The sequence below is a fragment of the Papilio xuthus genome, unplaced genomic scaffold (genome assembly GCF_000836235.2).
Source record: "Papilio xuthus unplaced genomic scaffold, Pxut_1.1 DF827777.1, whole genome shotgun sequence".
Lineage (NCBI taxonomy): Eukaryota > Metazoa > Arthropoda > Insecta > Lepidoptera > Papilionidae > Papilio > Papilio xuthus.
The window spans coordinates 5,125,075-5,197,163 of record NW_013530872.1 but is presented as its reverse complement, the minus strand read 5'-3'; the positions used below and the strand labels follow the sequence as shown (position 1 = coordinate 5,197,163).

Here is a 72,089-nt window from a genome sequence, read left to right as displayed (position 1 = left end):
GATAAATCATTGCTTTGTTTATTTTACCGACCTCTTTTTCGGATGAATGGAGATCGTATGCTGAGAAGTTTTTATTAGCAAATGTTAATTATCACGTACGCAACAATAACCTTAGGCATGTATTAGGAAATAGTACGAAAATAGCGTGAGAAAGGTCAACTTTATTTTAATTCAAATAACCAACCAAAATAAAATTATAACGGTGATATTTGGTTTAAGTAAGCATTATTTACAATAAAATTCATTAAGATTGTCAGAAACAAAATCTATCCTAAGGCTTTGCTCAACTAATTATTAAAGGATTCTGTGTTTCAGTGGAAATTTAACTAGAAATAAACATTCGAATTTCTTAATTCTGACTACCTGCGAAAATTTGATGGAATATTATGAGATTTTAGTGTTTTTTTAGAACAGGATACACGTAGATAGACTTAGGATAAAACGCCTTGCTAACTATGTCAGCGTGTCTGATATGACCTTATTGTGTAAAGTTCACACCGTACCATTTCCAACCAGAACTTCATATGTTTTGTGTTTTATGTTTTGAAATATAGTTTTTTTCTAAACTTTTATTGCATACTACGATGTAAGCAAAATTTGCGCATATTAAAAGTATTATTCATATTTTAATGAAATATTTCCGTACTAGCTGTCGCCCGTTACTCCGTCCGCGCAGAATTGAAAAAAAATTAATAGCGTATGTGTTCTTCCAGACTTCGGAATTTGTTCAGCCGTTCTGGAGATACCTTCAAACAAACAAACATCTATCAATCTAAACATTCGCATTTATAATAATAGTAATTTTTGTAGAGAATAATAATTTATAATAATCTGTCTCACAATACATATGCAAATAGTGCGGAAGTTGCGTTCACTTTGCCCACTTCAAATATTCGAGGTCAAAGAAAATTAATCACGACAAAACTATTCTGATATTGCTAGATATAGATTTAGATGAAACAATAAAGGCACTAAATGTACACGTAAAGTTTTATTATTAAGTTTGTGTTATATTATTATAAAAAAATGTTAAACTTATTTGTTACATTTAGGAAGTAAAAACATGTACTGTAAAATAAAATATTTAAATCATAACACAGGCATTAATTAGTAAGACGCCAATAAAACAGGCCAAATTAAATATATAAAATACAAAGCCACAAAGAAAAGCTCATTATTTATTATAATTAGGTTTTTGATTGTTTTATTTTTTCCGGACACAATTAAAACAAAAGCAGTTTTAGCAGTACCAAGACTAGACTTTGTGATAACAATCAAGTGTAATAAACAACAAGATAACTGTCAAACCTTGACCAATCCTCGTCTGAGGTCAATAAATATAAATCGACTAAACATTTTATTAATACAACTCTTGTGTCCGATCGGGATCAATCGAGGTTGAGGTTCTGAAGCTTATTCGTATTATTACACAGGACTAAATTGAATGCCTACTGCGTTGCGATAGGAAAGCCTAAATAATTATTGTGACAACAATATAATACATCAAAAAAATGTGGAATATTTTTTTATATCATAAGGTGGCAAACGAGCGAGCGGCCACCTGAAATCACCGAAATAGCGATGTGATCGTTGCCCATAGACATACGCAATTGCATATGCGTTGCCTACCTTTAATCGACGGAGGGGAAGATGCACAGAATGAAAATATCTTCCCTTTTCATGCATCCTTTCCGAAAAGTCCTCTTCCACTTCCCATCCTTTCCTTATAAGAAAAAGGGTGGGAAGGGAAAGAGGACTAAATAAGGCCTCCGGGACGCACACTCATCAGACGAAATGCGGAATGGCTTCCACTTCACGCCTGTCTTCTGTGTGGTCGTGGTATTTCACCGGTCGAGCCGGGCCAATTCGTCCAATGTTAAAGCGGGCTCTACCACTGTTAAAGCAATATTGTCATTAGCGATAGAAATTTGTTTATTTTTTTTAGATTTTATAGTACATGAAACCTTTTTTCCGTAATCAGAACAACTTTAATAAAGTTTTATACAACAATCAGTCCAGTGGTTTAGGAAAACGGTGACGAATATACAACGCTTTCCCTGGGAATGACAGAAGTAAAAGAGGCCTAGCAGGAAAATTTGCGACAAATAGTCTTCGACAAATTTTGTCGGTATTAGATTTGTGCAGCGCATATGGGACGAGAAGTAGACTAACAAATCTCTTAATCGATTCTCTACTGGCTTACTCATGAGATATTGATATTTATTACTATAAATTGGATCAATAAAATATTTAACCTGAAAAGGAAATAGATAGGAAATAATCAATAAAATTACAAACTAGATTAATGTCATTGTTCGAGGTAATAATACACGAGGAAGTATGGAATTTATTTTACAGAAATAGTATTTATACGTATAAATACGATTATTGTAGTATTGTTTTTGTCCAGGTATCATTGGGATGCGCAGGAGAAGGAGGGGTTTCTTAGATATGCCTCCTATCCGCTTCCCAGTATTAATTAGGAAGAGGCATAGGCCAATATGGAGTATACCCATGTAACGATAGAGTATTCCCCTCGTACAAAAAGTATGTGTTGGATAAGGTCATTCCTACCATGAGTTTTCTAATTCTTGATGTTCGCTAGTAGGCATCTCCAAAAGATAAATTTGGCGCAGACAGAATTTTGTTTGTAATAGCGCATAGGTTACTTAATAAGTTTTTTTTATTTGCGCGTAAACGAAGTCGCGGGCAAAAGCTAGTTGAAGAATAAAAACTTAACGACACCTAAAAGCTATATAATAAAACTGAAGATGAATCATAGGTAGTACAAGTAAGCAATCGTCTGCATCAATTTGCATACCAATATTTGAACTTTACTCAAATTTATAAATATAAATAATTGGAGTGTCTGTATGTAACATCAATATAACATTTAGATATTTTATGCACACAATGTATTTGTGTTACTTATAACAAAAAATAATTTTTAAATTTGTTTGTCTATCTGTCTGTATGGAATTCCGTATTTGTTTGAGGTAATCTCCCAAACGGTTGATACCAATTTTGACTGGATTTTTAAATAAAGGTATGTAGATCCTATAACTATAGTTATAGGATCCGCATATAGGGGGATATGCGGGAGTAACGTAGGTGGTTAATTTTTTTAAAGATTTTGCGAACCGAAATATATGAAGACAAAATCGCGACAAACAACTAGTCAAATATATAAATATAGAGGGAATTCCCAGGTTGTTCTTATTATCATGTTTTCCGTGTCTCGTGGATATGGTGTTTACAATTTGACGATGAGTGGAATGTAATAACATCTCATAATAAATACCTTGGAAATTTTATTTTAAATACCAAAAGGTGTTAAAACACGTGACTTTTATAATTTTTATTAATCACCGTTAATAATTTAAAATTACATGAGGTCCTAGTTGCTCATATTTACAAAAGTAGTAGAGTTTTTTGCACTAAGTAAAATCGCAAGACATGACAATCTTACATGCGACATTGGGCCTAAAAAAACAACAAGACAAGTTAAGGTGTAAAACCCCAATTGTGTTTTCCGTCTTTGTATAAATAAAACGTAAAATTAAAGATTTCATTAAAACAAACTTGTTTATACGTAATGTAACCCTACACTAATATTGGTTAAACCCACACTATTATAGTAAAATAATTGAATTGTAACAGTGGTAGAGCCCGCTTTAACATCTTCGCACGAATCAGCCCGGCTCGCCCGGTGAAATACCACGACCACACAGAAGACAGGCGTGAAGTGGAAGCAATTCCGCGTTTCGGCTGATGACTGTGCGTCCCAGAGGCCTAATTTAGTCCTCTTTCTCTTTCCACCCTTTTTCTTATAAGGAAAGGACGGGAAGTGGAAGTGGACTTTCCGGATGAGAGGATGCATGGGAACGGAAAATATTTTCTTTCTGTGCATCCTCTCCTCCGTCGATTAAAGGTACGCATATGTAATTGCGTATGTCTATGGGCAACGGTCACAACGCTATTTCTGCGATTTCGTGTGGCCGATCTCGTTTGCCACCTTATGATAAAAAAAGTCAAAGTTTCGGTTTAGTTTTAGAACTAACTATGGGTTTCTGTGACAGAAAATCCCTGTTTAAAACATATTGTTGTCTCTGTTTTGTCAAAGATAATGACAGAGATGACGATATGATACAGAGATTTCGGTTTTAAAAACCAACGGTTTGAGACTTAATATGCTTAAATACTATATTTATTGATAAAGATATCGCATTGATTATGTATTCCATATGCGTGTTCGAGCTCGCAGCACGATACAGATGAATAATAAAGTACGGGCAATTACATTTATAACAGTTTTTATAAGATACATTATGGATTTAATAAAGCAAACTATATTTAGTCTACAGCGCTTTATATCTTTTTAAATGTATCATGATTATAGAAAAATGTTATTAGTCATTCTTTGTCGCCTTGGGGGAAAACGGGGTTTTCTGAGACTTGATTCACTAAAACCCATTCGGTGATCTGGGTTCCATTTTAAATTCTATATTTCTTAAGTCTTTAATTTATGAAGCGGTTTTAATTAGGATTGAACTTCTTAGTGTTGTTAATAGAATTGATTTGGCAATTTTTGTCACCAACGACCCGAGTGACATGAGGTTCATGTTTTAGCGAGTAACTACTTATGCGTGCTATCAATCAGTTATGTTTATTAATTTGTAAAGTAATTTTTGTCTTTCTTCCCCAGTTCGTCCACAATGCCGATCAGCAGTCCTGCGGTGTTCGGCAGCAATGAGAAATGGCGCATTAACCGCAACATCTTAGTACTGGGGTTTGCGTTCATGGTGCAATTTACAGCGTTCCACGGCGCTGCCAATCTGCAGAGCTCCGTCAACAGCGACGCTGGCGCGGGCACATTCACTCTCGCAGCCATATACTTCTCACTGATACTATCTAACATCTTCCTCCCTGCTATTGTTATCAAGTGAGTTTGCCTATTTCATTGACTTTAAGGCTAGAAGTTGGTACGATTAAACAGCTTGGTAGGACTAAAAGAGCTAATTTACCAAAACTCATCTGCAACAGCCTTAAGAGTTGTAGTCCTACCTAGGTCAGGAGATTTCCGTGTGTGATTCGTACATCACGTCAAACCCACATCCCTTTTCTCTTCTTTCTTATTAAAAACGGGTCTAGATTAGTGCCTCAAGCGTCTTAGTTAAGCGAAAGCTTTTGTTTTTAGGTGTTATTAACCTAATTTACAGATGCAGATTCAAATATAATTAAATTGCGTATATTAAAACATCATTTATTAGCGATCGGTTTAAAACCCGTTATTGGATAGTGTGAATTTACAATCAAGTCGTGTAGAATTTTGTAAAATTATTTAAAATTCAATTACTTATTCCTAATTGTTATACGTTAACATTGCAAATTGTTAATTAAACTCGGAGAGCGGAACCGGTTCGCCTTGGGGTTACAGCGGCTCACTTCCACCCTCTCTCTTACAATTTGTTCATTTGTTTGTTTTATGGATTTAGGTTTTACGATAAATGATAAAGGTCAGTCGCGAACTTTGACTTTTAAGTGACAGGACCTGTCAAGCAGGAGCACTCCAATCTGTCAAATAAACATGAATAATAACTTCAATCTTGCTTCCTTGTGTACTCGTTTTGTGTGTGTGAGAATCCTATTGCGTTCATAAAGATCTAAGTGTCAGCATCAAGTGTGATTATCATCTTTATCTCTTTTTTTGAGGATGAGGATTTTTTTGAGTGAAGTGTTAGGTTTGGTTTAGCTGTTATTTTCGCCCGGTTTTATTATTATATAATAACAAGTACTTAGTGTACATCTTTTTGCAGATGGCTGGGGTGCAAGTGGACGGTGGCGCTATCATTTATAGCGTACATGCCGTTCATAGCGGCACAGTTTTATCCCAAACTGTATACGTTGGTGCCCGCAGGTCTCATGGTCGGCTTTGGCGGGGGGCCGCTCTGGTGCGCCAAGTGTACATACCTCGCTGTGGTGAGTTAAGAGATCAGTAGATATAAAGACCACCAAAATGAATACTGTTTTAGACAAATCAAAGTACCATTTAGATGTGTTTTAGCGTTATTTCTACTTATGAGATATAGGAAATAACAATGCCAGGCCCGTCATCCACCCCTCTATGGGTTTACAGATGTCAGCTGTCGCCCACGACTCCGTCCGCACAGAATAAAAAAAACGAATCAGTATTCGTGACTTTCAGGTTATGTTCTACATCTAAGTTAAATTTCAGCGAGATCCATGCAGCCTTTTTTCACATCATCTATCCACACATTCGTATTTATAACACAGTAACAAGGACTTATTTCCATTTGGTGTCATTTAGATTTTTGACAAAATGTTGATGAGACTTATAGCAGTATATATAAGATATGTTTTATAAATATTTATAATATAATTAAAAGTTTTTCAACGTTCGCACCCGGACATTACGTAGGATTTATTTTAAACGGACATGCAGCCGGATACAGTACACTTAAATAATTATGTAAACCAAGATTTTAACTTACTTTATTGATAAATTAGAGAATTTTTCTATTAAAATATCCATCTTTTTTATATTAAAATATTAGCAGATTTGTATAAATTTACTATTATTTCTTGTACCATTCCAACTAAGCTCTAAGCTTGTGCTAGGACATGGTTTACGACAATAATCGAATGGCGGAATTCGAACCCCCGATCTCGTTATCGAAAATCCGTACCCTTAACCATTAGGCTATTGGCGCTTAATATATCTATATTTATACACATACAAACCTTATTTAATTTACGAAGTTGCTTTTTGTAAACCCTGTTAACACCTAAACCATAGAACGATTAATAATAATAAAACTTTTCACATCAAAACAATAGTCGAGGGTCATTGAACTTTTGTTCCTTTGTTTTGTAAAGGGACCTTAGTCTTCAAGGACAAATCAAATAGTCACCGCCTTATTCGTAAATACTAATGGCTCAATCGATGGTATATTCAAATTTCAACATACATAATAAGACATATGGTTTTCCCGAATACCTCTTAAAGGATATTCATTCCATGTTGCCCATTGTACTTTGTAAGGTTATGATAAATTAAGCTTCGTACATGTCATAGTAATTGTGTTGTGATTGATTCGGCTTAATGGATTCCACAATAATCGTAGTTATATGCAAATCAAATCAGTTTATTGTTGATGTGTAACGAATTTGCGTGATAATAATTTAAGTTTACTTACGTTAGATATAAGGATTGAATTGTTAAAGTCGAATTACGTATTTCTTTGTTTTCATTAAAATGTATGTTGAGGTAATGATTAAAATATACAACACTAGCTGTCGATCGCGACTCCGTCCGCGTGAATATATAACAAAACTTAATTTGTGTAGCCTATGTGTTCTTTAAGACTATGTTCTATACGTATGCCATATTTAATCGAGATTTTTGTTCAGCCGTTCTAGAGATGTCTTCAAACACCCATCCATCCATTCACATCACATCTATCCAAACATTCGCATTTATAATATTAGTAACTTTAATAAAAAACAGCTCTTCAAGGCATAAACTCTAAAAAAATATGAATAAATAGTATGCTATGTCCGTCTCCTGGCTCTAAGCTACCTCCTCCTCACCAATTTTCAACCATATCGGTAAAGTCGTTCTTGAGTTATAAATATTTTGGATTCTATTACGTTTTGTTGTATTACATTTTTTGTCCTGAATAGCTTTTTTTATACAGCAATGTTTTTTACGTAATAATCTTTTATCTTTCTCTTTAATCACGAACAACTATTATGCACCAGATTTAATTACTATCTTTTTACGAAGGTTTGTTAGTGACATTTAAACGGTTAAAAAATATCTTATGAGGTAAACGACTTTTGAAATATTTGATAAATATATAGTTTCGTTTGTTTCAGGTTGCGGAACCATATGCAAAGCTTTCAGGAGTTTCAGCGGATGTGCTCGTGGTTAGATTTTTCGGCCTCTTTTTCATGTTCTACCAAATGGCACAGATCTGGGGAAACCTTGTTTCCTCGGCAAGTAAGTTATTTTTGACTTCTATAAAAATACATTTTATTTTTAGAATGCAATGTCAACGTATAGGAATAGACATTTGTTTTTTTTTTAATTTCATTTAACTTTTTAAGGTTAAGAAAGGTAACAAGGACAGATACGCATTTAACATGACTTGTTGGAAACAAATTGTGCCATTTAAGAATAATAATTATAGGTAAATTTTAGATTTATAGCTAGTTTATATTAATTACGTAATTTCTTTATAAACTATTGATCATATAATCCCAGTTTTCCATCCCACGCGTATGTAACAAGCTTGTTGTGCAAATTTTAAAATTGTTCAATTGACTTTAAAACAAGGATACGGAGACAGGTATTTGGCGTGTTGCGGTCATAGACATAGTTTTGTTTTTGATACGGTGACGGAAGTACGGAGCGACCTTGACTTGACATACACCAGTTCCTATTCATGACCTTGCACTTGGCCTTCGCTTCTAGCAATATTTATTTAATTTAATAGATATTGAATATTATTTAACATTTAATGACATTTAAATGAGAGTTACGTTTTTATGGAATAAGTTAATGCATGCATTTTTACTGTTGTTCCTGTATTGGTGTGATCATCGAATTTAATCTTTTAATACATCCAAGAAAACGTAATTAAATATTATTTAAAATATTGGATTGCTTTCCAAAATTATTAACAACTTTAGAATAATGAACAATATAATACTTTTACAATTGTTGTTTTGATACATTGTTAATGTACCGTCTTTATATTTTGGTTATCATCTTTTTTGTATTCCTGTGAATAGTTTTGTCGTCATCTCTGGGCGAGACGGTGACTTACCCGAATGATACGCTCGTGACAAGTACATCTGATCTTGTCACCAATGTGTCAATACCGACAGTGGATTTCGGAGCCACGTGTGGTGTTAACTTTTGCAGCGGCTCTACTGGACATGTGAGTGATACGAAGATTTTTCAAAAATAATTTCGTGAATTATGCCGTCTTTGGATTCCTTCAAGTTCTTTTTTTTCCTATAATAGCTGTTCATTATAGTTCGCACTAAACGTATAGCAATAAACCCCTGTAATAGTTAAAAATAAGGATATAATTTGTAATATTTTGTAGGAGAACACCAATCTTGAACCGCCATCACCTCTGAAAATCCAAGTGATTGCGGCAGTGTACTTAGCCTGCATGGCCTCTGCTGTTATCCTGGTATTCGTCGGCGTTGACTCATTGAAAAGGTAAACCAAAATTATAACATTTTAAAAATGTTCTTCTAAGTTTTAAATATATATCCTGAGTATATATTAACAGAAGTTATCTATAGAACATCCCGTATTAAATTTAATCTCTTCCTATTGTTATTTAATTCTCAGGTACAGCGGCGATCGGGTGGGAGCGAGCAAGGGTAAATCGGGGCTGGTGCTGCTGGCAGTAACCCTGCGTCAGCTGCGCCATCGCTATCAGCTGCTGCTGCTACCAGTCATCGGGTACATAGGCGCGGAGCAGGCTTTCATGGCGGCGGACTTTACACAGGTAGAATAGATTTCATTTTAGAAAACTACATTGAGGGAAACCCTAAGTGTGTTGGTGGTTTTTTTGACCAACGATGATGACGATTTTATTAGGAGATGATTAACTTAACTTAGTTTTATTAAATAATTAGAAATGACAAAGAAAAAGGGAAATTCTGCTGCTTTTTTTATGCATTTGATTTTATTTTTAAAGGCGTTTGTTGGGTGTGCATACGGGATAAGTAACATTGGATTCGTGATGATTTGCTTCGGCGTGTTCAACGCGGTGGCCGCACCGCTTGCTGGAGCTGTCGTCAAGATCACCGGCAGATACCCTGTTATGCTCACCGCTTTGGTAAGCTATTAAACAACCAAATTCAATAGGCGATAGACAGTTTATATTTATTATAGTTTGGTTATCTCTATTCAACGAGAATATATAATATGCAACAGTGGATTGTTGATTGGATTATTGAAAATCCTTGGTTAAAAAAATCTCAAATTCTGAAGCGAATACGATTGCTTTACTGCTTTGATTATACCTATCGCAAGAATATGTTCATCTTTATTTAATTTCAGGTTTTAAACTTATGCCTGATAAGCGCGCTGCTTCTGTGGCGGCCCAGTCCCGACCAGTGGCTAGTATTCTTCGTACTCGCTGCTATCTGGGGGGCGGCAGATGCGGTGTGGCTCGTGCAAGTAAATGGTAATCTTTGATGTATTTTTATACTTATTGTTTATATAATCGATCTGGTTGAGTTGATAGAGAAAATTAATATAAGGAAACAGTCAAAAATGGTTGAGCTTAGTCCCTGATTTATATGCTTGTACCTATATGCCAATATATATGGTAAAATACGTCATAGCTTATGCGTACTTTTTCTTTTATTTTAGCATTATCCGGGATTCTGTTTCCTGGTGATGAAGAAGCTGCCTTCTCTAACTTCAGGCTGTGGGAATCTACTGGGAGCGTGCTGTCTTATGCATCCGCGCCTTACCTCTGCGTAAGGACGAGGTGAGAAATCTTTTTAACTATCTGTGCCCGCGACTTCGTCCGCGTGGAATGCTGTCTTTGAGCTGCGCGCGGTACTGGACAGTATTCGGCCATTGCAACATAACTTTTTTTTAAACGTAGCCTTAGTTACTCCTTATTACATTAGCTACCTTCCAATAAAACAACAGCAACAGCCTGATTATAATTTTTTGCTATTATAAGTTTGCTGAAATCTATTTTATGTGAAAGGCGTTTAAATCGTTTTAATGGCAAGTACATATTTATTGACGATAAGGCTTTTTAAAAGGCCACGTTTAATCTATTAATTATCTTACACAGTCCACTCAAGTGGTCTAGATCTCTCCAATAATGATACCTTTTTATGTCCTAGGCTGTACGTCCTGCTAGGCCTACTTATACTGGGTTTCTCTGGCTACACGGTCATAGAGGTTATGGAATACAAAGTGAAGAAGACTCATCACCACGAAAGGAACTTTGAACTCGTTGCTGAGAAAAACGACCGAGAGTAAGGATTACTTTTATTATTTAAGAAATATGAGCAAATGTTTGTTATTTTAACGAAATTTACGTAAAGCTGCAGGTGTTTTTCGATATTATAAAAGGTAATCGCAGTACATTAGACAGAGTTTTCTAAGAACTACACTTTCTTGAGATATTATTTTACTGCTTTTGACGTAGATACGATATTGTTATTTAAAATGATTGAAGCAAAATCTACAAAAATAAAAGTAACTATATTTTTTTCATCAGGCGCTAAAAAGTATGAGTATTGTTAATGAAAAAATCATTTATATTACTGACCAAAGATATATCTGCGTAAATTAATTTGCAATTGTTTACTCCGTTGTATGACAAACGTCATCATAGAGTCACAGAATATTGACGGATTACTTGAGATTTTTAACGCCTGATCTCATAAATTAAACATATAGCATAAACATAAATCTTTTGCGTGTATCGTAAATTAGTATTAAATGTTTCCACTATTATTGCAACGCATGACTTCGTTTAAAAGAGAATTATAATGGCTAAGAGTGAATATTTTAAAATTTTCATGGCTATGTCTACCTGAAACTAGTTCAAAGAAAAGTTACACAATGTATATTATATATGTAATAGTATGTATGATGTAACTGCAGGAATAATAAGCATAAGTGCTTAAAAACTTGTATAAAACTTTGTGTCTCCTGGCGGCAAGATTTAAAAATAAATTGACCTTATGTTTAAGAATAATGCGTGTGTCCGTAACTTATAAAATATTTTTAAGGGTTTATAAAAATCAAACAGATTAAAAAATTGAAATAAACGGTTGTTTTTATTCTCTTCACATAAATACTTAAAATTTGGACTGAACTTAATCCATTAATAGCTAACAAGCTAACAAATCTAATTACTAAACAATGCAATGAAGAAAGGTAAACAGAATTGACTAAAACTTCAAAGAAAGCCGCTCAAGTTATTCATTGAAATAACAGACAACGACACGCAGGGGACAAGCTTGTAATTTAAAATAATACAGTTAGTTTCTATCTACCAAACACTACTATAAAAATATGTCATCCCTTTCATTTTCTTTGAACAAACAAAGACAACATTATGTTTTGACGATGCTTCGCAGTCTAATTGTACACTTATTTTTTTAAAATTAAAAATTCAAAAATATATTTAAATTAAAAGTGAATTTGATATATCGAGAAAATACACTTGACAGGCAGTATGATTGATAATCTATGTAGTTAGCCATAGAGTAAATCCATTCGTAAAGTAAGACATGCAAATAAACAAGTACTGCAATATATTGTATTCGAAAATTATTGTTCTATTGTTTACTGCATGCCTCACTATACTGAAGTTATCTTGCCGTTCAGTGTATTTTTATTTATAATTAAAATGCAGGATTTTAAAAAAAAAACCTAAGTAAACTACAAGCTTGTCCCAAACATTACCTTTTTAAATTGAAATAAATTTAAATCAAACATTTAAACATATAGATAAGAATTATAATTATATTAATTTAATGTATGATTCGTCCTATTTAAGAGATTTTAAAGTTTAATTTTTATTAGAAAAGTTTATATTAGAATATTTTTTTTCCTAAAAAAATAATTCCGTTCTTTATGGTTTGACATTGTTTACGTGTGACCTTGAAGTAATTGTGTTAAAATAATAAATTTCGATAGTATCATTAAAAAAGCTAATCTATATATTTAAATGTTCGACAACGCATTACACAATACAAATAATATATTAATAGGTACAAATTTACAATCATAAGTCACTGGTCCATAATAAAACTAAAATTAACGAAAGCTGTGATACAAACTTACTATATATAAAATCACCTATCAACAATCGTTCAATGATACATCTAAACTATTGTATCATAAATACAAATTTAAAGCACATATTCGTAATACTTTTTGAAAATATCGAACAATTATTTATTTATGAAGGAAGACATTTTAAGGCACTTTAACATTTTTTTTAAAACATTTACCTAAATAGCACCATGCATAATTTTTTATATATTTCTTATATATCTATTGTAAATGATGTCAAATTATTTAATTTTAAAAACGAATGATGTAAAATTAGAAGCTTATTGTTATAATATTTTCTGAATTTATAAATGTCTAGTTTATACACTAGTTTGGCAATTAAGGAGATTACCACAGGTAAAAACTTCCTTCTTAAAACATACATAAAGAATATTGCAATTTACAATCTTTTTTACAATATTCATATAGAAAGTATGAAATTTATCAAAGTTATTATGCATTGAATATTGAAGTCAGTTTTTACAAACATAAAAACTAATCGTAACTTATACATCGCTAGTAAATTATTGTATTCGGTACATTATATACTGAGCTTTCTTCAGGTGTGGTAGATAAATAAATGCTATTTATGTATTATATAATATGACAAAATTATACAAACAATATAACTACATTATTTATATTATATACAGCTTGTATCTTTGTGACCCTGTATATAAATGTAGACGATAGTAGCCTCAAAAATATTTAGTTTTATACAGTAAGGCTTTTATGTACAATATTTATTCTACATAGTTTTTATAGTTAATTACACCTAGCAGGGTCATTTAGCACCGAAGATATAATGTTCATACAAAATGAAAATAAAAATTCACATGTCTATAAGCTCTTTGTGCATTAGTTAAGTCAAAACTATTTTTTTATTCTTTTATACTTTAATGTTTATCATATATGGTTGAGATGAAAACTTACATAAACTTCCAAAATGCTAAAATGTATTTGGACGGCAACACATGTAGGTTAATAATATATCAAGTTAAAACTAAGATGTTCTTAAGTTGTAACTAAATGCAAAATCTACTTACAAAACTGGAAGACTAAAAAATGTGGACACGATGACTAAAAGTATTGTTTCAATAAGTAGGCGTTACAAAAACATTCCGACACTTCTTAGTTTATTAATACGTCACTGGATTAAAACAAAAAAATAGTAACTTGTTACCAAAAAAGGTAGATTTTGATATTTTATTCTGCCGTAAATTAATATTACAGAAAGTATGAGTTGGTAAGAAATTGAATTTAAAACAGTATCTGCATAATTTCTGTATTAAAAAATTACCGCGTACAACCAGATGTTAATAACTAACCTAACACAGTCTGTAAAAAAATATATAGTTTTAAAACTAAATTAATGTGATGTGTCATTGATTTTAAAAATAAGTGGCCGTGTGAAACAGTCATGTTGCAATGAAATACAGTAACAACTTCGTAAATGCATCGCCTACATTCCTCATTTTGCTTAGAGCGGGCAAGTACGCAAGTAATTTTAAAACGGGCTGTTACGAAATTTGTTATCTAGCTTCTAGTTTCTAGCTAGGACTCGTTGAATTACTCCTCGGTTCCGGCTTTAGTGCGGTGCCATTGAGCCTCGGTGTGGTGTTCGGTGTCGTAGCAGGGGTGACGGTGGCAGTCGTGCTAGTGGCAGTGGCAGGTTGGCAGATGGCGCAAGGTTCCAATCTCCTAGCCACCACCGCTCGTAATTTTAGCGCCGGACCCAACTTCATCTGGAGCATGCCCGTTAAATGCTCTTCGGTTAAGAGGGGCAGGCCTGCACCGTCGATTCTTTGCTCACGGAAATTCTGCAAAAGAAAATATTTACTGTTAATTTTTACACTACTTGTATCATTACAAAATTATATCGATTCTATTTCAGCGTCCGTACAAATTATATCGAAAGTAGTTAAAATTGAGATTAAATTCAGAGAACAATTTCAGTTAATTGTATCCAGTTTTCATATATTTTACATCTTATTTAATAAATACAGTTCGATGCAATCACCATAACCCAAGATGACCATCAAATAAGGCCACCATTTAATTTTGCGTCCACGTATATTAGCTAACCATTTTTATAGCTCTATTACGTCCGTAAGATTTACAATTGTCCAGTGAAGTCCCTGTTGTTAATTACTGTAGCGATTGCTAATTAAATAGTATAACATCTTAGTCGTGGACTTGAATTTATTACGAGTGGGCCTGTTGCTTTGATTGGATTTGTATGAGCCTCGCGTGAAAAGCTGTAAGAAGATTATTAACGGCCGAGTTCGCGTCCGATGGTCCTTCGCACTGCACCTGCCGTGGTCATTGTGACCACACTATATATGATTGATCTTGATACTAGTTTTGTAAAAAAAATATACTAATGAACTACATGTATGTATTTATCACATACGTAACATGAAACGTGGAAACTCAATATTATTACTCTTAACCTTTTAAAGCTGTAATACTGAAATCATGTATTCAAAAACAGTGTGCAAAAAATACGCCAAAATCTAACATCGAAAACTTCCCGGGACATTGAAGAAAAAATTCAATTTAGATGAAACGAAATTAGAAATAAAACTGACAAGAAAAGTGCAAGCATCAAGATTGGCGTGTCGCGATGACGCAGGTCGCGGGCGCAGCGTCCAGCGACCTGTCATCTCCGCGGGAACGCTGACAAAAAGCGAGCGCCTACGTGACGTCCTGCCGCCCGCCCCGCGCCAGACCTCCCCCGCGTTCTCTTCACGCTCGACCACTTTTTACCGCGCGACATTTGCCCGGAGTTCGATCCGTGTCATCCGACGTATTCCTTTTTTAAATTGCGCCGGCCGGCCGCTCGATTATTTTATTCTTTTTAATTTTATAATAGCATCGAAGAAATAACCGGGCGGCCGTCGAGCGGTAAAAAGCGGTAGCGGATAAAAAAGTCTATGAATAATTAAAGTGAGATAGCCAGTGGCTAGCGCATGGGAACGGAATTATTTAGCGGCGACAGGTCGCCGCGCCCGCGTCGCTCTCCGAAGGACGGGTCAATTTGCGAGAGTCGTTTTGTTTCATCTCGATACTAGTTACCGCTCGGATGCTCAACAAAACGGCCGAATATATTTTTATGCAAAATCGATTAGAGACCTGGCACACGAGAGTGCACCTCACGTCGCTTCGAGGTAAATCAGATTTAAATAAAGTGGAACGGAGCCTGACCTTCGTAACCTTCCGAAGCGGTGTGGTTCGAGGGCATATTTATGTTTAATGGGGGTTACTGAGATGTGGAATCGTTTCGGGACCCTTTAATGCCCGTGCCCTGGAGTCAGAACTGACCTGAGCTTCGTCCAAATCAAACGGAATGATATCGGAGAAAATTGTTTAATTGGAGGAGTAAATTATATGTGTCCTAGCCTCAAGGAATTCGTCCATTTTTTGTTCCTACTCTTAAAAAGAAAACCGCAAGCTTAATCGTTAGAAATTATTTTTCGGTCTATTAAACTAGGCTAATATAAAAAGATCAGACACTTTAAAACAGGCAATGTATTTAATAATATTGCAAAAACTTTTTATGCTTTTCGGATGTTACATTTATTGCATTTTACGTAAAAACCATACCCTTTTATGTGTTAAGAACTGTGGCGTTCAGAGATTTCTCTCATCTTGTACCGAGCGTTGCGTATTACTCATTCATAATCACGTTACATTTTTTAAAAATGTAGTGTTCTAAACCAAGGGCAAAATTGGAACTCTTTATATTTAGACATATCCAAGTTTCTGTTAACAACATATGCAGGGAATACTGTCAAGGTAACGTTCGTGTATTGTAATACAAAGTAAATTCCTTGCATACGCAGCGGCGGGCAAGCAGTTAACCCGGCGCTGGCGCTGGGACCCGGAGCGATAGCTTTAAATACGTCGAGCACATTGCGTTTTACTTAGGCCGTGTGGTTAACAGGTTACAGATACGGCGTATCGCCCGCGGCCATGAACCGATGTTTAAATTGCGTCAGTGTTGCCACAGCAGCATCCCGGGAACAGGTTGTAGGGGGAACAGGGGAGGGAAGTAAAAAAGGTTAAAGTATGTTCCTCTGGGTTGAAGGGGGGATGGGGATGCGGGGCGGCGCGGGCTAATGACAGGGGCGGCGGCGCCCGCGGCGGCTACCGCGCAAATTGATGCCTGCGCCCTCTGCGGAACCTTTGCTCCCGGCTAGTGATGCGCCCTATCGATATATTACGACAGGGAGCGTTCGAGTTATGGTGCCCGGTTTATCGATGTGATGCGATTAATGCACGAACACTATCGATAATATTGTATGAGTGCTTTTTAAAACACTATAAGTAACCACAAGAATTTGTTCCCGGTTAGAATATTTAAGTTCATTCGAAAGTAAAACATTACCTCATTATTAATTTAATGTAATAATTCTTCGAACTACATTAGAAACAAATTAAATTTTTAAAAACAAAAAAGTATTATAAAATGATAGTTCTTAATGTCGATGAAGAAAGTATCGTAACTATTGGCGGCCAGCATTACATTATAAAGATTGGTATTAAGTTTAAAGCTGGGCCGCGGCTTATATTTAGAGCTGACGGTTCGCGGCTGCGCTCATCCCGTAATTATATCCCAGCCGCTCGCCATTCCACCGCTGCATTGCTCCATCCTATATTATGTATGAACTAAGTTGAATTATATGTTTATAATATTTTACAATTATAACTGCAATAAATAAGTACATATAATGTTTATATATTTTATAAAAATAATGATTTTCGAATGCAATAGCAATTATAGAATACTTTACTTAATTTTTTTTACAATGAAATTTTAATAGACAACAACTATCGCACACAGAGTCGACACGATGACTGTTAACGTCTCTGCGTGCGGAAGTACTTATGAGAAATCTATACCAAAGGACTCCTACGGAAATGATTACTTCGTTAAAGAACAAGTAATGCTTTGTTTCATAAATCATACATATTTAAATTTGAAGTGAAACCGTACACTTATAGTGTAAAGCTTTTATTACTTTAGCAAAGAGGTCAGAATGTATGGAATCGACTTCTTTTTCCATCAATTATCTTTTTAGGTACTTTCTATTTTACAGATCAATAGGTTTTAATTTAAGTTACTTCGCTCAATCACTCAGTATTCACCTACTTAAATTAATTACTTGCTCCAAATTGTTACTATTGCATTTTTACGTGTAGAAAATTACCTTTGTAATTGTAACATAATATCAGACTTCAAAATAAAATGTAGTTAAGTATACTATGCTTTGGGATATATGAGCTTAATTCATTGTTTTTCACGCAAAAATTCGTTTTCAACAAAATCTGTAACAAGTATAATTTTTAGTATATTCAAATCATTTATAGGGCGTGGTTATATTTGTTTGAAGAACACCAACAAAGATTAAATCATTAATTTTGTTATTAAAACAGAAAGCTTATCATAGTGATCGTGGCGCGCAAAAAGCTTAGACGCAGTAATTGGACCCAGCCTAAGCCGACCTATGGGAGTGGCGTGCGCTCGCCACGACCGACCGAGATAGACTAACCACTTTCCAATGGAAAAGAGTAAGACAGAGAGGTGCGCACGCGCAAGTAGGCGGGACGACTACGGCCGAACGCATCCGAATTAATACGAATCGAAAACGCCCAGTTACCGATCCTCGGGCATTGTAATCGACTAGTCGAGATGATCTCCAAGACTTCAACGACGAAAATTATTATTTTGAATTCTTCGAGGTCTTTATACACTGGTCGATCGTTAACAATGCGAGCTATGTGTGAGAGTCGCGGCTCCATTACATAGGTATGAAGGTAACTTGTGGTTATTGGCAAAATATACGGTGCATTGAGAAGGTCGCTATTACGATAACTTTTATAGTGGTAATTAGTTAACTATAAGTTGAGTTAACCGAGTGATTTGTGTTACGGCGATTTCTAACTACTTAGATAGCGTTTAAGTGTGCGAATAAAGTTAGCGATGGAACTCATGTTGAAAGTTTTAATTGCTCTTAGAGATATGTTTGTGTATTAACGATGTTTGATATCTATATGGCACAATGGTCGTACACAGCTGCTTTATGTTACAACTTAGAATCGGTTTTCAGATCAGATAGCATTGTGATTGTCATTTGAGATATTATTATGTGATAACATTTATGGTCAAAGGCGGTGAAGCAGTAAATATAAATCTTATAGTCATTTCCATTAACATTCATATCAAAAAGTGATTCAGATGCATAACCAGCGTTCATAGAAATATAGAAATATTGTAGAGTATATAAATCTATCTTACATAATTAAAAAAGTAGTGTTTTCAATTTTCTTATCAAAAAGTAGCCTTCTCCGTTTAAAGGGTCAAGTTAGACTGGTTTACTTTCCCGAGCTTCTAATTGATTTAGCTGTGGTTGTTAGAATTAAACAAGTCCGGGTCGGTGAGGTCATTTAATACCTTGGGGTAATTGCTACCTGCTGGTTCCGAGGTCTGAACGGGTCACTGCCAGGGGATTGGAAGAAATAATTAAAATTGAATTGGAACTTTAAGGAAGTTGCTTTAAATAGATAAATTACTTTGTTTCCCCGTCTGGAATTATTTTTAATTGTCAACAAATTGTACATTTCTCATTAAAATAAATAATTTACCCATATTTGTTTCTTTACTTACAGTAGATAGGTCTAGAAGTAGAACTAAGAACTAACTTAAATCAATTTTTTTCTTAGCTCTTAGTAATTTCTACATTAGGATGAATTATGTAACTATAGTTTTACAAAACAGAACAAGATTCAATTCTTATTAGAAAATGCTTCTTGTATTCTATAGTTAAAATTATTATAATTCAATAAAATATATTCCATCGAATCCTCAATCTGTTCTATAAATGCACTATTTATCTCATCGTAAAAGCAATCAGGGCCCCGTTAAGTAAACACGAAGCGAGGCTGCGCCGACTTACTGCGGTTAGCGGTTACAATGCGGAGCTTTCGTGGTTACAGGGTGACCACACTTTTTCATTATGTCATAGTATTACATCTATTGTAACCAAGTTAAATTATATTTTAAGGATAATACTATGAAGTAATTCGTTATTCTTTTGATATTTAACACAGTGATAGGCATACGAATTTAGATTCGGATATTGATGATTAACATTATTTTACGGCATTGATTTCCGCAATAAAAGTGTTGACATAGTATTAAAAAACTACACTAAGGGAAACTCTTAGTGATCAGCTGTCGTAATAGTAAAAATATTTAAACATTGTATGGTTATTTAAAAGTTGTCTAAAAATAATAACATAGTTATAAATCTCATTTATAATTGTGCAATAAACGTAGAAAACGTGACACAAGTCGGATAGTTTTCGGCTCGATACTTACGTTGATATCGATATTAGGCATCGAGTAATAGTCGGTATTCCGGTGAAACAATCTCGTTGTATCATCGGCTGACTAGATAGTATCGCGGCTCGTGCCACTTGTAACTGAACTTGTAGAGATGCCAATAAATCGATACTTTCTTATCGATAAACGGTTTTCTATCGATACATTTTAGCTACGGCCTATGTCTTTATTTTCGAAGCCTATGAGGTTACTGCTTGGCAAGAATAAATTTAAGTTTAAAGAAATTATAATACAAGTAAGTAAGGTCTGATTATTGAGTAATTTTGTTAACAAAAACTTTTTAGTACTGACGACATAATGGCGATTGGGTAATGATAAGAAAATTACATGTTTTCGCATTTGATATGGGTTTTTAGGTTAATTACATGAAATTTAGTTTAATGTCTTTAGCTCTAAAATAAATCTACATGACGACGTAGTACTATTTACTTGTGTTTTGTTTTGTAATTACATTTCGAGTCTTTTATTTATATATTTTTACATTTAGAAGTTAAATAATTACACTTGTTTTAAATTTATTAAAAATTCGTTTCAGAAATTCTTATATTACCCGAGTTTTCTATCGCTATATGCTAACAGACGTGGTTTCAAACATAGTGAACTAACATTTTTTTTATAACAGTAAAATATCGATATAACAAAAAGTAATCGGACATCACTAGCAGCAAACGAGTAGCGGTCGCGTGCCGGCGGCGGCGCGCCCTCTGCGGAGCGCCGGAGGAAAGTGCGCCCACATCGCCTCTACCTACTTGTACCCACTGTAACAACTGGAGCTAATCTACTCGTACTTATATGTCATTTAATGCAACTAATATATTTATTTAGTGCAATATTTGTTTGCGTAATAAGAAAAAATAGTTTGTTTAAGCGTATTGTAATTTAGAAGTATAGTAGTTTATTTAGAATGTTTCTCTAAAACTCCGGCACTTTATTCGAGTGTGTGTGTGTGTGTAAAATCACTCTTAAACCTTAAATTTGGTTAATTTCCAGAGATTAAAAACTTTATTATAATTTAGGAGGACATAAAGGCATAAAGATAAATGGATTGCTTGATTCAATGAATAATAAATATTATACACCTAAAACAATTTCCAACACATTTAGTAAGTTTTGTTACTTCCTAATCTATACTCTTTGACCCATCGCAGTGATGTAAAGCGGGACTAAAGCGTACATGCAATGCATTCAATAACACGGGCTCCGTAAATCCCGCGTGTTTATCTCGCGGTCGCTAATGCGATTGTTGGATAGCGAGTAACTAACACTGTTCCTACAAGCACCACAAGACCGTTGGCGCTTGCTAAATTTACATGAGACCCTTACAAGCCAAGCTAAAGCGATGTCTAGCTTATTTGGTAAGCCGAGTTCACTGCACACTATTGTTTCATCAGTTACGTACACGTTGATTATATAAATCTATTAATAGTGTTTTCGATATAAATAAAATCCTAGTTTCGGTATTGGTCTAACCTGTGTTGTAACTTGATCTGAATTTTTACAATAAATATTAAACTTAATTTACCGAGCGTCTTTGCAACCTCACTGCTTAAAAGTTTTATATAATTTAGTTCCAACACTCTTTTGTTTATCTTAACCACAGTGAATTAAAGAGAAGATAATTTAGTAGAGAAAGCTTAAAAAGATAAAATGTTAATCTGTACTTAAAAAGCTTTTCTATTAACTCGCGAGCTTTTGTAACGGACGAAGTCATGAATGAACAGTTGTGAATAATTAGTAAACATGACATCTAACGGCGTCGAATCTTCGGCAATAACTCTCCTTGCGAACGAATTCAATAAATATTCATCAAGCTCGTTAAAACCGTGAATATTTTACGTCGAATGAATCGGTAATGTTCTTGCACGTTAACCATTTAGCTTCGTATTTAAATATAATGTATAGGATCGATTTGATGTTTGTTTTTATAATTTTTTATTATGAGTTTTAAATTTTATCGTTTTTCATTTATTTGCAGTTAGTATTTATGACGTTTTTATGCTATATAATTACCATTTAACAATCTGAGAACGTCTATTGCTGCAGTTAAACCACGAAGAAAAGGAAATAATTTAATCTTTAAAAGTAGCTATTATAGATCGATTCATTGCTCTTACCATATATCATCGTAGCGAGAGAGGATATCTTAGCTCCATTAAAAACAAAAGCCCTTTAAGAACCCTTAATAATTCCTATTTACAATGGGCCTTGAATAGAACAAAGTAAGAAATTATCTCGATCAGAAGCACAAATGCTATATTGTTCCGGGCTCTCGCAGATTAGGTGTTTATCGTCGGGGCCCTATAAAGGGCTAAGTGACGTCACAAATTAATGCAGCAAAGATTGCGACCGAGAGTAGTATAGTCGTTATTAGCGTGGCAAGGCCGCTTTCATCCCACAACTAGTTCGGTGGCAGAACTACGAACCCTTATATGGTATGTACGCGGATACGACGCCGGCGGTGACCATAATTTTCGTCTTCTCCTGGATATAATTAAACCTATTATAAGATATCGGCTCATCTAGTCGCCGGCGAGACGACAAATTTATAAGAAAATTATTCAGTCGACGAATTAATTTCTTGTTTATATTGCGGATCGTAAACATCGAATGAATAAATTCATGAAGTGTTGTGCAGGCAGATATAAATTGTAACTAATCATCGGAATAGAACTCGTTCGTTCATTCCTTATGAAATGCATATCGTTGATTTTATTTGAGTAATAAATATTTTCGTATCAATGGACTAAAAAAACATTTAACGCATTAGATTCGCACAGGCACCTAGTGTGTGCACGGAATATTTTTATGAAGATATTACGTCAGTTCTTATTTACTATTATTTTTATTTAAATAAGGGTATAAATATTTCAAAGAATTTAGTACCAATTTAACATAATGAGACAGATTGTATTATGTTGTTTTAAATTATGTAAAAGTTATTCCGAAATAGTTTAAGACATTTTGCTTAAGACAATATACAATTTTAAGTTTAAAAAATAATGTTTTATGGTAGACATAACTCGGGTTATTTATTACATTTATTGACCTCTAAAGGTCGATGAATAAAATATCTCCAAGCCTGAACGAAGAGAGATCTTTAGGTTCTATAGATACAAGGAATATATTAGTGGTTACCCTAGCGGTAGTGCATTATATCTCATCTTAGGACTTCGATAACATATCTCAAGCGTTGGTTCGTATGTTTGTAGTTCTGTTTGCACGCCGTTAGCCGCTGGTCGCTGCATATGCATGAGATGCTTTATTCAGATCGCTACTCTTGTTCTACCAGCCCCTCATTGTCACATCGTCACTGTTAAGTACTAAGTAACATTGGACTTAACTACAAAGTAATTGTTAATTTAAAAAAGAGAACCGTGGCTATGACACTGGTTGGTAGAATAAATATATTTAAGTAATTTAAGTATGAATTTGATGTTAAAACAGATATTTTATTAGGAATATGTTATTATGAAACATCGGAAAATTTCCATGTAATTAACCTACACATGGACAGTTCTTCTATTCTAATTTTTGTCATAAACTTTTATATGTTAAAGTTTATTGTCTACATCGAGTGTTCTAAGACGTAAATAAAACTAGACAACATACATTTCTCTATATTAGAACAACTAAAGAAAGTATATAACTTATGTAAAATTATATGAAAACGGAAAACAAATGTTCACACTAATTAACGAAGGGCGATAATAAATTTTAAAATTATGACATATCTGTAACAAGGTAAGTAATAAATAAGAAACGTTAAGAATTATTACCGATCACCTTGTCGGGGTTAAACCGTCGGTAAATCTAGCGGGTACACCCACAGCGCAGATAGTATCGCCACTGGATGCATTGTGGTGTCCCGACAGTAAATGAGGTGTAGCCGCTGTTCACCTTGATTCTAGACTACTGATAATAATTACAACATTTCCAATTTCGAATCAACCTCGAATAAGAGAAACGTAGTAGTAGAAATGCGGTTATAACAATAGGATTGTCTGTACAGGCTTTTTTTTAATTTAAACTAACAGTTTGTTAAAATAATTCAAAGAATACCAACTGGTTGATTAGTTTGGTAAATTATTTTATGTATTGCCGTAGAATGCTTACACCAAGAAGCTGCTTTTGTTAATACTTGATAACTCTGAGTAGGGCAGTTACTGCTTTAGCTTTTGTGTACACAACAGATATTTCATTTTATAAAGCTAAATTAAACTTAAGTTATCTGATCCCTTGTACAGATTTTTATATGAAAAATTGTATGAAACTTACTCTATTGCCTTTCGAAGCGAAATTCCTGCACAAAACCGTTACGTTATTGGCTTTAAGTTTACTCTAACCACAACGAGAGACGTCCAATATAAAACACACACAACTGCCTGTAGTAAATAATGACAGCTATTACTAGGTGGGAGCACAACAATCATGAGCGTTTCCTTTTAGAGCGAGCGGTCGACATCCGGCCGGTAAACGGATCTCCGAGTAGGGCGGCATCGAGACATCTCGGAGCGAGATCTCTCTTTAATTATATTGTTATATCGATCGGCAAGCGGGAGGTCGTGAGGTTACACCAAATAGATTATCTACAGAGCGCGCCGAGCTGCCGCTCTCTGAATGGCCCCTTCATATCTACTACAGCATATCCAGATATCAAAAACTTTTTTATTTCCTAACCGCCCGCGGCTCGTCGTTACGTCTCCGATCGCACAAGTCACTTTGATTGCTTTTTGTAATTTGTTGCGTTCGATTTATTTGAATTAGCTCGTCGTTTTTTTTACTTCGAAGTAGATTCGTATTGTTACACTTTTTGGAGCGATCGTAGATTATTTCATGGGTTATTTAATTTTTAATACAATTTTAATACGAGTTTGTATGTTTGTTTTGTTCGTAGAGTTGAGAGAATTGATACGATTTCTTTTTCAATATTATTAATATCAGCTCAAGAATCTTAGCAGAGTTTGGATGTAAACTAATGTTTTTGTTTTGGCTATCTTTTGAATTTAAGTTGGAAAACTTGCGAATTTTAATTTATTTCTAAGTGGAATTTTGATATCTGCGTTTAACGTTTCTCTGTTGTTTATTAGGTTTTTAATAAAATGTAAAGGAAACAATAAATTTCCTTATTTAAATATTAGATACCAGCGTTTTGACTGCATAATATAACAACATTACTGTACCTGTACATTTCATATGTGGCTACAACAGTTCATGACAACAAACAATGTCCATATTATTTCAATTTGGTACAATATATAATTTTATTGGTAACTAGCTATCGCCCACGACTCCGTCCGCGTGAAATGAAAAAAAAAACTTAATTAGTTCCCGGCAATTATTCAAATTTTTCTCGCCGCAAAAACCATCTTTGATCTTCAACGAATATTTAAAAAAAGAATTGGCCAAATTAGTTGAGTTATGCGTTTACCAACACATTTTGCGATTCATTTTTATAGTATAGATATATAAATTACAGATCAAGAAAGTAAAAATTATATAATCGATATTAAAATACGCTTACACATTTTGTGCATTAGGAATAACAGATTAAATTTAGAAGCAGTAAGACACAAAGATGGCGAATCCTAAATTATACATAATTTTTTTTTATTGTAGACTTTGGGAAAGCCCACCATGTCGTTGGATGTAAACTAGGCAGGGAGAGAGAGAGTAAACTTTTAACGTATAGTATAATATATCCACACCGATCCTAACATTAGTCGTAGTATTGTAGGAATCAATTAGTTAACTTAAACAAAGTTTTCCTCTAGTACAGTGACATCAAACTACATAATAACTTATGATATAACGAAAGAGATGTGGCGATATTTCGGCATTGTAAGAATTAATAACAGCTCAATTATAATAACACAAAATAGCTATATCACGACAATGTGGGTGACGATTTCATAAGAGATTTGTTTCGCTCGGGGACGCTACAATTATGGTTGTTTTTTTTGCAGCTCTCGTGACTTTGTGATGTGGAAATAATCTACATCTAATGTGATATCACTGTTCTGTTGTGACATGTTTGCTTAAAGAAAAGTCATCGTATTTCTTTTACGAAAGAGTTCGCATATCAAAAAAAATATAAACCTTTAACTAACCTACAATAATATTCGACTGTTTAATATTATCTCGTTGATAAAAAATATTTGTAGGAATTTCAATACGTATTAGCCCCGGGACGTAAGGCTACAAGACCTTGGGCATACCTCTCCGTTTGACATTTCCTTGACCTTTCGGACTTCGGAAAACTCCTACGACATGCCTTTGTTTGGTAATGGTATTTAATACGATGCGATGATCATACTGATATGAATTAACATTAATTTTGTTTATAACATTCTGGATTCTGAAGTGATATCGGCGGGAGAAGTTATGGCCGATGTCACTTTATTGTAATCCTAAGTAAAAGACTTCAACGCTAGTAGACAAAATGTCACTATTTAGTTTAACAATTCTACACCATCATTTTGGAAAGCTGCGTTAAAATAAATACTACCTATTAACATATTTAAATACTTAAATATATCAGGAAACGGTTCATTAAACAGATAAATTTATACGTACATTTGAAATAAAAAATTAAATTAATTTCAGCTGTACAAACTTTAAAACAGTCACCTCTATATTATACTAATGTTTATTTAAAAAAATATATGGTGTACAGTAACTATTAAAGAACTTGTGGAAGTAAAGACTGTTAAATTTAAGTTTTCTTTCCTCGTCTTGTAAAATCGATTAGGATATCGCGTAGAAAGCGTATGTTTAAGGATTACACATACCTACTATTTAACAGAGCAATTTAAAAAGGTAATTCGTTATATTAACAGTCACTACCGTTATTATTCAATGCATTATCTATAGTTCGGGCGACGTGGGTCGCCGCGCCCACGCGCCCACGCGGTTCGCCACACAAACTAGATCTCGTCTTATTTATTCCCAGCTTTATTGTTACTCGGGTTTTTTGTGCTCTGTATAGTGTCGTTAGTGTAATCAGTGTATTTATTAGTCGAGATTTCATCCTACTTATCGGGGTCAAGAGATGAACTTTTATGTTTGAATTCTGGAGAATTAATGGACAATATATTTTGATATACGAATGGTTACGAGTCTTTGTAGTTAGCAGACGAGTAAAGTTTCATTTTTGAGACTGTTTTTTTTTACAAGATTTTAAAACAAATCGCAAAAAATTACGAAATTGGATTTGTGTATCGTGTAATAAATATCCAATTGTTCAAACATTATCTAGAATAAACAATAATCATAATTTAAGAACATCAAATTACCATAATCCCTACCACAAAGTAAACACGACTCCTTTAGATTTGGTGTGGGCAGAATTTATTGCTCGAAATTTCGTAAGAGTTTAAATAAAAATATTGGATTAAATACTTATTATTGGAGTATATTTCTGTATTACAAAAAGGGAGCTTTTTTAATGTGATAAAAACAACCATTGCAATTAATTTTCGTATCGTTCGTTTCGCTTGGCAATTAATTTTTTAAATTAATTTTAAATCCAAGGATGGCTTGTGGTGTTTTTTCATGGTCTTCAATATTTCATTTTAAAAATAGACAGTGTAATTTTGTGTATTGAGAGTACCTGATGGTAATGACATGACATCGTATCAATGAAATGCATTATTCACGAACAACGCTTATAAGAGTGCGAGCGTATTGATAAGAGGTAGCCGGTTAAGAAAAAATGGTGAAAACATATCTTACACTTTTCTGCGTTTTTGATTAAAAAATTTGGAGAAATATTTAAAGGTATGTCAGAAGTTTTCTTTGATTATTATAAATCTCGTTATAAAAAAAAATCAATAACTTTCATAAATGGACCTATTGAACTTCATGTCATTAACAGTATATCTAACTTATATTATAAACGAATGGATGGATGGATGGATGTTTGTTAAAAGATTTCGCCAGAACTTTTGAAAATGTGGCATAGAAAAAAGCTTGGAAGAACACATAGGCTACAACTTAAGTTTTTTTCGATTCCACGCGGACGGACTTGGTGACAGCTAATCACTTAATATTAATATAGAAAACATTTTTAATGTTGCCAAAGTCACGGATAACTTTCTGTACTATAGCGAACGCTGTTTCACCGCCAACGTGTACGTAGGTTGTCGCAATAAAAGTGACATAGCACTGGGATATTAATCTTGTTCGGAAGCGCCGCCGTCAATTACAGTGCTCGGGGTGGAAGGAAAGCTAATCTATTAGCAACCGGTATGCAAAATTGCACCTATATTAATTTACTATTAAACCCGGCTGATGACTAGAGATTAACTAAAAAGTATAATAAGAAACATTGGTTTGCTTTTTTTTTCTCCAAAAACAACAAGGCAAAACAGTTTTTTTTTAGGTTAGGCGTTTAGAGTGGTGAAAATATTTGAATTCTCAACAGAAGAATCTTACATCTCTGACTAAAACGTTAAAATCATGACAATTCCAAGTCAGTTCATTTCTCTAACTGTAATTTAAGGCGTCATTAGAATATGACGGTTCCGGTAAATTTAGAAAAAACACTATTCTTAGAACTGAATCTGAAAATGTCTCGGTTTCCTAAATGACTATCATTCAGCAATTCGCCCAGTAATCTATAAGTCTTGACTTTCGAGAAAGACTATTACGAACAATAATGTAAATTATTTGTATTACCATATTCAAAACTGTTATTTTACTTAGTGGGTGGGCAGGAAACAAACTTCAATGATAAAAATAATAATAATTTACTCTATGCAATGGATTACAAAAAAAAGTTCTTTAATATTATGCATATGCTGTAACTAATACGGCACAATAATCACAGAATTTCCCCTAATCTAAGCATACCTTTATGTTTTTATTAGTATTGGCTTCAGTAAACACTTTTATAATATAAAGCGAAGTGCAGATTTGCTTTTAATGTGATCTTACAAATGTAGTGGGGCGTATAACGCGTGCGGGCCCACCCACGGTGAACAGACATGGTCTCAATTCAATTTCAATTTGTCGTATCTATATCGTATTGACTACTATATTCATGACGTATAAAACTAACAATTTATTCATACTTTTAAGTTACATGTTAACTTTATTTAGAGGAAAAAACATATGTAACTTTTAGCCCATTCTTATCGTTTAAAGGCAATAGAAAAATGAACACTAAATCTGCTAGATAAGTTTTGATTAAATATTGAGTGTAATTTTAACGAATTTAATTTTCATAGTAATAAAATATGTAAAGCGTAACAAAAAAAAGAATATGCTAAATAAGCCAAACTACGTGTTATATGTACATTGTTAATTCTACTAGTATAATAATATCTTTAATATTTACAAATCGAAATACGACTTGAATATAACAGGGAGAACAATCCGCGTAGGCGTATAAACTCGCGTAGAATTATAATATCAAAGACGGCAGGGCATTACGCTTGTGACAGGGAGCAATCTTAAATAATTAAAGTACAGGCTCCGCAAGCGGCCTCACTTGTCTTTAACAAGGTACGCATTTAAATGAACCATCGCTTAGACCACTTTTGCAACAAGCGATGCGAATAAACACTACTATGATTTATCGAACGTCAAACTCGTTGCGTTATCACTTTCATTTCGCATGTTGTTTTGTCTGCACTCTAACGATCCTCCTTGAATAAGTTATTGCATTTATTACTGTAGACTGGTACATGGGTTGATTGTTTCATGATAAATTGTATCGATTTAACATAGTTGTTTCATGTTTTAAAATATAAATATTCAAGTTAAAGAGAGCGTTCCGTATACAATGTAACCACTGCATACTTAATTTTACTGTGGTTCTATTTCAGTTGGGGCTAGTGATCGATTTATAACGGTAGAAATTAAACAAAGACAACTATATGAAGCTAAAATAAAAAAACGTTGTAAATAATTATGGATATCTTCGAAACTATTTAGTATTCTGACTAGAATAACAACATTCAATAGCAATTTCCTAATTCATTTAGTAATAAAGAAAGCGTCATTATAAATCGCTTACATAACAAGCTGAACTTTGCAAGTTTTGACATTAAATCTGGTTAATCACTCGTTATCGGTGATTCTAGTTCGAGTTCCGGTAGTACGGGTTAGAATAATGAGTGTGCCCGAGATATACTCGTTACAGCGCCGACAGATGTCACCGCGGACTCGGACAAATGATAGCGCACCGAAAGACTTGTGTACTAACCTTATCATTCGGTCAGTCTTACGTATTTCACGCTAATATATTCCCTATTACGATTGCATTAATGTTATAATCGTATTAAAACATATAAAGTGGTAAAGTTCTTGAATATTCATACTTTATGATGGATCGTTCTGGTTTAATCAATATCATTAATTCTTTAATATATTTCCTACACTTTTTTATAATGTTTCAATGATTCTATTAATAGCATGAATGTATAGAATTGTTTTAATGTTTGTAGATTTTATTATAATTTTTTTCTATCATAAGGTGGCAAACGAGCGAGTGGCCACCTAAAATCACTAAAATAGCTAACCGTTGCCAATAGACATACTCAATTGCATATGCGTTGCCTACGCACCGGGCGAGCCGGGCCAATTTTCGTGAGAAGATGTTAAGGCGGGCTCTACCACTGGTAAATAAATTTTATTATATGAATATCAGAGAGAGAAGAATTAGGTTATTACTGAGTTGTAAATCGTAAAATATTCTCATGTAGAAATGTGGTTAAGTATTCATATGCACTAATAAAGACGCACCGTTTTTATACAGTAAAATAATAAAATTTGTCTAGCTCTAGTCTAACTCCCGTGAGAAATATAAGTTTATTCTTTCGTCGAAGAGAGAACGGTTCAAATATAAACACAGTTGCGGGTTAAGGCTTTAAAGGATGTAACGCTAAAAATTAACAGTGCGCTTCTTTAATTCTCAGAAACGACAAAAATTAAACATGAAACAAAGCTGTTTTGTGCAACATTTTGCTGCAATGTTGAAAGAAAAGGCGTGGGAAAGCCATATAAATAAACATAAAGAAAAAATACAGACTGTTATAATATTAGTACAGTGGAGAACTTCATCAAAGTCTCTGATAAATTCACAAACGTTTAGTAAAACATAAATTTGGAGCTTAGTTTTTTTTAATAATTAAATTAAAACGAGACATTTGTCTACAAAATCATTTGATTTTTTATGAGAGTATAAACTTTGGACAATTTCGACGAAACAATCATTACTTTAAAATGCTTCAGACAGAATAAACATCTAGCATTTAAAATTAGTGGAACAGAGTCTTTGGTACGACTCGGTTAAACTGTACAACACATCTTTAAACTGTAACTTGAGGAAACGCTTTACCAAGAGTACGGTCATTACTAGACGAACCTCGCAACTAACTATTTACAGCTCGTAACCGCCAAATTATACTCTATTGTACCGTAATAAAAGCTAATGCTATCGTATTACGCGTAGCAGTACATTTGACGGACCGCGGGCGACGTCAAGTTGACATTCCTAGCGATTGAAAGGTCGCAAACTGGTTCGATGATTGCTGCGGTCATTACCTAGATGGCGCTGGCCGGCAGTGGTCGCAGATTGCCGACCATCTGCCTCCATCTGCCAGCAGATTGCCGACCATTATACAGCACGCGTCTCGCCGTTTCCGTTCGAAGCCGCACCAGTAATTCCGAGGCGACTGATTGGTTGGGGAGTAGCGTGAAATACCGCAATCTTGAGCACTCGCTACGTACGTTATAACAGACATTTCATTCGCTTCGTCGTTATCGATTCTTTTATTGTAACTATTAAAGGAATAACATTTGTTTTTATAATTAAAAAAAATAATTTTGACAGCTGTCATTTCGACGTAACCATAGATGTAAAATCCAGAAACTGAACATCACATCTTTAAAGTACTATGAGAAATAGAATTATAACTTTACGATGGTAAAGAATTATTTCCTAGTTACTACTCATTCTCTTTAGGGTCTTTTTAGTGACTTGTGAATTTCTTTGCAAGATAATATTATTCTAATTTGTACATAGTCAACAAAGTTGTTCCGGTTAACAGGCATTTGTCAATGGATGGTTCAATTTGCGTTATATTTTACGACTCAATTACATTAAATATATTGCTTGTAAATACGTTATAATTATTTTAGTAAACAGTGGATATTTTATCGAATAGAGCTGTTATACGTTAACAATTGAATATCGATAAATACCACAAAATTTGTACGAAAAAAGGTACAACTGGGTTAGGCAGTTTATTAAATTATTAGCAGATTATGCACAATTATACCCATATTACTTGTTGTTATCAAATAAGTGAAGCCCCGAAATGTAGCTAACATATGGTTATTTGTAATACTTCAATAATATTCTTTGAAGGAATACATATTACAAACTCAACTGTCACGCGTAAAGAACTTTTATACGTGACCGATCTTGAAAATTACTTTCTATATTGAATCCATTTACGTATATTAAAATGTATTGTCTCCGTACGTGTGTATGATTCACTAGTGTTGTCTCTGAGTGGATTGACATTTCAGTATCGTTCGTTCATGGATAACATAAATCAATCGAATTACATAATAACTAATATATTAACTAAGTGTACTTAATAAAGTTCACACTGCAGTAACGAACGACTATAAAGTAAGACATCAGTTTGTTTCATACTTTCCTTTGAATCTTCACCAGAATCGCGAATAAGGAGACTTTACTGTACTTATTTTTACTAAACATAAAACTAAAAAAGTAATTAAAAACATTTACTCATTATTTTTAATAGTAGTAATAACAAAGATAAGCTCGACTTCAGTTACAAGGTCAAAAAAGCTTAGCTATCCGTTACAAGGCATAAATGTTGCACCGACTATCAACCGACCGACGTTCTGTAGACGATACAAACGAGCTTCCCGACCTGATACCATCTCCGTGCCCGCTGCCGTCTCCTATCTCCACATCTAGACATCTCAATTTAAATACCCCAAGCTCCGGCCGATAGACTAAATTAAATGCTCCTATAGTACCGTAAATTAGACGCAACAAACGTCCCGTTCAAATACTTTACATTGAGTTTGATTTCGAAAATTAAAAAAAGTTAAATTAATTAGGCTGTAGGTAAACAATTAATTTAAAAATATAGTTGACAATCTGAAAATTCTTCCAAAAGTCTTTTTTCATGGTTCCCAACACTAATGTTTTTGATCATTAACCAAAAGCTCGAATGTATTTTAAATTGTCCACATAGACTATAGGAGATGGAATAGAATCACGTTCTTGCAGCACATCCGTGAGTGGCATCCGTCCATAAAATGTAACTACCCTTCACAAATTACGAATGTACGGACGGACATTCCTAAAGGAACATTGCGAAAGCGTGTTCGACATGGTGGACGTCGTTATTGGTGGTCCGTCGGTCTCCTATTAGCCGCTTGCTTATCCATCTCTCATCGGACTGGGCCGAACACATATACGTTCCAAGCGCCTAGCTCCGAACGTTCTATTCTCGATTTATATAATCTGTGCTGGGACTATCCAAACGGATGTCACATTATAGAATTGTCGGTTTGACGTTTTGAATTTGGAATCTGTTGAAATTGTTTTCCTCTTTTTTTAAATAGCAATTATTTCATCTGATAAATCTGAAAACATTATATTCACTACTAACAATTTTTTTTTGTTAAATCAAATAAAACAGTGTTAATTAAAAGACTGATAACATAATATTTACAGATTTAAATATTTCATTTATTTATGTGTTTACTTAACAACATGTCAAATAGAAAATAAAAATAATTTAAATCTTATTTTTTTACGGTCAGAGCAAGTTTATAGTTTACACAACTATATTAATGGGTGCAGCGTAAAGTTCTGCTCGTAAATTATATTTAGTGTCATGTTCGTAATCAAATGGCACAATTTTAATAGACGATAAATAACGATGGTTAGTATTATCGATATGCATAATAAGAGGTATCATGTACTTACTCGAATTTCAAGTTAATCGATTAAAAATTTAGATTAATTAATCCTGCGCTCGAACCAACCAAGTTGTGTAATATCAGTGTTAACCAAATCATCCTTAAAATCAGCATTTTGATTATTAGAGATTAAAAAAAAAATTGAATTAGAAAATTATTATTTAAAAGTTAATTTTGCTTTCCATAAATATGAGTATACATTAACCTATTTAAAAGCTAAGTACAACAGTGGTAGAGCCCGCTTTAACAACTTCGCACGAATTGGCCCGGCTCGCCCGGTGAAATACCACGACCACACAGAAGACAGGCATGAAGTGGAAGCAATTCCGCGTTTCGTCTGATGAGTGTGCGTCGTAGGCAACGCAAATGCAATTGCGTATGTCTTTGGGCAACGTTCACTTTGCTATATCAGCGGTTTCAGGTGGCCGCTCGCTTCTTTGCCACCTTATGATAAAAAAGTAACCATTAAGCGCAATCCCTATAATAGATTAGTGTTAGCTCCGTACGCGCGGAAATAAATAAAACTTAGCAGTAGCCTAAGTGTTCTTCCAGACTTTGTTCTACTTCTGTGTCCATTTTCAGCGAGATCCATGCTGTCGTTCTGGTGATATCTTCTAACAAACATCCATCCATACATCCATCTAAACTTTCGTATTTCTAACATTAGTAGGATTAATGTCACATCGTAATTAATTACGTAAAAGATAATATCTAATGCAACAAGGTGACAACAAGTATAACCAGAAGTATTACAGGCATCCTAAATCGAGCCATTGTCGAATTATTGTATAGTCGTCTCACCAGATGTTGCTCAACGCGCAGGTGCTCCGAAATAATCGAATAGTTGCACAGATTTCGCAACAGATGGTACTTAAGCTTCATTAAGCGGTTAAACAATCTAAGGAGAAAGCTTCGTATTCATTCTACAATCAATTGAAACACATTATCTCTAAACAACGATTAATTCTAGTAGAATGGTGTGTTATTGCGTAAATACGGTTTAGTGGACCGTTTACACTGTAACGTGGAGCGAATGAATGTATGTTAGACGATAACACGCTCTAAACTAAGATAAAATATTTAACTTTAGGTACAGATACGAATTACACAAGAATGGACTTGTACAGGAAATATTACAAAATTAAATGCAATAAAGCCTGAGAATTTGTTCAGTATGGTATTTCTATTCTATACACTTTTCTTCCCAATAATTAGTAATCTACTACATTTTGCAAAGGGAATTATCGTTTTTAATATGTTTAGTTTATAATGACAACTCGCGGCTTTAGCCCAGAGGGGTAGGCAGAGACCACGGACCTCTATTTGGCGTGGCTAAACGAACCTCTGGAATCCACTTTTCGCCCTTGCGGGAGACGGAACGTCGCATTTATAGAAGCTCTGGGAAGAAATTTATTAATATTGCCAAAAGATAATAGTCCATTTCAGCAAATAATACTCCAAGTATACTAATCATAACAATATGTCAATAAAATAATAGATTCGTTCACTCAATAATGATTAGTTCAATAAAAAGGCGCTTCGTTCCGTGAAAATGTTCCTTTATATGTAACATCTACTTAGCCCTAATTTACTTCGATAAATGCTATAAATCTAAAGCATCATTAGATAAAAAAGTGTGCCAACTCAAAATTAACCATAACTAAATATAAAATGAGAGTTGAAATTTATTAATGTCGTAGAGATTTTTTTTTCTAATCTCATTGCTCGATCGTCTTCGCATGTCTTAAATAGAAAGACGCGTGAATAGGTGATAGAAGACGTGTTTAATTGTGCTTACAATATGTTGAAAAATTGCTTTACATTCGTGTAACATTTCGGTGCGGTCAGTTCATCAAAAGCGAATGCTATTTATGTATCGAATGTGGATCTTTTTTTATTAGAAAAAATGTCTCATAAAGTCTTTTTATTTTATTTATGATTTGAAAACAAACAAATATTTATGGATATGAACGAACTTACGACTAAACGTAACCTTTAAAGACACGATTTTCAGTACGGTCTTCAAAACTATTATATCAACACCCGATTACAACAAAATTGTTACAATTACGTTAGCTATTTTATAGAGCAAACATAAACAATTACAAGATACTTGAAAGTTGATTATCGTGTCTATCTAAATCAAAGTCAATTGAAATATTTTGATAGCAGTTAATCATCAGTTTTCGTGTCGATTGACTTATTTAGAAACCCAGATCATTTCAATAGGCTAATGAATCGTACACGTTTGTTGCGTCAATACACGAATCGAAACCGTTTTCACTTTCCATTGAACGATCGTGGTTCTTCAACAGAATTGCATATGATTCGTATTCGCGTGACACAAAAGCGTTCTAAAAGTAATGGTAATATACACTCGCTGCCGAATTATCATCGGTACATTTGATAATGTATTTATAATAAATAGCATCTCTTTACAACTCACGACTTTGGTGTTAAATAGAAAGGACTTAACGTCTTTAAGGTAGCCGTTGATAAATGGCTTGCGATGTAAATAAACGCGTTACAAACGACCTCAACACTTGTATGTTGCCAGTGCGCCAACCGGAACAATAATTTACACTTCATTTGAAGCAGCCATTTGAAAAAATGAATAACGAGATTGTTATGAAAGATATAAGCTGACCAGTTAATCGTTTGATATTCATTTAAGAGAAATGTTAAGGTTAGCGAGAGACATTTAAGTTTTTAAATGTTTATTTCTGTCTGATAACGTTGACATGTTTGTTATATGTTGACAGTTGTTACCTATAGCCTTATTTGGAGATTACACATGGAGTCATATTTCCTAGAAAATTAATTACAACATTTTAAAATTGATTTTCACATCAGCTATCTTTTCATCAGTAAATAAATATTTAAACGAATTCAGAAAATACAAAGTTAAATGAATAATTTTCAAAGTATATTTGGTTACCTCAAATTTAGAAGTAACAATTATTTTTCTAATTTGTAACGATTTTCTTTAACAATATCAGTCAAATATTTCGTGACAAAGGCTGATAAACTAGTACAGAGATGTAATAAAAACTAAAAGTGTCGAAGTGAAATCGAGTGAGGTGATCGGAGCGCGCAACGAATAATACGAACATGTGAGAAGACGATCTCAACATTTTTGATTTCACGACTTAAATCATAACAATATGACCACCGGTACGACCATTATAGTAATTACATCTCTTTGTAAACCAATTTAACTTTACAGTCTATGAATTATAAATTTAATAGTTTTCGACCGAAGTGTACTGAAATAAGGAGTATCGTTCCGTCGAATTAGATTACGTTAAATATTATATTTGTGTGTTCGTTTAACAATAGTTGAGCTTTTGTTGAGTCGTGTTAGCTCGCGGTGATTGTGGGTGTATTGTTTGTTTTCGAGGTGATATTACAAATGGACCTGAATGTTTTGATGGCTGCTTGATCTCTGATTACAAGGGCCACTTCCTAGACGTGTGTGGCGTGCCTTGTACTAAGTACATAGTATAAGGCACGCCAGCAGCCATAGCTACTTACATATGTCAATTATAACTTTTATTTCATATCTACAGATCATAATTAGGGTATTTGTTAAGTTGTTCCGTAAGTATTTCAGACCTGGAAGATGTGAAAAAGAACTTCACACTCTCTCTGTATCGTCGTGTTCTTTTTAACATTTCATAAAAAACAAATGAAAATTAGTTGACAAAATTGTAGTAAGTGAAAACCCTTTCAGTATAAACATCCGAAGAAAGGCATATATTAATTTAATTTTGCAGGAAATTTCATCAATAATCACCAAAGTTGATATTAATACGCGTTTATATGTCAGAGTTTAATCGTGACTCGCAATCGAGTGCTTTGAATGTCGTACTAATTGCAACGACATATCTGTTGATGGATGTCATACATCTTCCAAAACACAAACATTAAGGTTGGAAAATACTGCAACACCAGAGGAACTGCAGATACGTTGCCGGCCTTTAAGGAAATGGTATGCGTGCCTCTTGAAGGTCCCTAAGTCGTATTGGTTTGAAAATACCTCTGAGGACAGACCGTTTTACAACGCGGCTGTGCGAGTTCAGTACAAAGCAATTTCTAGATATTCATTATTAATATTATCGGTAAAAAAAACTATGAATAATTTAATTAAAAAGCAGATGGACAGCTAAATTTATAACATTAATAACATGGTCGGCTTTATTAACGCAATAAATTTAATTAAGATCAACTTAATGGTTTTATAATACTTTTAACATAAAAAATACACAACGAAATTGCTGAGAATTTTAATCAACCAAATATTTACTCTAGTACATTCGGAAAGTTCAAAGATTTTAAAACTATAATTGTTTGATTAATTTGATGTTATAAGAACATAAAAGTTATTTCGTTAGCATGGATTTGGCTTTTGGCACATGACTAAAATTTTAATAATCGTATCAAATAATTTTAGATATATATCAAAGAGGATTGCAAGATTTAACGCTCCCGTTGCATATAAACGTGTAATTTGTATGAAGCAGTTTTGCAAGCGCGGCGAGCACGAACGCACGAATGCTGTGCCGTCGCTACAAAGCGCAATTAGGATTATGTGTAACAGGACACGCGATTTGAACTTACCTAAATGGTGTTAAGCAATTGAAGTGCGATTCTAAAGTTAACCCACGCATCGAATTCTAAATAAACTACTAACCAAGCATATCGACTTATTTTTATAGTTATCTTTTCGTGATTATTTGAAATCTAACTGCAGTGTAACAATCTAAGGGCGTAAACTCCCATCAAGGGTGTGTTGGACAACAAACTGCCTAACTTAATCCCAACAAACATTAGCTACTTTCCATTACAAGTCCCGTCAAAAGCGGTAGAGCTGTTTTGAATATTACCCGGAACAAACTTGAACTTGCGGGCGGACCCATAGACAGACAGACGGACGAACAAAAATATTAGATTATAATAAAAAGCAACGCAAAAACATAATTTTCTAGTATATTAATATCTAGCACTTCAATACTATTAATTGTATAGATAGTGCTGAAATGAAGATGGCAACTAGACGCACGAAATGTTGCACAAGTGAACATTTGACGCGCGTACTCGAGCACCGTGACAGATAAAGATGGCGACCCGTTCGGATACGCGTCGCGGATCGGGTCAGATGCGATCACGAATTTCGGTGAAAAATTACCGCCGCACGGTGAATTATGCGGTAAAGACGAGCAAATATTCACGTTCTTAGGTTAATATTTAGTTTATAATGTCAAAAGTTTCGCATATTATTTGTATGCAGTTTTGTTATTTAAAACAAATAAATGAATAGAAAATATTTCATCAATGGCATGCAAATTACATTATAAGGTGGGTGAACTGAATATTTTACGACAATCATACAACATCTAAAGACGAACATCGAAGACGGATTTAGTCCCAAGCCGTGAATTAAATCTTTAAAAATAAAATGGTGTTAATAACAAGTTATAAATTATAGGAAGCAGTTTATATAAACCAATAAAATAACTCTATCACCGCAAAGTCAATAACTTGTAATCTCTAAATAATTATAGTTAACATAACAAGCAAATTTAATAAGAAAAGTTGACACCCAATTAAGTACAAGTTACATGTAATTAATTTAATTAGAGTAATATTAAAACTATTTACAAATGCCGGAATTGTTATGAGCAAGCTTTTAAACTACAATAATTATACATCAACACCACGTCAGTAATCTATGGATAGAAAACACGGTAGCGCTGTATTAATCATGCGCCTGTAGAGGAGAAATTATATGGCCAGTAGCGATTAATTCGCTGCGATATATTTCGCCATGACACTCTTGTTACAAATAAATCATGAGGTAACGCGATATGCCTCGCTACTGTTTGTGACATACGGCCCTATCGATACACCTACAAATCTAGTTTGAATAACAATAGTAAATACAAAGATTTATATGTTATATATCGATCATATAAATGTGATGATTCCAGTTTACAATTTTTTTTATTATAGAATAGAGCAAGCGGGACCACCGAGGTATTCAACGCCGTCCATGAATATCAGCAACATCAGAGAAACTGCAAATGCATGGCCGGTATTTAAGGGCTTTGTATCTTCGTGTTTTACCATTCAAATTGTCTTTTTTTATCTCAATCTCTACTGATACATTTTTTTGACGAAAGAATTTATTATCCAAGCAGTATACAGTAGAATCACGGTTTTCTTGAACCACTTTATACCGGTCAACTGTTACGATTATTTTGCCTCCGATGAAAGGCAGGAAGCGGTGCAGCTGTACTCTAAATTATACAACAAGGACATAACACAAATATGAATTATAATCAGTTGACCATCCGTACTGTTGCTGAATTTTGAATAGATTCGAACGCCGCTCACTGCGTTTGTGCAATTTCGCGATACAAATATTATGGAAATTTAAAATCTTCGTCGAGTTTCCCACGTTGTGTTCGGGACTGGATCACGTTGACATAATGTATGCGACTCCATACTCGCCTGTGCAGTGTCTTGTGCAACTTTATAGGGTACAATTATGGTGGCATTCGCGTCACGCCGTCTCTGCTATCGTGCCACCTTTGTATGGCTGGCTGTATTATAGTTATGTAAACGAAAATTTGTTTGAAATTCATTGAAATTTTATAATTAACTAAACATAACACTAATGAAGTAATTGTTGGTTCTTCTTGGATAGAGCTTGAATTAAATAAGTACTTATACATAATACTTTTGTTTTTTAAAATTCCTAATACGGTCTTGAGTTCGCTTTGCATATTTGCTGTGATAATAATAAGTTAATGTAGTTTGCGTTTTGTGTTATACGTTCTATAAATTTCACAGATATAAAGAGGTCATTTTGACTTGAATTTAAATAGTCGACATTAAAATATGAGAAATGTGTAAAATGTTAAACGCGCCAAGCTATGTCATGTATTTTTTGTTTATTTGAATACAAATTAGTAGTCAGTTAGCGATATTGACCTCAGTTACGAAATATTTTAAAAGGAGTAAGGCTTACTGAATTATAAAAGTTCCATCCATGTTTGTTACAATAATGAGAATTTATAACTTTCAAAATTGCTTAAAGAGATTACTGATTAGTCATTTTATGATTTGTTAGTAAGCTGATTTAGAAATTATTTTTTAACGATTTTAAAAATCGATTATTTGGTATTGTTACATAACTTATTACGCTTTGATTGTAATGACATTTTTAATAATTTTTAACATTTGAGATTTTTTTTAATTTTATTTTCTTAAACTTTAATCTTTGATTTGAAAAATATATTGCCAAATGAACCAAAATAGTAGATTATTTATAATTATATGTTTATAACACGTCGTTTATATTACGCCTGTTACCTTTGGGAAGCGTGACAAGTTGACAAAACGAAAGCAACAGCCTTCATCCGGACAGGGATGTCGCAGTCTCGCCTACACGGACGCCTCGATGTGGCATGGCTTTAATGTGGAATGCCTTCGTATGCGACTCATTATATGGGATATGCCACACGAGGGGCGCAGCAAGATAACCAGAAAATAAATGTATTATATTTAATTTCGCATTTACGATCGAGTTATCGATTTATTTTACCGGTAACTTTGAGTGACAGATGTCAAATAGATTAGTTTATTTGTTAACGATTGTGTTTAATTTCAAGCACGAGTCAATTATATTTTTTAATTATATAAATTATATGAAAGAAAAATATTCTTACTCGATACAAATTATCGATTATAATTTTGTATCAAATGAAATAGAATCAATAATAAATTATAGTATTTAATTAAAGGTTAGTAATTTATTAGTCTGTTATGAAAGAGTAGTAAATCGATAATAACGAGTAACGCAGTGGCAATCGATACATCGATAATCGTTATAACTGCGAGTCGAACAATAAATATAACTGGTATCCAATTGGATTCCTTGTTTAATGCCGTTCAATAACCGAGTAATAACGAATATGACGTTAAACCAATATCCTGCAGAAAGACGTGTTGTGGACTTGTCGCATACTGTTAATGTTAGTGTTGGTTAACCATACAAGAATAAAGTTTAATTTTTAGAAACATCGTATTTACATTTAATTTTGTGTTTTTAATACTTGAAAACAATATTTTATTGATATCAGAATAATTAAAATCCTTTCCTTTTTTATTTATTTACTACATTTAAGTATATAAGACAATAAAATAATGAAATAAGCTATAATAGTAAATTAAACTACAAGAAATCACTCGTTAGTAAGTAACTAAGTTTTCAAATTATTGTCTTTGGAAATAGTCTCTGAATATCGGACACACATTGAGGCAAACATGATTAAAATCGTAATGTAAGCTTATGTCCGAAGGCACTAACGAGTATCATTTTTCCATTAATAGTCTTATTAAAGAATAAAGTGTAAATATTGCTAATAAAATATCGAAGAAAAACTACAAACAAGTCACAAAGCTCGCTCCAATCAGTAGCTATTAGCCAGTTGATGCAGACACGCTGTCTGGCCTCAAGTGACGGCCGCCATTGTTCGTGAGGGGCTCAAGATATAATGGTGATTGGATGTGATGTGTAGAAACAATGATTATACATGTAGTCGTGATTGCGGCCCGTGGAGATTGGCGCGTTTCTCCCGGCGTAATGACGTCTGACGTCTTCATTGTTACACGACTCGCAAACGCCCACGTAAAAATTATTAAGACACTTATTGGACTCAGTTTTATTATGATTGGACGCGATCCGGGTTTGATGAATAGATGAATAGTGGTTATAATTAGCTGCTGTACACCGCAGCCGGATTTACTAGTGCAACTGTGTAAGTTGTTTCTAGACGCAATGAGTTTTGTACATTTTTATTACTACTAAGCTTTATTGCGTTGTAAGAAAGTATACGTTTGTGAATATAGCTAACTTGTTTGATGCTTGAGTTAAAGATTTTAGAACGTATATGCCATTTATTTGCGCCTTCATTATGCTTAATTTTACAAGCATTATAAATAGTAATAAGCTACAGACTAAGTAAAACAGTCTATAATACTTTTATCTTTATGTTTAACTTATAACAAGAAGATTTTCTTTAGAATTATATTTACATATAAATAATTTAGATTATATATTATTTATGTATTTATATTTAAGACTATTGTAGACTTTATATTTAATATAAAACATAGCAGTTTTCAGAGTCGTGGTATTTAAAAATTCACTTTGTATTACGAAGACATTTGCTATAGGTCAATTTGTTGACACATTCTATATAAAATGCATGTACTCACCGAGGCGTACTCCGCACAAATGTCTATAGAGCTGACGAAGTCGTGTACATCGTCAACTGACCAGCCTGTCAGCCGCGCGCGCGCCTCCGCACACAAGCAGTCACCACGCGCCTCGCTACGATCTGTCAAATAACACAAATAAGCCATCAAACCAACAACGTTGGACAAGCAGATATGTTGAATTTAGAATAATTCTGGTACATTTCACTTGCTCCTTTCTTATGCCTATTACAATCGTCTATTAGTATTTTTTTAATTACACTTAAAATCACATATTACACAGCACTCCTTAGTTCCATCTCTTCTATGTATTTTAAATCTTGTTTTAAAGATATCCATCCATAGCTAAGCCAAGCCATAGACATTTAAGTTGTTTAGTATGTGATTTGTGGTATAAACAATTATTCCTCTATTATTGTTAAAATAAAGACCTTTTATTAAGCTGTATAAATATAATTTTAGGTATAAAATACAGGTACAATATCTAATGTTCTTTGGTCGATAAACGCAATTTCGATTTTTTGTCACAGCAAGCTTTTTATATTAGTTTTTTTGCTTGCCCGTATTGATTGGAAGCTTTTATATGTTGTTAAATGAGATTTGTTGTGAGGTACTTTCAAGAAGCTATATATTTTTTATCTTTTGAAGTTGACTAACGCAAAAAAAAATTAAACAAAATAATTTAATACTTAAGAAGAATACAAAGTTCGCGTTAATAGTAAAAGACATAATTAAAATAAATGATTTCTTATTAGTTTTGTTTAAAACAAATTTCGTGTCACTTTTCTATACTAATATTATAAAGAGGAAAGATTTCATTGTTTGTTTGATTGCATTGAATCTACTTAACCGATCTAAAAAAAAAATTAAATGCAGGGAAGCTACACTATCCCCAGGTGACATAGGCTAATTTATTTATTACTAGATTTATTTTTAATTCGCATAGACAAATCGCGGACAACAGCTATTAAATAATATTTTAGTTAATACAACAATGATGAATGATTTATGTATTTAATTGTAGTCATCGAATAATATTCATGATGGCAATTCTTCGTAATTTATTGCTACAAGATGTTGTGCGTTCATAGAGCAAAATTTACATAGTTCAAAGTTACAATACGTATGACGTCACAGGCTAATAAAGTTAAAACCACTGAATATAGCTATAATTCAAGAATGAATTATTATTTGACTGGAAGCCTTTGTTTAAATTTAGAGATAAATAACAACACGTTGAATAATTATTACACAAATCATAGGCATTTTAAAATATTGCTATCACGACGTCGACATTTTATCACACAAATGCAATGGTGTGCCTGTCTATAAACCTGTAAGCTGCATTTTACCTTATGCTGACGTCGGATAGAACAGTACTCTTTTTTCGACCTGGCAACGTGACATAATACATAATGCGACTCAGCTCATGAGTTGGCACATCGTGTACTCGTTGCCAATGTATTAAATGAAATGCTAGGTATTAGGTACTATTTATTTACCTTCATTAGACACCCTGTCCCGGTCATCGCTGTCGCTCCGCGTGCTCGGACTGGCTGAGAGTCGGGCGCGCTTAGCCGCGCTCTCGCTGGCCGCGGACAGATCCAGAGGAGAGTGCTCCGCGGAGTTGCCCACCAGCCGCTTGCGCCTCGACCGCCCGCTGCGACCCACCCGCGATATCGCCAACAGCGTCTATTGAATACAGGCTCAGTTACTGATACCGTCAATCGTAAGACGAAGCATTTTTACTGAATATTTAACTGAACAGTTGAATTTGAGTATTTAATAAATTAAAGAATGTTTCTAAACTAAACAATTTTACAACTTTCACTCTTAATAATATACGTTACGTGTACTATGAAATCTTAAAAAGACGTGAGGAAAAAAGTTTTATTGATACCCTACAACATTTCTTATTCGGAATGCGGTAAAAGTTAGTACGTTACCAATACTAATTAAGCACCAGTTTAAAACAGTTTGAGTGAGCATCAGGAAATAGACTAGACAGCGTGGGAACATGAACCAATCGTATCGTGTAGACATAGCTAAGTAAGCTCGGGATACTTTTAAAATCACACGTGTAGGCGTACCGCGATAGATAGCTGATAAGATAGAAGTATTGCATCGTAATGTAGGACCGGCCGGATTCCAATGCGGCACGTAGAACATAAGTCGAGCATTTAGTGTGGATCCACTTGTCGAAATCGAAATATATGACACTTTAATAGTTAATAACTGGAGACTGGCAATATATAATCAAATACTTCAATTTACCGTGTTCTATAGGAAAGTCTGAGACTAGCCGCATGCATTCCGATCTCTATTTAAATCGTGAATAGTTACTTATGAACCACTTGGCGCGCCTCTGGTATGTTATTCTAAATATCAGAACGCGCGGGCAGCGAGTCGCGAGCCGTGAGCCGACCTGTGACATTTAGAAACTCAATTACTCGGTAGCCGGTCAAGTGGCTCGTTGATGCCGGCTTAAGAAAACACCTTATCTGATCCAGACCACTCACATTCATCATAATAACGTTACGCCGACACGCTCTCCGGTCGCGGGTCAAATTGCAATCTATCTTTTTTAATTGCCCCAGCGCACTAAAAAAGAAGCAAAAGCTCACTAATTCCGAGTAAATTTCAGACGAAGGCGCGCGCGCGTGAAATGAACACGATCGGGCGCGCGTGCGCACCTCCCCCCTGAGTCCCCGCGCCGCCCCGCCGCGCCCACCGGGCAGAGGTGCCGCCATTTATCTTACAATTTATTTCCGCATCGCTCCCGTTTCACTTTATAGGTGAAAATAAATTTAAAACGACTATTTATAGAATGAATAAGGGCAAAGGAGAGAAATGTAACAAATCATGTTTATATTGCGCACGGATACGATCGATTTTAGAAAGTAAACATCGAATGCGTTTACGAGCACTATGGAGAGAATAATAGTGGAGTATTTGGAGTTGTGCTGGTGCCCTGGTAGGTGACGCCTCGAGCACTCGCCCAATGAAAATAAGATAATCATCGCTTTGATACCATCTACTGCAGTTTACTTAGAAAGTTGGAATTCAATGATTGTTTACAAAAAAGGAACTTCAAGTTTCTTCACATAAAATGTTTAATTTATTTTTTGAGCTGAAGTCACAAGTCTAGACTATAAACCAGACCCAAAATATACACCTGTAATGTTTTTCAAAATACATTTGTTTTGGCTGGTTATAATGAACACTGCTTTGTGATATTTTTATTGATATTATAAGAATACAATTAATTGTTAACGAAAAAACAACAAAAAAGTAATTAACTTTTCGCAAAAAGTGATTCTCATTCATAATTCGAACGTCGCAATTTTAATTTCACATCTCATGAGTGGCGTATCTTCGGCGCACGCGCGGGCGCGTGCCTCTGCCAATTAGTGCAGCTCCAGTTGAGTCCGCGCGAGTCGAAACGGTTCGCTGGCCATCGCCTCCGTATAATCCTGCTGATTGTGCGCGCTCGCACACGGTAACCGCCGCGCAATTAACACTCTCGCCGTCTTATCTGTGCCAGAGGAAGTGTAAAGGTCGGAGGCCTTATCTGATTTAATTGTCTTCATTACAGCCGCAAAGGAAGCGTCGCTCGCCGCGCGTTATGATTTTAAAGAGGTCCGAATTAACATAACGCCGGTCGACTGACCGCGCGATACCCGTATTATGAATTTAACGATGCCCCGAGACATTTTAATCACAGCCGTGAACTATGAAGCTACACCGTGGTATAATTAAAGCGGGAAGGTCAGTGAGCACTCATGTAAAATAATTAATATGAATTTTAAATACGCTCTTATGAAATAAAAAAGCAGCTGAGCGTAAATTATTTCAAAGAGGGCAGACTTAGTTGATGTGAATTATGAAGCGATGAACGGAAATCATAAACTAATGTTTTAATTTTCTTGTGTTTCATTCTGGTTATTTTAATGCGAGGGTAAATTAAATGAGTTCATTTTTAAATATATTTAAAGACGTTTGCTTATAACATAGTTATTAAAAATCGAACGATTAAAGAATTATATCGATTATAGCATATAAAATAATGTCATTCTTCTAGAAGATGCTAGCAGCATTCCTCTTATATTTCAAATGGTTCATGACGAAACGGTAGAGTGACAAATCGCTATATTATCGCATATAAATAATGATACTGCGTATTATTAAAACGATGTTGCCAGGATAACAAGTCAAAGTAAATACGCTTCGTAGAGCGTCGGCGTCACGTATTCCTTTGTCATGAGGAAGAATAAAACTGTTTGTCAATGCTTCGGTCAGAAGGCACGTAATGTCTATGGGTTTCCTCTTCCTAGTATGATAACCTTCTTGCTATAACAACTATGGTTTAGGTGCTATTAAGAATATTATCAGTTTACGTTTCCATTTTAAAGCATTATCGGTTAATATAAAAATACCGGAAAAACTGTTACTTGAATCGTCTTCAATTAAGAACTTAACTGTCTCTTCTGTTGTTCAATATGGGTTATATAAGAATGTTGCATTCTTCAAAGTCCTATGTTATCGCTCACGCGTTGTACATAATGTAATATTAAACTTACCTTTGTTGAGCTCATATCCAGCATGGGAGGGAATGCCGGCAGTCTTAGCGGCCCGCCTTGTTGTGTAGTGAGCTTGTCAAACAGGCCACCGAGAGGTACCTCGCTTGCATCTGATTGTACAGGCGATGGTGGCGCTGCTCGGGCTTCCACGCCGAAGCCATTCATCCGATGAAAATAACTAAAGACAGGGTAATAAATTAGTAACGATCAAACACAGAGTCCCACGACAACGAAATGTAGACGAAAAGGGGAACCTTTATGCCAATTTTTCAGGAAACTATGTGAAGAGTGAATATATCCCTTCATATTTATTTAAATGATTCAATTTATTACTGATTTAAGTTCCAATAGTATCAGACTTAATAACCTTTAGTACAACTTTAAGTATGCATGAAATTTTCTCACGCCTTAATTTTTTTAAGTTTATTAAAAATTAAATAGTAACGTTTAAAAATATACAGGCTTTATTTGTATTACGAAAGTGATACTGTTTTTAAATATTGGTAAATAGTCCGGATCCTGATTTCCTGTTCGGTTCATTCATTTCTTTCTCTTGAATTTCCTGTCTAACCAAAGTTGGTCTGTTCTCATGGAAATAATGACTACATCCTATTATTGATAAAATTAAGCAACATGTATACATTAATCAGTTTTAATTAATTCGCTCATTCAAATAAGATTTTTGAACAAAAGAAAGTTGTCTATGTATTATATCTTCTGGGAATAATCTTATTACCTTACTAATATTATAAATGCGAATGTTTAGATGGATAGATATTTGTTTTAAGGGATCTCCCAGAAATTTGACACAGACGTAGAACATAATCTGAAAGAACACATAGGCTACCTATTAAGTTTTTTTTTAATTTCAGACAGACTGAATCGCAGGCGACAGCTAGTATCCGTTTAAAGTTACATTTTAAGAGAGGAAACAGAGTTAACACGACTTGCGACTTACGTTTAAGTTGCGAATTGGGATACGTTCCAACAAAGATCTTCAAACAACGGAAATATAACAAAAAAGGGTCTTGACAGACGGACGGACAACAAAGTGATCCTATAAGGGTTCCGTTTTTTTCCTATAAGGTACGGAACCCTAAAAATGAAATAATCTTTATAGTGTACATATAATAAATTGCCTATTCTCTAACAAGTAACTGTTTAGCTTCAAGGGCGTTATCTATACGCAGCAATATCTAAGTATGTAAAGCATAGAATTTGTGTCGAACAATGAATTTAGTGGGCGACCTTTGTACAACATTGCTGTTGTTTCATGAATAATGGCCCGCCTTTATAGATAATTAAACCATGTATAATCGAGTGAAATACTGCCTACCGGTCTAGTAGCTTTGTTAATGTCAAGAGGTTAGCTTTTGTACTGATACTAGATACGACTACTTATACATTTCACTATTAACCTATGACAATGTTTATCTATGTTTAACATAATAATATCAATAGCTTCTACGACTATTCTTTGAATATAAAAAAGCCTTTTCAGTGCATGTATGTTAAAACTATTTAAAAATCAAAGACTAACAGAATTCAGATGGCTATTTTTAATCAAAAAACAAAAGAGGACCTTCTGCGATAATCTTACTAATATTATATATGCGTTTGTTTGGCTGGATGGATGGATGTTTGTTTGAAAGTATCTCCAGAACGACTAATTGGGTCTTGTTAATATTTGGTATAGATGTAGAAAATAGTCTGAAAGAACACACAATCTACTAATTAAGTTTTTTTTTAAATCCGCGCGGACAGAGTCGCGGGCGACATCTAGTCCGATAATATTAATACTTCATAGGTATAATTTTGTTAGATAGATAGATTTTAAATATTTTTATAACCTACATACAATTTCGGATTAACAAATTGAATCAAAATATAATATGCAAATGTTTGTACTATGCAATTTAAAATTGCACAGGTCCAAATAAAATGGACGAACCGTGCGAATTCTTTAATCAGCAGTAACATCGATGATAGTGATAAAAATCGATTAAAGTTGTCTTTACGGTTTTTGTTGCAACGTCCGCCAATAGAAGCTGACCTTGGCACTAGATTTTCAAGTTAAGGTAACTTATATTTTGATTCATTCTATATCGCGGCGTACTGTTCAGTGGTGGGAATTTCTGGACGTATTTATATGTACATGAACTTCAATAAATATCTTAATACTGCAGTTCTTTTACATGTTCCTTTTCGTAAAAGGTTAACTTAACAGGTTTTTTTTAACATAACTATAGTCACTAGCTAGATATATATTGCGTACAACTTTGATACTCAACTTACGCAGAAAAAGTAGCTTTACTTTTTCTGCTTAACAAAACTTAAATAAACATAGATGGATGGATGTTTTTTTAGAAGATATCTCCGGAATGGCTTAAAGGAATTTGATGAAATTTGGCACAGTTGTAGAACACAGTCTGGAAGAAACATAGGCTTACTTATAATTACATAGTATTATTAATTCCGCGCGGACGGAGTTGTAGGCGACAGCTATTTATATAAATTAAAGAAAAAAAACATGCAAAAGAATGTGCATTGAAATCACTAGACTATGACCAATAAAAGGATCTGAAATCAAAACTGACAGAGGTCAGCGACCTCGATGTCAGATGAGCAATTCATTAATATAACATCAGTTCACGCGGAGAGCATCGGTTCTCACGAATCATGTAAATCTGTCGACTCAAAGTAAATTATCGAATCGATTAATATGCAAATCGATTTGGGCATCACTAGGCGGTCGGTGAACCGCTCGCATGCTATTGTGAACGGTGACATGCTGCGTGTGAAAAACGCATGTTGACACGACTATCACAAAAACGAAATCGAATAAAGACGAACTGACTTTCTGTTTTAACCACTCGCGGCTTTACTAATGTTTGACAAATTATGTTTTATCGACAATAACTTTGGTGTATGTTTTAAAGATAAATAAATTTGCATCTTAATTTATTTACAAATTTTCGTAAATTAACGTCAATAATTTTTATTTAGAACTAAGCATATTTTAGTGCTGCTAATACGCATATTATAGCCATTCACTGTTGGGTTATGGTTATGAGTAATATTTTGGTTGGTTGTAGATATTAGATAGTGCATAAGGGCAAATAATAATTCAAATATTCCTTGAACTTGGCCGTCTATTCGCTGCCGTGTACCGCTACAATCGAATGTCGGGTATTAGAAATTATTGCAAGCCGTGCTCAACACTATCATACGCTGAATTATCGCCGTATCGAATCCAGGTGACATAGTGTTTATTGGAGTTGCTGGATCTAGCATATTTTCATATAATCGCAGCCGGCCTAAGGAAATATTTTAAGTCAATGTTCTGTTAGTTAATCGACATACAAATTGCGTTGTCAAAGAAAATATACAAGCTAGATAAAGTTTCGAGTTATGAACCGTTTAATCAACTTTTTTAGATTTCAATAAATATGTTAATTGATAAGAAATTTTATGAATATTTTCGAGTATTCCTTGTATAATTTATACTTTTCCAAAGTTACTCAAATATCGAAAAAGTATTATATCTCGCTTTGGACTAACATTTGTGATTTCATCTTTTTTTTATAAGATATGGGGGAAAGGTGCAGCGGGAACATCGAGATGCTCATGGTGTTCATCTGTTTTTGATATTCCTTGGACAAACAGCAAAGTTAGTATTGTCTAGTGCAAAATGTTCGAGTACTAACTCATTGGCGGGATGCGTGTTGTACCGCGCGGCGAGCGAGCGCATGATGTCGGAGTAGTTCCGGGGCGGGTGTGCGGGATGCGCGGGGTGTGCGGCGTGCGGGCCGGGCTGCGGCGCGGCGTGCGGGCTGCCACGCTCCGGCGGAGTGCCCGGGTACGACGACGTCGACGGCGTCACGCTACGGGACCTATACACACAACCTTTAAGTAACAATCTAAGACACCTAAGAAATGAGAAAAATAAAAAGAACTTCTGTCACGCTTCATGTGCAACACATCAGATTTCTCCAGATAAGCAAGCCGAATTATTTCAGAACAGCACAGAAGATTATCATGTTCAATGTGTGTCTATATCACGCATGATATATTCGCATATGCAGCAGGAATGCAACCATTTTTAATGTACCTTGAAGCAGTAGAGTCGTGAGGACTGAGGCGTTCGCTCTTGACGTGTGCGGGCTGCGTGTGCTGCGTGTGTTGCATGTGGTGCATAGACTGCGCGTGCTGCATCGATTGTGTGGGCGGCGTGGGCAGCGTGGGCAGGACGGGGTTTGAGGGCGGCGCGGGCGCGGGCGCCGGCGTATGCGCATGCGCGGGGGAGGCCGCGTCGCGCGCACATCGCCGTGTCCCGCCGCCGCCGCCGCCTTCACCTAGTTACAAAAAATAAAACAATTTTTTTATTTTACTTCCTTATAACATTAATGAATTTATAATTAATACAGTTACTCTCAATTAAAATAATGTAGTATCGCAACAAAAACGTCAGCCACCTGTTAATCTAGATATTATCCAGGTTTTATTTCCTTCAATTGCTATCATAGCCTTTTCCGAGGCACAATTAATTTTACGTAGAAAGGTGTACGCATGGCGTGAATCCGGACGCAAACGGCTCGTCTTACGCGCAACTGTCGACAGAAGCAAAAAACGAAGCCATTTTTGTAGCAAGTCCATTGGTTTTTATTGCCTTCGGTTCAGCGTAACTGGGAAACCGCAGCGTCTCTCTACATAGGAATCCGTCAACCTGTTATGTGTATATTGGAACATGCGTGGATCAGATTAGTTGATTTTCCTATTGTTGAATGAAATGTTTAATCCTTATTGTAGTAGTGTAGTCCGTATGTGCTCTACAAAAGTCTATCCAACACACTGATAAAACAGCACATCTAAGTTGTCAGCTATTTCCTTTAATTTAACAATATTCCTTCACGCTTTATCTAAAAGTTTACATATAGCACTTTTACGTAGTTTTGAGTCATCTGATTCACTGCGCAATAAAACTTGTACACAGTTACATAACATTCGTATCGAACATCATAAGCTAATAAATTACAGACTTGTTGACATGCGATATACTTTATAGGTAATATAAATTAGTAAAAATCATGAGCAATGAATTAATACTTTGATCGAAATCTGACTTGTTCATTCGGATTCTTTGGAAGACTATAGAAATTCTTTAAAGTCGAGAACGCTGAGCGATCTTCGCGGCATCTCGGCATTTACACCGATAGGAATCGCGGCGCGTTTGAGCTCGGGATACACTTTCCACCAATCTGGTGGTGGCATCGCGTTGAATTAATGAGCCAAGGTCTGACAGTGTCACGGCGGCCAAACAGATTATGCGTGAACTTTTAAGCACTTGCATTTGCGAAATTGTGCATTGCAGTGTTTAAGCAAGACTATTAAGAGTTTAAGTGATCTTTTTATGTGTTTTTAACAAAGTATTCACTTCATTTGCATATAAGCATATATTAAAATGAATCCCTATTTATCTTGTTCACGGCATCATGCGTAAACGATTGGAACGATTTTGCTAATTCTTTTTTTTTGTTGTGATTGTTACTCGTTACATTTTAAGAAGATAATTTATTTGAGACAACAGATAAATTGATCGTCGTCGAAAAACACACATAGTCGCGGGCGTGAAGTTCATTCATTCATGAAATGTTTATTTGACTGCATTTATTTGACATACGTATACAAAGATAACAATGAAAAGCTCATCTATATTGAAGTCGACATCGTAATATGACAAAATTATTTTAACATGACACGTGGGGATTCGTTTGTAATGTTGGTACGCCTGGTGTAGTGGGCGGCAGACATGTTTGTTATAAAAGATTGATGCGTCGCTTGTACTACGCTTTTGAATTAGGCGATTGTGTGACAATTGTGGACAACGATAAGATATTGGACCACATACGTTGAATATGTAACATCAAGGTATTAACTTGTACTTTTCAAGATCTTTGTATAAACAATTCCATATATGAGTATTTTCTAATTCATTTTTGTAGGATTGCAGTGATCGTGCGACTAGTAAAATATTATAAGGTTCAAATTTGATAACGGCTCGAGGTTATGCAAGCATGTTTCCACAGGTGCATTGGCCAGTGAGTCAAATGTTAAAAAAATGCGCGCTGGGATGTGCCCCTTTACATCTCGACGATTCCCTAAATTGTTGTACTAAGCAGCGGCTCGTGCGAAATTGCGAGCTGATATAAAGTTTGAATGCTACTATACTTTTATTTATTTATATATTAAGAAGACTATTTAACAACTTTTACAATTTTTTATCAATTTAATTACTTTACCAATTAATGTATCGATTCGGAATAAATTACATCAATCAATATGATTCTTTAACCTATGACAAAATATATGTTTTTCGAAAGTGATGAACCGGATATTTGACATAATTATTATTTAAATCATGACATTTGCCATTATAAATTATCCCTTAAATCAATCACATCTGAGTTCATTTTTAATTCACTTAACGTACAAAATCTTTGGGACTGATTAATTTCAATATTCGGATGTTAAAGTTGAAGGTTTTTATTAATGAATAATTTTAGTCCGTGAGAAAATATCGACAGGACGTGACGAAATTGTCGCGTCGATCGTTGAACGACAACTTCCGGTCAAAACCAGTCCGTTAGCTAATCGATGAGGCATAATTAGACATGCGTTCATGTATGTAACCTTATTATAATATAGCTAACACATTTTACTTATAAGAAAATGCTTAAGAACTATAAGATACTGAGTACAGTATCAAAATACTGATAAGCATATTTCCGGAAGATGTAATTTGTGTTGCCCATACGAACGAAGAGACATTGACTAGGATAAATAGATTAATTTATATTTTGTTATCTAATCTAAGATAAGGTAATGATAAATTCGATAGATTAAGATAATGTAACAAGATTGTGCGTTCAAACACCATTCCACTATTTTCGTAAACATTTTTTACCAAAAGGTTATTTTTTTTTAACTTGCACTAAAGTTAACACTGTAAAAAATAAGGTTTATGAAGCATAAGGCATTTTTACAAATATAATAGTTTATTATTTAGATAATAATTAACAAAGTAAACTTTGCTGAATAATGTTGGTAGAACGTTTATAGCATAATGTTTGACGGACGCATCGGACTTGACACTTATTTGCACTGTGGTGCAACTCATAAGCTTTAGCGGTTTACATAATAATTCATTTTAATTTGACATAAAGGTTATATAAACAAATTTTAGGAAAGCTATAATGTAATGTGTTTAATCGTCAATAGCCTAATGGTTAAGTACGGATTTCCGATCACAAGGCCGGGTTCGAATCCTGCCATTCGACTATTGTCGTAAACCATATTCTATCACAAGTCTAAACCTTAGTTGGAATGGTAAAAGAAGTATAAGTGAATTTACAAAAAAATCTGCTAATACATTAACAAAAAAACTGGTAATAGTAAACGAAATGTAGCCCTAGACCCTAGAAGCCTAAAATCAGAAGCTTCTATTCTGCGTGGTCCCAAATTTAATAATGTTTGCAATCCACGAACAACGTGAGTACATACTAAAAGTTTGATTCTTATCTAGCTTATCGATTGATGAATATGCAAAATGGTCATCACTCATCCTTTGCACCGTTGGTAGGGTCAGCAGTCAAACAAGGTACCGTTGGCACCTGACCCCGATGCTGGCACGTCCAACAAACAGCCTGCCTAAGTGATCGGCACCGTTTACAAATATGTGCCCGTGTGTCCGTGCTGACGCTACGTGATTGACTTGTAAAGTGATTGTGAACTATTGTGCTTCTACTTGCCCACAGTTCATAGCCCAACATTGAGTTGACATTACGGTAATCCAGAGATCGATTTACTGGGTAATGTCTGGTTTATAATGGAAATAATTAGTTGACAAATTAAATTTTGTAATTGATCTACTTATACTGACGCGAAGATTCCGTTCTTCGTACAAATCAAACCTGTAATAATAGATCATAAAATCATCATCATCAGCTCACTATACGTCCCCACCGAGGGGCTCGGAGCCTACCCTAAGTTAAGGGTGATTAGGCCATAGTCAACCACGTTGGTTGACTTCACACATATCTTTGAATTTCTTCTCAGATATGTGCAGGTTGCATCACGATGTTTTCCTTCACCGTAAAAATGTCGGATAACTGTACATATGTTAATCGGAAATAGAAAAACACATTGGTACATGGCGGGATCCGAACCCAGGACCTGCAGATTGCAAGTCAAGTGCTTGACCACTGAGCCACCGACGTCTCAAAATATTTTCAGGTATCTTTTATAATTAACTAGCTGTCGCCCGCAACACTGTCTGTGCGGCATTAAACTTAATTAGTAGCCTGTGTGTTCTTACAGACTATGTTCTACTTCTATGCCATATTTCAGCGAGATCCGTTGAGCCGTTCTATAGATACCTTCAAACAAACATCCATCTATCCATAATTTGAAGAGTACATTAATAAGATTTTATTAAATTATATGCATTAACTAAGAAATATGTTAAGTAATTGTTTCGTAATAATGAAACGAAAGTTCCCTATCGATTAGATACTAAACAAGACTAAGCGACTATAAACGCATTGTGTTAAACAAACGATTGACTGGCAATTAATGTCCGTCTACTGAATGATAGGAATCATGCGACTGCAATTAGTGCAGTTGCAAGACTTTATTAAGCACCGATCACAAACATAAGTTAACTTAATTAACACAGACCGTAGTACTTGATTTACTACGATAGGAGAAAGAAAATCGTAACTTTGAATTGCGACAATATTAGATTGAGACCTAACAGCTTTGATCTAGATTTCTTGAGCATTACTCTTGTTGTAATTATTATAATAAAAAGATTGTATATTATATATAAAAAAACTTGTAAAGAATTCATAATTATTTACTGGCATAGATGTCTTAAAATAATAAAGAGCTAAAGATAATCAAGATTATTTAAAGCCTATGACGATTTTGTATGAAGCCTGAGAATAATATAACTTCTTACTAATATTATAAATGCGAATGTTTGCATGTTTGTTTAAAGGTATCACGCGAACGGCTGTATGGATTTTGCTGATTGGCATGTAGAACAAAGTCTGAAAGAACCAAAATATGTTTTACATCTTTATCAAAATTCAGCTAGATCCTTTGAGCCGTTCCGGAGATACCTTCAAACAAACATCCATCCATCTAAACATTCGCATTTTTTATTTTTAATATCGCGCGGACAGAATCACGGACGATAGCTAGTAAAACATAAACAGTAGATATAAGGGAATTTCAAATATTATAATAAACTAGTATTTTTAAGTTACAAACACGGATTCAAGACACTTTATAACCCTGTTGAACAACATCATGATAATTACACTCCAGCATTGATCTTTGAACTTGAGATGTAGAGACGAGCGCCGTGTACTTTTATAAAGAGGCTCGATTCACAAGAAAAGGATGGTTTACACGGGGAATTAAACGAGGATGACACTTGCGACTACAGATAACATCACACTTCTCTTCACGGAAAACTTAAAGTGTAATATTTTTACATAGTACTTTTAGTTTATGACGCATATTTTGCATACATCTAACAGTCAGATTCCATGGTATTGACAATAAAAATAAATTTATGTGCAGAAACATGTAACAGAATAGAAGCATATAAAAATCTATTTATGTATTACGAGTTTCCGGATTATAATTACTTGGTATTTCTTTAAGAATTGAATAAATACGTAAGATATAAATTTGCTTTAGTCGTATGTATTATATAAATACATTTGTTTGATATTCCAAAGTCGTGTAGTGCAATATAAAACATTTATGAAAGCTTTTGTTACACGCTTGTCCGCTCACAATGTATTGATTTAGTCGTTTCAAAATACGACGGGTCTATTAAGTGGCTATAGGGTTCTCAATAAAAACATTTATGACCAGACGAAAAAAATATTATTATTTTTATTTAATTATTTAAATATCGACATTCATATCTAGTTTAACAGACATTAAGATTTTCTTTTCTTCTTCTCCTTGCTTTACTTTAACACGGATAAAAAACATTAACAATTGCTCTTCAGTTTGAACCATTTTTTTTGTAAAAGTAATAAGATATTAATTTAAGAGTAATAAAAATTATATTTTATAATATTTAATAAACGCGTAAAATCTCCGAGTGTCAACCCTAGTCATCTCGAGCAATGTCACTCATTGTTTAATAGAAAAATCAACAGTTGTGTGCGACAGTGTTGACGCAGCGAGCCACGCGCTGCAACGGTCGTGGGCGAGTGCTGACCTCCCGCGAGCTGCGGTCTAACAGGTGACACTACCAGGGAAATGCTTTTGTTTACTTTACTATGTAAGCTCTTCTATCGCTTATTTTGTCGACTGTTGAAGGGACAATCGAATAATGAGGTACGGTCACATTTTTATATACGTAACGTACATATTAGGTACATGGAATAGTATATATTAAATATGTTTTGTTGCTGTAAATATTCCTTCTGAATCTATGTAAAGACTAACTGTCGCCCGCGACTCCGTCTGCGCAGTAGTAAAAAAGGTTATTTAGTACCTATGTGTTCCTCCACACTGTATTCTACATCTATCCGAGAGCGATATAACCGTCCTGGAGATACCTTCAAACAAATATCCATCCAAATATTCGCATTTATAATACTAGTAAGAAGTCAGATAAATGCTTTATTCGTCCAACGAAGTTGTCTAAACCTTGTTATTGTCGAAGTATCATCTACATTTGAGTTAAGACGTCTACCTTAGCAATACAACAATAAACTAATTAAAACAACAGACTTAAAAAAGTAACAATTGTTAATACAATTGAAGACAATGTCAATCACATAAAACAATTGTGTGTACCGTGCACTAGAGGCGGCGTAGACGTCGCTACGCCGACGCAGGTGGTTGTCGAGTCAACATAAACAAGTGCGTGTCTACACGACGACCGCCCGCCGAACGTCGTCCGGCAGCGAACAAACACAGCTGAGATCAGGACCGAACTGCCGACTAGCAACCTAAACCTTCCACCGAAAGATTTTTTAAAATTATGTTTTTTATCGAGACGCTACCAAAATCGCATTCAGATTTTACAACAGAAATTACAAACCGCTAAAATTAAAGTTAATTCGGGATAACTATAAAAAGTTTAATTAATATTATTAAATTTGACTTTATATATTTTTCTTCGCAATTAATGGCATGCTATATATTACAGTAAGAGAAATTCTTGGGACAGAAATGCTGGCGTATCAGAAATTTATATATCAAGATAAGTTAAACGCGTAAATTTCTCGTTTTTATTTACACGACGCTCGTAAAAAAATCTAAGGCATGTTTGTGAAACGTGCGCATAAAAAGGTGAAAAGTTCTTGACCCCGACTCCGAACATTTGTTGATATAAAAACAGGAATACATAAATATTAATTACATCGCTGTTCAAAGAACTGATTGCAAAAAAATATTAAATACATTAAAACTTGTTTCGGATTAAAAACTTTTTAATGGAATATCTATCACTTTTCGTCTTTTTATATTCAACTTATCGTCCAGTGAACACCAATGGATTAAAAATAAAATTTTATAAATAAAAATCAATTGCTGTTTGTAGTAGTAGTCTGTAGTCTCGCTAAAACTCGAGAATGGCTGAACGGATATATCTTATTTTGGTCTTAAAATGTACATGGAGATCTAGGGAAGGTTTAAAAGGTGAGGAAAAAATCGAATAATTGCCGGAAACTACTTAAGTTTTTTTTCATACCACGCAGACAAAGTCGCGGGCGACAGCTAGTATTTATATAAAAAGTGTAAGAAGTACTTCGATTTAGAGATCTAGTAATGTTATTGCAAATGGGTTCCGTATACCCCAAGTAGTGTAAAATGTTCTATACATATTTGCTACTATAGGTACGATATGAATATAGTATAAGCGAACAATTGAACTCTTAAAGAAAAGATGTTACTAACGCCCATGGTCATCCACAATACAAGTAGAATCGGAGATACGTTGCCGGTCTATAAAGAGGAACGCTCAGTTCTCAAAGGACCGAAAGTCGGAGTAAGAAGAATTTTTACCAATAACCTAGAGTTAGATCCACCACCATATTAATCGTAAATTATTTGCGTTTTTTGTGTCAAAATTAAATACAACTCTCGAGCTTTATCTAAAATCTTAATCTTTGGTGTTCAAAGCTACATTGGGTTCGCCGTTAGTAAAGTTTGCTTTAAAAACTTACAAGTTATTTGACAAGTTTTAAATATTTAAAGCGATACTTAAAATCAGGTGCGTTATAAGTGTACGATGCACGACATGGCAGATGTCGATAAACATTGACGCATCTCAGCGAACACCTGCTCGAAATATTAAACAGTTAACGCGTTAAGAGGTCCGTGCGGTCAAGGAGTGGTCACTGCGTTTGGTCAAAAGTTTGTACTCATCTAGAGAACATTTGTCGTTGAAAAAATGTTTGAAGAGGTGACCTCTTGACGACCTCTCGACCGGACGAGCGCGGTGACAATCGAGGCGGCCGTCCGGTTTAGTTGCCCGCCGTACATACTTAATAACCTCAGGTAGGTTAGCGCTGTGTACACATTATTAAGTATTGTTTGCAGATAATAATTGTCTTGAACTCTATTTAATAAAGACATCTATAGTTAAATATTTTTATTAAAAATAGTGAAGGAAAATACGCATTTAAAAACGCATTATCCTTTAATATTAAGTAGATATTCTAAACGTTTAAAGACGTGTACGATTTTGATTAATAGGTATAAAAAGTTGCATATAATACAAAATCCAAGGCCAAAAATTAATTTAATACACCTCTAAACGAAATAAATAAGAGCGTTTAATAAAGGATGATCATAAAACATTGTTATTTAAAGTCAGCGGAACTCGGCATGAGCAGGCTCGGTGGCGTTTTAAAATTCCGCTCAGGTTGTCTCCGTTTTCTAAAGGCGAGGTCGGGCTGAATCCGCAATTAACCCTGCATTAGCATCCGAACCGCGACCTGCCGCGCCGCCGCTGCCCGCCGACCCCAGCACACGCTGCGCAAGTAATGAGCTTTTGCCCTTAAATATACGGCGAATTACAAAAATATAAATCCAGGTATTAATAACATCTTTTTAGTTACCGATTTCGGATTACATACTTTGTAATATATTATATTGAGCATTATCATAAAAAATAAAGTTAAGCCACTGTGATTTTTTGGTATGGATTTGAACTAAGAAAGTCAGGTCGAGTGGCATTGAATGTGTTAAATAAAATCGTTTAGACTTCTAAGTTTTTATGTTTGCCCATCCAGAATCTACCATAAATCAAGAGAGATTGAATTAATTTATTGCGAGCTAAATCCGCTAATTCTCATCACTTGAAACAAAACAAAACCATACGACCAACCTTGATTTCAGAAGCAATCGAAATGGAGCGAAAGGTATTGTGCTGTTTTCTTGTCTTGATTCGACTCCGAACGTACGTTGTTCGTTTGAGACGATTGCATTTTAGTCAAATAATAAAATTAATCGATTTGTAAACTTATCCATTAAGTTTTTTGTAGAACTGAAACAGGACTAACAATAAAAAATAGTCAATACAAAATGGTACATATACTACATATTTAATTTCTTAATTGTTTCTTAACAAATTTGATAAAATAAAAAACCTAATTCACTTCTTTCAAGTGAAATATCAAAGTCTAACTGCGGTAGGCTTTATTTTATTCATATGAGTAAATAATAAAAGCCTATTATCGCTATTGAGCCGTTATTACCTTTGGCTTTGTTGGTAGAGCGAGCGTAGTTCATTTTACTGCTTCCTAATTAAACAGATTATTGTTGGATATTATAGTATTTGTGATGTAAATATAAATGATGTATTAATCAATTAGGTTATTATTATTATGACAGTTTGTATTAATAACTTTATTACTCTATTAAAATTTTGTAATAGTCTAGTTATTACCTGTCATGTTTGTCTTGGTAACAATATCATTTACTCCGACTAGATTTATCAATTAAAAATAAATGATTTTTTTTATTTCATTAATTATTTTGTAAAGTATCTGGCAACTAAAACTTGAAGTGATTTAAGTGTATTTTTGCAAAGGTAATCTTTATAAATCACTATAGTCATTTATAAAGTTGATCTTTGACGTCACTACTTTATATTCAACACCGTTAATTGTCGTGACTATATAAAGGTGCGATTAGAATTATCAGTGACTAACTTCTATTGAATAAAAAATTGCATAGTTGTCTGGCTAAATATAAAACTTTATGAAAAAAAATTGACAATTTTATTTGTATATTACGATTACATAAAAAAATTGCTACAACTCGATAGGCAGTTGAAGAATTGAGAGTTAGAGTGGCAGGTAGAGTAGGAAGTGTTACCGAGGTGGTGACTTGCGGTAGCAATTTAGTGAGACTAAACTTGTTGCTACAATCTACTCTACTATGTATATAAAGTCGTGTAAGGTTATTTACTTATCATACAGTATTTATTTATCACCGTTAACGACGTCTGATTCATAAAGTATGTTCGTATCGAAATGTCAAAGTTCTTAACCTTCGCCCGGCGATGAATCAACATTAGCATGCGCGACCCGCGCCTCCCACGACCTCCCTCACCCTGACACTGACCCAGACCCTAACCTTGACTCCACGAAAATATCCGAACGCCATATTACCAACATAATAAACGATTCGCTTCGATTAATGCCACGGAAAGAATTCTTATATTTGCATTTTTCGACCGGTTGTGAACGTATGAGTTCGATATCAACCCACGCTTGTTTGTTTATGAAGTATTATTATGAAAATCAACCTTTTTAATGAATTCATTATTCAAAAGTTGACGGTCGTCGGAGTTCCGACTTGTCAAATTTCAATCTAGTTCCATATTGATTTGATTTTAATGTATTCTTGGTTTCAAGGTTAACATAGAATTGTATCGGATTTATATACTTATTATCAGGATTTTTTTTACTGAATATAATTCGTTTATTCAACAAAAAGTAGGTCGGAATTACTTGTGTGATCTAACCAGAGTAACTGAAAAGCTAAATAAAAAAATATTAATTTAATAAATAACCGAGCTTTAAAACATTTTTTTCCTAATAGCAAAACACGACAGCGTTAAAAGGTTTCGTGTCTAAGAATGAAATATGCAAACAAAGCTGTCATTACTTGACAACTTTTGAGAAGTACAAAGGTGACATTTCATCAGTAATTCTGTTGAAACTACTTTGTAAAATACCCACGTAGTTGTATTAAATCTGAAACTGCATTGTTCGACTATTACATACACAGTTGAACACAAAACTTTTCCATCCCTTGCACCCCACAATATACCATGACCGTTGCATTGTCGCGATTTCCTGTGTAAAAAAATTACAACACTTTAGGTCAGGTACTAAACTTTTTTTTGATGGTCAGGTAAGTTGGGGCGCAGTGTCCTTTCTCAGAATTTAATAAGGTATTGAATGCTATTTGCAAAATTTGAATGTTCTATAGCAAATGAATTTGACACCAAATTCTATAGTGTTAAAGTTCATAGTTTGCTGTGATTTGTCACATTTTTGAGGGTATTTGGTAATGTAACTCGGTATGGGCAGGTTACAACTTGCTTATCAAGCTGGAGGTAAAGCTTTGCTTTGTGTTTACAAAAGTTTATTTACGTATTGTGTTATGTTATAGAAAAAATGGTACCATTTTCATACGACACTTATTATTCATAGTTATTTTTTATTGGCGGTATATATTTAGTGTTTATGAACATAGAGTAATCTAACACATTTTATTTACTGAGCAGCACGTGGTGTCAATTTTATTCAAATTTTAATGTAAACACAAAGTAAATTAATTATGAAAGCATAATTTAAAATGTATAAGAATGGTTAATGGCGAATTAGTGGTTAATGTTGTGAATTGTATTTAACCTGTGTAATTTCAAAAAATCTACAAGTACATTAATGCTGTATTAACTTTACTAAAAAAGCTACAGTATATTCCATGGTTAAGCTTTCATTGGTACTGAAATTAAATGCAGGTACTGTATTAGCAGATTCTTTATTATAAACTTTTATTACAGTTAGAGACTTTAAAACTTTTTACACTCAGTGCAGCTTTTGTTCGCAAATATCCGACCTAATCCCTGGGGTCTCCGCCAACCTTTTTTACCTGTCATTTGGACAGACCCTTCCTCATTTGAAGATCCCGACACGACCCTTTCTTACACCTAATTGGGCCCATCTCATCCATTCTTTGTGAAACGTTTCTAATTTGTGCCACAAGGGTTATTGTATTTGAGATTTGGCGCCGAAGGTTACCTTTTGCGTAAAAAATGTGAAAGTATTAAGGTGAAGGACAAAGCTGTAGGTTTAAGTTTTGTTTACAGTGCAATATTCATGGTGTTTCGCACGAACCTCAATTTTAGATTTAAGGATATTTATGTATCCATTTTATATACATCGATAAATTATATATGCTTGCTAACCATTATTAATGCTTTTAACTAATAAAAATCTTATTATTACTTACGAATATAAGATAAGTAACATTACGTTACTAAGCGAGTCGTGAACCAAAATGTTTAGTTTTTAGTACACACACGTCTGCTTACAAACCGTTTGTGGAATTTTATTAAGCTTAAAGGTAACACCTATGTTTTGATTTAAATAAGAATATTTGTCAATGATAAGAATGTTAAACATCTAAAGATACAACATGTTTAACATCCCATTTTATGTTAACAACTATGAATATGTATAATTAAGACTGATAATCTTATCTTTTGTTTTGCTTGTCAAATATTTTGCATAATTTCTAAATATATTCTCCAGAAACCGCGATATACCGTTGCGTTTATTGATGTTAACATGGAATTAATACAAAAAAAATAATTTAATTACCCATTAAAACAAAACCCATTTATCCATCGATACAATTATCATTCTGTCTACGACTGAAGAAAGCTATACAAAAGACATCAACGAGTGCGAGAAAAATAAATAAACAGAACGGAAGAGAAATAACTTTGCGTCATTGTTCAACTATGCATATTTTTAAATTATAATTTAAAATAAACAAGGAATCGTATAGACAGAAATCAATCAATTGAAATTGAGTGGAGAGTATTGGAAAACGCAGAAAAAACAAACAAATTATAAGCTTATTATTCAAAAAATAACAACTCATGTATACAGTCATCGATAATGTAAAGATACAAAATAATCACTTAAAAGTATGATCACTAAAAAGCTTTTGTTTCAAGTTTTCCATACGAAAGACATCAACGACAGCAAATTCTCTATTAAGCATTTTGCTCACGTGAATTGTTGTCTGAGTATTGTTACATTAAAGCAACTTGATTACTTATTCTATTCTCATTAATTCCTGTATCCGTGCTTACTCGTTTATTAGAAATCGCTTCTAACAACTATCCGCTAATTATATGTAACATATTTAATATTCAACTTACAATGTGTTCAATAATTATTCAAGTTAAGTATCCGTATTGTTATTGTTTATAAATTTAAAAGATTATTTAAAGATTAAAATTACATTTTTGTAAGAAAATACCGAAATTAAATTACAATTAGAGCAACAAACAAGAGAAGTATAAAATATAATTCAGTGAAATACAAATTATTGTATACTTATTATAAAGGTATCAAGTTATATTGAATAACTTACGATCATCAAGTTCTTCTTCGTAGTCTGAAAAATATTTATCTTCATCTTTCAGCGACTGATTGTCGGGCTGCTGATAAAACCGTTCAGATTTTATATACATTTTGAGGTACATCACATTCAGTCTTGATAAAACAAATGACTATCTACAGTATTTCCTCAAAAGGTTCACTATTTATCACTTAGTTAAAAAAACACAAGTCGTAATCCTTTTATCGCACAGTTTAATTAATTTACAATGACAAAAGTCCACTATAAAGAATAATTGATAACGCCGCATTAAGTAACACCGTTGTAAAAATCATAACAAAATGTCTGTTTAAGTAGCAGGACTATACGCAAAGCGCGTGAATTTCAAACAGGTGGAGGCGGCAAAAGCGCGCGTCTCGGGCGAGGTCCGCTCGCGCACTGCCCCGCGACCGGGCGGTTATCATGCCTTTGACGAAAAAAAAATCAACACAGGTAGTGATCTCGTAGCTGCTCGCATTAACGGCAAATTGATTCTCATTTTGTTTTTAATAATTAATAAAATGTTGGCTTAGTTATTCACTTCTTTCCACGAGTTGTTTGTAATTGTTAAATGTAATTATAGGAGCTTTTTCAAGAAAAATAACATTAAAAGCTTATAAAAAATAAAAATTATCATAAAAAAAACTTTTTTGCACATTTTATTTTCAAGATGACTTCACTGGCTAGTTTATCTTTAATCAAATATTTTGTTTCACAACTAAACGTCAATAACATTGCTAACTTCTTGTCCAAAGCTCGCCTTCGCGGAAGTCACTTCTTCGTTTGCAACTTTTGATTTTAAAAACATAATATAAAAATAATTGTGACGGTATAATTAAACGTTAAATATAATTGTGTGTAAATACATAATCCAGTCAATTTTTTCTTGCTGTAAAGTCACCATGATATTTGTCATCAAAAATCCCAGACATATCGATTTCCTGTCACGCAATAAAAACTCATTTTGGTATCCACTAATAAAATTAAAAAAAATAATATACAAAATATTACCATGATGCCCATACGAGGTTTAATAGCGCATTTGAGATGCAGAGTCGACCTCGAGTGACCCCCGCGGTGACACCAACTGATTTATAACTAGAGCCGGCCAATGATCGTGATGTCGTATACATAATTAAATTAATTCAATTGATAACACGTTAATTAATATTCCGTGTAACTGTAACTGATCGACGTGTTACTATGATGGACCAAAATTTAACATGCGAGATATCAAGTCGAAAATATGTTCACTTAGCTTTTAATTTTATGCTTCGATTAATTTATAAGCTTTTTTACATACATGTTTAAAATATTTCAATATGTAGGTGGTAATCAAGTTTTGTGTTTTCAATTTAATAATGTGCTATAAATTATAGATGCCAATAAAAGAATAGTAACACTTTTGAAATTTTTATTTTTTACCTAAAAAGGAGAAAGTTTATTCGTATTTCTTTCCTGTTAATAAGTCATAACTCTAATATAATTGTCCAAAAGGTAAAATAAATACCAACGCCACATAAACTTTTTTGAAATTTTAAATATAAAATTTTTATTAATAAGTAATTTATCTACTTACCCACATTTAACCATAGATACAGTTTCAATGTTTAACTGATTTAAAGTCAATTATTAAACATGAAGAATCGCGCATAAAATTTATGCTTAATAAGTTATTGTAGTTGTAAATGTAAGCCACAACTTAAAAGCTCAAATAAAACTTGACTTATTTATACCAGCATACGTCGGATCTATGCGTTACTATGACTACTTTGATTTATTGAACGTTTCACTCTTTATAACAAAAAGTGACAATCATGTATAGTCATAAATAAAATAAAAAATGCGAATATTAAATTATATAACTTAATGGTAGATTTTATTAATAAAGCACGATCAAGCTACTGTATTACTGATGATACCAGTTTGTAATGTGGCAGATTATTGGAGAAACATGGACAAATTGCGTGGGTTTCTCTATACAGGATGTTCTGTTTTTCGAAATATTAAATGTAAGTCTTATTATTACGAGAGGATTGGAATGAGTTTAATTAATTAATTTATTATATTGAATAACAATGTACAGGGAAAAGCTGAGTAAAACCGTTCTTTGCTTAGGTTTTAGGTTAGGTTAGGTTAGGTTAAAATGTAAGGTTAGGTAAAATAAAAGGTTAAAAATGAAATCTTACCATGAAATTTTACTGTCATGAAACTTGTGTTAAAGCTTATCGTTATCTCTGTTATAAAGATATTGAGAGAGATGGAAAATGTGTTTTTGGACGTGTGTTTATATAGCAGGTTACCCACAGTTACACTTCACAGACAAGCAAACGTCTCTTGAATTTACAACACTCTGTATATTCTAAAATAATTTAGTCCAATAATGTATACTGTAGCATCTATTGTGGCCATCTCTAGACGATATGTTAATGTTCTATCACCTTCGAGTGGAATTCTCTGACCGCTCTTCAAAATATTTTGTTCTTCATTTTTATTGGCACTCGAGTTTTGGCGCTGGGTGGGCCGCGGGGGCGTGCATACGTTTAGAAATCCCAGCTGCTTTGAAAGTATAATACATATTTGTAATAAACACGCTCATTATAATATTATTTAGCTAACGTATTATATTAAATAACCAGCAACTTAATAATTTAATATTTATATTTTCTAAAGTCAGATAATAAAGAAGGACATTTCCCACAAAAATCTTCGCTTGTAAGTCGATATCTTGCCATTGATACTTCAAACTTTTATACATTATTTCTCTCTCTTTGTAATAGCTTTAACAACTTCAAATAAATACATGCTTAAGAATGTCAATTAGAACTTGTGTATTGCAATGGCACATAATAAATAGCAGTAGATGCAGGGTCTGTATGACACGGTATCCTACTCGGTATGTGCGCGTACCGTCCGTCTGTCGTATTGTGTGCGCACGCGCAACTGATTAGCATTGAGAAGGTCGGCTGCATGTAGGGTTACCATGGTTACATAATAGTGTATATTATATTTGAATCGCATTCTATTAGAACACAACATGTGGTTCAATTTAATATGCGGCAAACTCTTTCTCAAGTCGTCTCCATTTAACCCCATTATCCTACGTCAATATTGGAAACAACAATTGCTTTGCAAAACGAGAAACATATTGATTAGTATTAAAGAATAGCTAAGTCAATTATCACCAAATTTTTGCTGTAATACCTGTAATTGTATATAAGTTTTTCAATTCATATTTTCGTTTAAATTAATAATGCATGTAAGTATTATTACAATGCAAAATTACATTTATAATGAAACTGCGGGATGTACTTTGTATGTATATTTGTCTTTAAAATTTCTATGAATTATCCCTTATATTGCAATTAATTGGGGACCCTACACCGACGTAGGCTTGGTACCCGTAGAATGTTGAACGCGCTTGATATTTCGGCTTTCTCAGCTCGTGTTAGAGACTTGCTGTGTAAATTATTTAATTTATTAACTCGATAGCAAATTATGTCAATATAAACTGTGTACGATTGAGATCAACATTATATACGTAAAACGAGGAAATTATTATTGAAAAGGTTAAACGTCGGGCGCGCAATACAGGTCTGGGGTGGAACTTTTTTATCTTTTAATTATCAGCACAGGTTGGGGCATTTTATTTACTGTGATTATTGTTGCAAGCGTTTATATATTACTGTGGTTAGAATAACTAAACTTCTTGTATTCTTTTCTGGACGATTTTGAATGCTTAGTTTAGATTTTCGGTTTTATATTAAGTACTACATATTTTGAGATATTTTAACTAGAGAATTTAACGGGAAAATTTTAATGAATGTCATCGAATCGAATTAATACAGTCCTATTATTAACTATTGGATATGTACCTACAAATTTGCAGGTAAATAATAACCGTGTTAAAGTAAACTTGAAGATGTTCCAATAACTGTACTTACTGCGGTTTCTTTACACAGCTGCGATAAAATCTCTTACCTGTAAAGACAAAGGACAGATTAAAAAAGGACATTTCATTGTTACAACAAATAAAAAAAGCATGTTATAAACAAAAAACTTTTTTTTAATGCTTAACGCGATGAGGTGTGGGTTTTATTCTGTGATTATTTTAAACATTATAAAAATACAACGCCTTTATAATTCACCGATTCGATACATCGATAGCGTTTTGTTTTTAAACCGATAATTATCTATATCCTTTGATTGACGATTAGATACGATAATTGAGGTAAAATGACCGGTTCTATCCATGCTGTAGTCTAGGTTCCTTTTCAAGTCAAAAGCGTGCCGTCGCGTGCCTATTTAGAGAAGTTATAATCATTTTCTATGAATAAACATAATGATACATGTATAATTTTTTATCTTCTTAGGTGTGCCAATTTTGTTTGATCAATCCGAGTCTTAAAAACAATGGTGTTTATAAAATTGTTATCAAGATAAAAATAAAAGCAATTTTCAAAGAAGGAGGAAAAAATTTTTTTTCCGCCCAAACTATAACATGGAAATAAAACCTTAGTAACTTGGTTACCATTCACCATCAGCTCACTATACGTCCCCACCGAGGGGCTCGGAGCCTACCCTAAATTAGGGGTCATTAGGCCATAGTCAACCACGCTGGCCAAGTGCGGGTTGGTTGACTACACACATATCTTTGAATTTATTCGCAGATATGTGCAGGTTGCATCACGATATTTTCCTTCATCGTAAGAACGTTGGATAAATGTACATATTTAAATTGAAAATCGAAAAGCACATTGGTACAAGGCGGTATGCGAAACCAGGACCTGCAGATTGTAAGTCAAGTGCTTAACCCCTGAGTCACCGACGCTCACCGGTTACCATTACCTTTATTTAACTTTAAATAACTACGATACTTTGGCTTAGATCTGTGCTGCATTTAGAAGGCTTACAATATAAGAAAGATGAACGTCACCTTTTCCCACGTAGCATTCTCTAAGTAATTCTGAGGCCAGCTATTACAGAGGGATAATCTTAATGCGAATTTCGAGAAGTTGATTTGTATTCGGTCCATTAGTGAGATAAGTAAAGGTCAATATTGAGGCGGTCGCCGACGCGGCCGGGACCCACACCTTTCACTCTTATCCGATGTGCTTCTGTTATTCGCTTCGGACCTTATGAAACTTGTGTTCGTTGATAACAATCGTACCGACACGAATTTGTTATTAATTATCAACATTTCAATCATACGATAATGAACTATATTCGTATTAACCGACGGTTTGAAATCCATTTCGATTGCGCGTAATAGTTTACATTTTTAACGAGGTATTCGTAGCCACATGGATATAAAAATGCTGGGTTAATATTGTGTTGCTTCTCAGCGACCGGTCGGTAGCTCGTTTTGATAACGTACGGTTGTAAAATAAAGTGATTGCAATAAATTTGTCACTACTATTTCGACTTTATAGTCCATGACCTTAAGACGTACGTTATCATAGGAATGTGTGTTTATATTTGTAAAGCGTTAGAAAGTGTATTATACTAATAAACAAATGAATACATATTTATACCACTCACAGAAGTGTAATCTTATGGGACAACAAATAAAAAAAAAGAATTTGTTATAAACAAAAAACTTTTTTTATGCTTAACGTGATGAAGTGTGGGTTTATTCTGTGATTATTTCAACCATTATAAAAATACAACGCGACCTTTATTAAACCGATGTTTTCATCGGTGGGTTGATATTTTCAATCTCTAAACTTAAGGAGAAGACAGAACTTTATATGGAAATCTATATGAAATTTCTTAACTCATGGTGGTGATTTATTTTTTGTGTAGAATCTAAGATATTAACATTCTTTTCTAGTTTTTTAAGCATATTTCGTAACTACCACGCAAATTCCTTGTAGAATTATTTAGGCCACGTGTACTGAGTGTGACAAAGACCTAACGAGGTTAGTCCTGCCCTGTCCATTGTTCGAGTCTCTCATAACAAGGCCCGGTGACCCGCGCCCACGTCGGACACACCTCGCGTCTCTTAAACACGCTAAATGTCATCCCAGATGGCGCGAGTGCGCTGCGAGATTTGTAATGAAATCATAAAGGCTATTCAATGGAAATATAATTTTTTTATGACATACAGCATATATGAGGAATATTTTTTGTGTCTTGTTTTATAACTTAATAAAGTTTTAGCTTGGAGCAAAAACTTTGATACTCTTAAGTTTTTTAAGTAAGACTGTAATATCGCTATTGGAAATTAGGAGAATTTTTGTTATCTTGTAAA

The 72,089-nt window shown here is 34.0% G+C and overlaps 2 protein-coding genes across 2 annotated transcripts in view; one reads left to right on the top strand and one right to left on the bottom strand.

The window, feature by feature from the left end:
- Positions 1–11,818, top strand: part of LOC106116028 (UNC93-like protein) — a 12,156-nt gene extending 338 nt beyond the window's left edge. The window contains exons 2-11 of the mRNA XM_013309736.1: positions 4,706–4,942; positions 5,817–5,979; positions 7,900–8,023; positions 8,818–8,966; positions 9,138–9,256; positions 9,392–9,551; positions 9,744–9,884; positions 10,109–10,235; positions 10,424–10,544; positions 10,915–11,818. Coding sequence (XP_013165190.1) covers positions 4,716–4,942; positions 5,817–5,979; positions 7,900–8,023; positions 8,818–8,966; positions 9,138–9,256; positions 9,392–9,551; positions 9,744–9,884; positions 10,109–10,235; positions 10,424–10,544; positions 10,915–11,053 — 1,470 coding nt within the window. The 5' untranslated portion in view covers positions 4,706–4,715 and the 3' untranslated portion in view covers positions 11,054–11,818. The remainder of the gene's footprint in view (positions 1–4,705; positions 4,943–5,816; positions 5,980–7,899; positions 8,024–8,817; positions 8,967–9,137; positions 9,257–9,391; positions 9,552–9,743; positions 9,885–10,108; positions 10,236–10,423; positions 10,545–10,914) is intronic.
- Positions 11,819–14,086: 2,268 nt separating this feature from the next.
- Positions 14,087–66,247, bottom strand: LOC106115994 (uncharacterized). The gene is made up of 7 exons (XM_013309690.1): positions 65,831–66,247; positions 52,221–52,464; positions 51,817–52,002; positions 48,110–48,287; positions 45,032–45,221; positions 43,530–43,651; positions 14,087–14,682 (listed from the first exon to the last, which is right to left on the bottom strand). Exons 1-7 carry the CDS (start codon positions 65,940–65,942, stop codon positions 14,413–14,415), a joined length of 1,302 nt encoding a protein of 433 aa, XP_013165144.1. The 5' UTR covers positions 65,943–66,247; the 3' UTR covers positions 14,087–14,412.
- Positions 66,248–72,089: the final 5,842 nt, after the last annotated feature.

Coding starts and splice junctions, on each gene's coding strand:
- LOC106115994 (XM_013309690.1), bottom strand. CDS start 65,942: ATGTACCTCAAAATGTATATAAAATCTGAACGGTTTTATCAGCAGCCC. Junction 43,652..45,031: donor GGACAGGGTGTCTAATGAAG/GTAAATAAATAG, acceptor GTTATTTGACAG/ATCGTAGCGAGGCGCGTGGT. Junction 14,683..43,529: donor TTTGTGCGGAGTACGCCTCG/GTGAGTACATGC, acceptor TTTCTTTTGCAG/AATTTCCGTGAGCAAAGAAT.